At 46.1% G+C, this 70,180-nt stretch overlaps 6 protein-coding genes across 9 annotated transcripts; 5 read left to right on the top strand and 1 right to left on the bottom strand.

Moving 5' to 3' along the window:
• Window positions 1–31,298: 31,298 nt before the first annotated feature.
• Window positions 31,299–35,644, top strand: LOC125550391 (Protein kinase superfamily protein). Of its 4 annotated transcripts, none has more exons than XM_048713381.2 (12): window positions 31,299–31,827; window positions 32,649–32,740; window positions 32,825–32,991; window positions 33,103–33,293; window positions 33,379–33,444; window positions 33,633–33,705; window positions 33,793–33,949; window positions 34,046–34,337; window positions 34,507–34,621; window positions 34,723–34,886; window positions 35,040–35,114; window positions 35,200–35,644. In XM_048713381.2, the coding sequence occupies exons 1-12, from the start codon at window positions 31,522–31,524 to the stop codon at window positions 35,386–35,388; spliced, it is 1,887 nt and encodes a 628-aa protein (XP_048569338.2). In that variant the 5' UTR covers window positions 31,299–31,521; the 3' UTR covers window positions 35,389–35,644. The 4 variants fall into 4 exon arrangements, with proteins under 4 accessions (XP_048569338.2, XP_087373719.1, XP_048569337.2 ...); XM_087517593.1 differs by having other exon boundaries at window positions 33,100–33,293; window positions 34,795–34,886; XM_048713380.2 differs by having other exon boundaries at window positions 31,300–31,827; window positions 33,100–33,293.
• An 818-nt stretch (window positions 35,645–36,462) lies between these two features.
• Window positions 36,463–39,173, top strand: AHP2 (Tat-binding protein 1(Tbp-1)-interacting protein (TBPIP)). The gene is made up of 6 exons (XM_048713386.2): window positions 36,463–36,604; window positions 36,776–36,801; window positions 37,931–38,198; window positions 38,284–38,354; window positions 38,441–38,629; window positions 38,826–39,173. Exons 1-6 carry the CDS (start codon window positions 36,577–36,579, stop codon window positions 38,925–38,927), a joined length of 684 nt encoding a protein of 227 aa, XP_048569343.1. The 5' UTR covers window positions 36,463–36,576; the 3' UTR covers window positions 38,928–39,173.
• A 93-nt stretch (window positions 39,174–39,266) lies between these two features.
• On the bottom strand, window positions 39,267–40,567 carry LOC125550392 (vacuolar protein sorting-associated protein IST1). Its single transcript, XM_048713385.2, has one exon. It carries the CDS (start codon window positions 40,437–40,439, stop codon window positions 39,387–39,389), a length of 1,053 nt encoding a protein of 350 aa, XP_048569342.1. The 5' UTR covers window positions 40,440–40,567; the 3' UTR covers window positions 39,267–39,386.
• Window positions 40,568–47,813: 7,246 nt separating this feature from the next.
• Window positions 47,814–55,231, top strand: LOC147974576 (uncharacterized). Its single transcript, XM_087519510.1, has 2 exons — window positions 47,814–51,172; window positions 55,092–55,231. The coding sequence occupies exons 1-2, from the start codon at window positions 49,276–49,278 to the stop codon at window positions 55,229–55,231; spliced, it is 2,037 nt and encodes a 678-aa protein (XP_087375636.1). The 5' UTR covers window positions 47,814–49,275.
• Window positions 55,232–63,727: 8,496 nt separating this feature from the next.
• On the top strand, window positions 63,728–64,963 carry LOC125553444 (chemocyanin). Its single transcript, XM_048717225.2, has 2 exons — window positions 63,728–63,993; window positions 64,448–64,963. Exons 1-2 carry the CDS (start codon window positions 63,819–63,821, stop codon window positions 64,645–64,647), a joined length of 375 nt encoding a protein of 124 aa, XP_048573182.2. The 5' UTR covers window positions 63,728–63,818; the 3' UTR covers window positions 64,648–64,963.
• Window positions 64,964–67,357: 2,394 nt separating this feature from the next.
• On the top strand, window positions 67,358–68,309 carry LOC125553445 (basic blue protein). The gene is made up of 2 exons (XM_048717226.2): window positions 67,358–67,786; window positions 67,888–68,309. Exons 1-2 carry the CDS (start codon window positions 67,600–67,602, stop codon window positions 68,085–68,087), a joined length of 387 nt encoding a protein of 128 aa, XP_048573183.1. The 5' UTR covers window positions 67,358–67,599; the 3' UTR covers window positions 68,088–68,309.
• Window positions 68,310–70,180: the final 1,871 nt, after the last annotated feature.

Raw genomic sequence — 70,180 nt, 5'->3', positions numbered from 1 at the left:
AATTTACATTTTCTTCAGCACTAGTGGCTGGAATGCAGTCATCAACCCTGGTACTAGCATTTTCTTCAGCATCCTGAGTATCATCAGCGGTGCTAGCATTTTCTTCAGTAGGCTGAGCAGATGCTTCAGCCTGAGGATTTTCTTGTTGCGTTGGGGCTGCAACATTGGAAGTGAATTGTTCAGTTAATTTCACAAAACAGACCTTAGCTCCCAGCCAATCAGCGCGGTATGTGTCAAATTCGTCACTGAGTTTCTTGATCTCAGATTGAATAGTGACAAGTTCTTCAGTTGTCATAGAGACAACGTTTTTCTTCAGGAAGCGCTCCTTTTTGTACTGCACTTTCTTCAACTGCCTGGCCTTTTCAAATTTCCATTTTTCTTCTTGAATGAAGTGAGTCAACATATGACTTTGGCCAGGAGTCAGCTTGAAGTCAGGCATAGGAGTGTTGGGGTCCTTGTGCCAGAGATCAATGTAATCAAGGATCAATTTTGGATCCAAAAGCAGAGGCATACTTGTGCCTTTGGCTCTAGCGGCCCTGAGTTGCCTGTCCCTGATGATTTCAGCAAGTTCTTCATCATCAGCTTCGTCTTCATCAGACGGCACTTGAAAGGCAAACTGCTTCTTGTGAGGACTTGGTCGAGAGCCTCGTCCAACAGTTGTGTGCCTTTCTTAAGAACATGTAAATTGAGCACTAGACGGCACTTAAGGGGATCTTTTCTTTCTCAAGAACATGTAAGAGCATTGTGTGCCTTTTGTATTAAGAATGAGGGAAATGAGTACATGTAAATTTACAATAGTGTTGATCACAGACCAGTCCACAGGTGCATTGGTATTTTTACTCTTTCGCCATTTTCCACCTTAATCATGGATATATATCACTGGAGTAGGAAGCAACACCACTTTGTCAAAAATCCTAGCATTACGCTCTATCCAAATCGAGCGCACAACGAGGACACCGGAGAATTGATCTCACGCCGTCCACCAGTAGTAATGACCGTATTCACATTGTGCCACCAATTAGCGAGGGACACATCCCAAGAAGGCATCAACTGATGCAGCCGGTGGGGTAGCAGAACCTAGAACGATACTTATACCTCCCTAGTGAAGGGGCACTGCATGAACATGTGACAGTGAGTTTCCATCTCCTAGCAACAATGCATGCAATGTGTTATGGTGTTTGAGGGAGTCCTGGATTAGGGGGTGTCCGGATAGCCGGACTCCTGGACTATGAAGATACAAGATTGAAGACTTCGTCCCGTGTCCGGAAGGGACTTTCCTTGGCGTGGAAGGCAAGCTTGGCGATACGGATATGTAGATCTCCTACCATTGTAACCGACTCTGTGTAACCCTAGCCCTCTCCAGTGTCTATATAAACCGGAGGGTCTTAGTCCATAGGACGAACAACAATCATACCATAGGCTAGCTTCTAGGGTTTAGCCTCTCTGATCTCGTGGTAGATCTACTCTTGTACTACCCATATCATCAATATTAATCAGGTGGGACGTAGGGTTTTACCTCCATCAAGAGGGCCCGAACCTGGGTAAAACATTGTGTCCCCTGCCTCCTGTTACCATCCGCCTAGACGCACAGTTCGGGACCCCCTACCCGAGATCTGTTGATTTTGACACCGACATTGGTGCTTTCATTGAGAGTTCCTCTGTGTCGTCACTTTTGGGCCCGATGGCTTCTCCGATCATCAACAGCGATGCGATCCGGGGTGAGACTTTTCTCCCCGGACAGATCTTCGTATTCGACGGCTTTGCACTGCGGGCCAATTCGCTTGGCCATCTGGAGCAGGTCGAAAGCTATGCCCCTGGCCATCAGGTCAGATTTGGAAGTTTGAACTACACGGCCGACATCCGCGGAGACTTCATCTTTGACGGATTCGAGCCACAGCCGAGCGCGCCGCACTGTCACGATGGGCATGGTCTAGCTCTGCCGCCGAACAGTGCCCTGGAGGCCGCACCTGTGTCCGCTCCGACCCCTAGCTCGGAGCCGATCACACCAATCGAGGATGGGTGGTTAGACACCGCCTCGGGGGCTGCAATCTCTACAGCGATCGAGCCGAACACCAGCCCTATTCTCTGCGAAGCCCGTGACTCCAAGGAGCCGGACTCCTCTCCTGACTCCGAGCCCTCCGCGCCCCTACCGATCGAACCCGATTGGGCGCCGATCATGGATTTCACCGCCGCGGACATCTTTCAGCACTCGCCCTTCGGCGATATTCTGAATTCACTAAAGTCTCTCTCTTTATTAGGAGAGCCCTGGCCGGACTATGGTCAACAAGGTTGGGATGCGGATGATGAAGAAATTCAAAGCCCACCCACCACCCACTTCGTAGCCACTGTCAATGATTTAACCGACATGCTCGACTTCAACTCCGAAGACATCGACAGTATGGACGCCGATGCAGGAGACGATCAAGAACCAGCGCCTATAGGGCACTGGAAATCCACCTCGTCGTATGATATATACATGGTGGACACCCCAAAAGAAGGCAATGGCGATGGAACAGCGGAGGATGACCCCTCCAAGAAGTAGCCTAAGCGTCGGCGTCAGCGGCGCCGCTCTAAATCCCGCCAAAGCAAAAACGATGATTCCGGCACGAGAGATAATAACACCCCGGACAGTGCTGAAGACAACCACCTCCAGCAAGATTCAGCACAGGAGGATGGAGAAGCCAGCCCTCATGAGAGAGCGGCAGACAGAGAGGTCGAGAACGAAAATTATATGCCTCCCTCCGAAGACGAGGCAAGCCTCGACGACGACGAATTTGTCGTGCCGGAGGATCCCGTCGAACAAGAGCGTTTCAAACGCAGGCTTATGGCCACGGCGATCAGCCTCAAGAAAAAACAGCAACATCTTAGAGCTGATCAAGATTTGCTAGCCGACAGATGGACTGAAGTCCTTGCGGCCGAAGAGTATGAACTCGAACGCCCCTCCAAGAGCTACCCAAAGCGCATGTTGCTACCCCAATTAGAGGAGGAAGCACATAAACCTACATCACCAGCGCATGATGCGGCCGACCGGCCACCCCGTGGCCGCGACAGAGAGGCCTCTCGGCCCTCCACTCAAGCTGCACCCCGGCGCCGCTCAAAAAATACCAAGGCATGGGAAAATGCGCCAGACCTGCGAGATATATTGGAGGACAAGGCAAGGCAAACAAGATCGATTTACGGATCACGTGGGCGCCCCACGGCATGAGACGGTACTCGTCACGCCGGATACAGTATATCCGGCCGGGCCGAACACAGTAGACAAAGCTCATTTGAGCTGCGTCGTGATATAGCCCAATACAGAGGCGCCGCACACCCACTATGCTTCACAGATGAAGAGATGGATCATCAAATCCCTGAGGGTTTCAAACCCGTGAATATCGAATCATACGATGGCACAACAGATCCTGTGGTATGGATCGAGGACTATCTCCTTCATATCCACATGGCCCGCGGTGATGACCTGCACGCCATCAAATACCTCCCACTCAAGCTTAAAGGACCAACTCGACATTGGCTTAACAGCTTGCCAGCAGAATCAATTGGTTGTTGGGAGGACCTGGAAGCCGCATTCCTCGACAATTTCCAGGGCACTTATGTGCGACCACCAGACGCCGATGACCTAAGCCACATAATTCAGCAGCCAGAGGAATCGGCCAGACAATTCTGGACACGGTTCCTAACCAAGAAAAATCAAATCGTCGACTGTCCGGACGCAGAGGCCCTAGCAGCCTTCAAGCATAACATCCACGACGAGTGGCTTGCACGGCACCTAGGACAGGAAAAGCCGAAATCTATGGCAGCCCTCACGACACTTATGACCCGCTTCTGTGCGGGAGAAGACAGCTGGCTAGCTCGCAGCAATAACATGACCAAGAGCCTTGGTAATTCGGATACCAAGGACAGCAGTGGCAGGTCGCGTCGCAACAAGCAAAAGCGCCGCATTAACGGCGACAATGCTGAGGATACGGCAGTTAATGCCGGATCCAGAGGCTCTAAACCCGGTCAGCGGAAAAAGGCATTCAAAAGAAATACTCTGGGCCCGTCCAGTTTGGACCGAATACTCGACCGCTCATGCCAGATACATGGCACCCCCGAAAAACCAGCCAATCACACCAACAGGGATTGTTGGGTGTTCAAGCAGGCAGGCAAGTTAAATGCCGAAAGCAGAGACAAGGGGCTGCATAGCGATGACGAGGAGGAGCCCCGGCCGCCGAACAACAGCGGATAGAAAGGTTTCCCCCCACAAGTGCGGACGGTGAACATGATATACGCAACCCACGTCCCCAAGAGGGAGCAGAAGCGTGTGCTAAGGGACGTATACGCGATGGAGCCAGTCGCCCCAAAGTTCAACCCATGGTCTTCCTGCCCGATCACTTTTGATCGAAGGGACCACCCCACTAGCATCCGTCATGGTGGATTCGCCGCATTAGTTCTAGACCCAATTATTGACGGATTTCACCTCACTAGAGTCCTTATGGACGGCGGCAGCAGCCTGAACCTGCTTTACCAGGATACAGTGCGGAAAATGGGCATCGATCCCTCGAGGATTAAACCCACTAGAACGATCTTTAAAGGCGTCATACCAGGTGTAGAGGCCAACTGTATAGGCTCAGTTACACTTGAAGTGGTCTTCGGATCTCCGGATAATTTCCAAAGCGAGGAGTTAATCTTCGACATAGTCCCGTTCCGCAGTGGCTATCATGCACTGCTCGAGCGAACCGCATTTGCTAAGTTCAACGCGGTGCCGCACTACGCATACCTCAAGCTCAAGATGCCAGGCCCTCGAGGAGTCATCACGGTGAATGGAAACACCGAACGCTCTCTCCGAACGGAGGAGCATACGGCGGCTATCGCAGCGGAAGTACAAAGCAGCCTCTCAAGGCAATTCTCCAGTCCGGCCATTAAACGTCTGGACACCGTCAAGCGCGCCCGGAGTAACCTACAACAAGACCGCCTGTCACGTTCCGAGCAAACGTAGCAATGCGGCCCCAACCCCAGCCCTCGCGAACTTGCAAAACCAATGTTGCGCGTACATAACTACGCTCTGGAAATACCATGGGCACAGGGGGAGGGCCACCATCACAGCACGCCCGAAACGCGGCTTAAACCGCACTAGGGGCTGCCGATTTCTTAATTTTCTCTTATTTTCAGGAATCCATTCTTCGGAAGGCTTGTCCGGCAGTACAATTGCCACACAAACGATACAACCAGGGAAGCGGAAAGCTACACCGCACTATGGAACTCTAAGGTGGTCTCTATAACGAGCAGTATACCTGTTTTACATACCATTCCGCAGCTCACCCCTGGAAAGGACACGTTAAATAGTCCTATTTTTTGCTTATCGCACTATTTGTATCGTTCTGCTTTGATCGCAGCTTTTTTAAAATAAACAATGCATAGCTTCCGCCTATTATTGCATTACTCTTTTTTTTACGAATATATGTTCATTAATGACATGTTGCACCCGTACACTTTGGTACGGCCAATACGCTAGGGGTTTAAGTACCCCACAATACTGTTGGGGCGTAGTAATTTCAAAAAATTTCCTACGCATACGCAAGATCATGATGATGCATAGAAACGAGAGGGGGAGAGTGTGATCTACGTACCCTTGTAGATCGACAACGGAAGCGTTAACTTGGTTGATGTAGTCGTACGTCTTCACGACCCGACCGATCAAGCACCGAAACTACGGCACCTCCGAGTTCTAGCACACGTTCAGCTCGATGACGATCCCCGGAATCCGATCCAGCAAAGTGTCGGGGAAGAGTTCCATCAGCACGACGGCGTGGTGACGATCTTGATGTACTACTGTCGCAGGGCTTCGCCTAAGCACCGCTACAATATTATCGAGGACTATGGTGGAAGGGGGCACCTGCACACGGCTAAGAATATGATTACGTGGATCAACTTGTGTCTCTAGGGGGTGCCCCTGCCTCCGTATATAAAGGCTCAAGGGAGGGGGCCCGGCTGGCCAGGAGAGGCGCGCCAGGAGGAGTCCTACTCCCTCTGGGAGTAGGACTCCCCCCTTTCCTAGTTGGAATAGGATTCGCGGAGGGGGGAAAAGAGGAGAGAGAGGAGGAAGGGGGGCCGGCCCCCTCTCCTTGTCCAATTTGGACCAAGGGGGGGGAGGGGCACGCGGCCCATCTCTGGCCACCTCTCCTCTCTTCCACTAAGGCCCACTAAGGCCCATATACCTCCCGGGGGGTTCCGGTAACCTCCCGGTACTCCGGTAAAATCCCGATTTCACCCGGAACACTTCCGATATCCAAACATAGGCTTCCAATATATCAATCTTTATGTCTCGACCATTTCGAGACTCCTCGTCATGTCCGTGATCACATCCGGGACTCCGAACAACCTTCGGTACATCAAAATGCATAAACTCATAATATAACTGTCATCGTAACCTTAAGCGTGCGGACCCTACGGGTTCGAGAACAATGTAGACATGACCGAGACACGTCTCCGGTCAATAACCAATAGCGAAACCTGGATGCTCATATTGGCTCCTACATATTCTACGAAGAACTTTTATCGGTCAGACCGCATAACAACATACGTTGTTCCCTTTGTCATCGGTATGTTACTTGCTCGAGATTCGATCGTCGGTATCCTATACCTAGTTCAATCTCGTTACCGGCAAGTCTCTTTACTCGTTCTGTAATACATCATCCCGCAACTAACTCATTAGTTGCAATGCTTGCAAGGCTTATGTGATGTGCATTACCGAGAGGGCCCAGAGATACCTCTCCGACAATCGGAGTGACAAATCCTAATCTCGAAATACGCCAACCCAACATGCACCTTTGGAGACACCTGTAGAGCTCCTTTATAATCACCCAGTTACGTTGTGACGTTTGGTAGCACACAAAGTGTTCCTCTGGCAAACGGGAGTTGCATAATCTCATAGTCATAGGAACATGTATAAGTCATGAAGAAAGCAATAGCAACATACTAAACGATCGGGTGCTAAGCTAATGGAATGGGTCATGTCAATCAGATCATTCAACTAATGATGTGATCCCGTTAATCAAATAACAACTCTTTGTCCATGGTTAGGAAACATAACCATCTTTGATTAACGAGCTAGTCAAGTAGAGGCATACTAGTGACACTCTGTTTGTCTATGTATTCACACATGTATTATGTTTCCGGTTAATACAATTCTAGCATGAATAATAAACTTTTATCATGATATAAGGAAATAAATAATAACTTTATTATTGCCTCTAGGGCATATTTCCTTCAGTCTCCCACTTGCACTAGAGTCAATAATCTAGATTACACAGTAATGATTCTAACACCCATGGAGCCTTGGTGCTGATCTTGTTTTGCTCGTGGAAGAGGCTTAGTCAATGGGTCTGGAACATTCAGATCCGTATGTATCTTGCAAATCTCTATGTCTCCCACCTGGACTATATCCCGGATGGAATTGAAGCGTCTCTTGATGTGCTTGGTTCTCTTGTGAAATCTGGATTCCTTCGCCAAGGCAATTGCACCAGTATTGTCACAAAAGATTTTCATTGGACCCGATGCACTAGGTATGACACCTAGATCGGATATGAACTCCTTCATCCAGACTCCTTCATTTGCTGCTTCCGAAGCAGCAATGTATTCCGCTTCACACGTAGATCCCGCCACGACGCTTTGTTTAGAACTACACCAACTGACAGCTCCACCGTTTAATGTAAACACGTATCCGGTTTGCGATTTAGAATCGTCCGGATCAGTGTCAAAGCTTACATCAACGTAACCGTTTACGATGAGCTCTTTGTCACCTCCATATACGAGAAACATATCCTTAGTCCTTTTCAGGTACTTCAGGATGTTCTTGACCGCTGTCCAGTGATCCACTCCTGGATTACTTTGGTACCTCCCTGCTAGACTTATAGCAAGGCACACATCAGGTCTGGTACACAGCATTGCATACATGATAGAGCCTATGGCTGAAGCATAGGGAACATCTTTCATTTTCTCTCTATCTTCTGTAGTGGTCGGGCATTGAGTCTGACTCAACTTCACACCTTGTAACACAGGCAAGAACCCTTTCTTTGCTAGATCCATTTTGAACTTCTTCAAAATCCTGTCAAGGTATGTGCTTTGTGAAAGTCCAATTAAACATCTTGATCTATCTCTATAGATCTTTATGCCTAATATGTAAGCAGCTTCACCGAGGTCTTTCATTGAAAAACTCTTATTCAAGTATCCCTTTATGCTATCCAGAAATTCTATATCATTTCCGATCAGTAATATGTCGTCCACATATAATATCAGAAATGCTACAGAGCTCCCACTCACTTTCTTGTAAATACAGGCTTCTCCAAAAGTCTGTATAAAACCAAATGCTTTGATCACACTATCAAAGCATTTATTCCAACTCCGAGAGGCTTGCACCAGTCCATAAATGGATCGCTGGAGCTTGCACACTTTGTTAGCTCCCTTTGGATCGACAAAACCTTCCGGTTGCATCATATACAACTCTTCTTCCAGAAATCCATTTAGGAATGCAGTTTTGACATCCATCTGCCAAATTTCATAATCATAAAATGCGGAAATTGCTAACATGATTCGGACAGACTTAAGCATCGCTACGGGTGAGAAGGTCTCATCGTAGTCAACCCCTTGAACTTGCCGAAACCCTTTTGCGACAAGTCGAGCTTTGTAGACAGTAATATTACCGTCGGCATCAGTCTTCTTCTTGAAGATCCATTTATTCTCAATTGCTTGCCGATCATTGGGCAAGTCAACCAAAGTCCACACTTTGTTCTCATACATGGATCCCATCTCAGATTTCATGGCTTCAAGCCATTTTGCGGAATCTGGGCTCACCATCGCTTCTTCATAGTTCGTAGGTTCATCATGATCTAGTAGCATGACTTCCAGAACTGGATTACCGTACCACTCTGGCGCGGATCTCACTCTGGTTGATCTACGAGGTTCAGTAGTATCTTGTTCTGAAGTTTCATGATCATTATCATTGACTTCCTCACTAATTGGTGTAGGTGTCACAGAAACAGTTTTCTGTGATGCACTACTTTCCAATAAGGGAGCAGGTATAGTTACCTCGTCAAGTTCTACTTTCCTCCCACTCACTTCTTTTGAGAGAAACTCCTTCTCTAGAAAGTTTCCGAACTTAGCAACAAAAGTCTTGCCTTCGGATCTGTGATAGAGGGTGTATCCAATAGTCTCCTTTGGATATCCTATGAAGACACATTTCTCCGATTTGGGTTCGAGCTTATCAGGTTGAAGCTTTTTCACATAAGCATCGCAGCCCCAAACTTTCAGAAACGACAACTTTGGTTTCTTGCCAAACCATAGTTCATAAGGCGTCGTCTCAACGGATTTTGATGGTGCCCTATTTAACGTGAATGCGGCCGTCTCCAAAGCATAACCCCAAAACGATAGCGGTAAATCAGTAAGAGACATCATAGATCGCACCATATCTAGTAAAGTACGATTACGACGTTCGGACACACCATTACGCTGTGGTGTTCCGGGTGGCGTGAGTTGCGAAACTATTCCGCATTGTTTCAAATGTACACCAAACTCGTAACTCAAATATTCTCCTCCACGATCTGATCGTAGAAACTTTATTTTCTTGTTACGATGATTTTCAACTTCACTCTGAAATTCTTTGAACTTTTCAAACGTTTCAGACTTATGTTTCATTAAGTAGATATACCCATATCTGCTTAAGTCATCTATGAAGGTGAGAAAATAACGATATCCGCCATGAGCCTCAATATTCATCGGACCACATACATCTGTATGTATGATTTCCAACAAATCTGTTGCTCTCTCCATAGTACCGGAGAACGGCGTTTTAGTCATCTTGCCCATGAGGCACGGTTCGCAAGTACCAAGTGATTCGTAATCAAGTGGTTCCAAAAGTCCATCAGTATGGAGTTTCTTCATGCGCTTTACACCGATATGACCTAAACGGCAGTGCCACAAATAAGTTGCACTATCATTATCAACTCTGCATCTTTTGGCTTCAACATTATGAATATGTGTGTTACTACTATCGAGATTCAATAAGAATAGACCACTCTTCAAGGGTGCATGATCATAAAAGATATTATTCATATAAATAGAACAACCATTATTCTCTGATTTAAATGAATAACCGTCTCGCATCAAACAAGATCCAGATATAATGTTCATGCTTAACGCTGGCACCAAATAACAATTATTTAGGTCTAATATTAATCCCGAAGGTAGATGTAGAGGTAGCGTGCCCACCGCGATCACATCGACTTTGGAACCGTTTCCCACGCGCATCGTCACCTCGTCCTTAGCCAATCTTCGCTTAATTCGTAGTCCCTGTTTCGAGTTGCAAATATTAGCAACAGAACCAGTATCAAATACCCAGGTGCTACTGCGAGCATTAGTAAGGTACACAACAATAACATGTATATCACATATAACTTTGTTCACCTTGCCATCCTTCTTATCCGCCAAATACTTGGGGCAGTTCCGCTTCCAGTGACCAGTCGGCTTGCAGTAGAAGCACTCAGTTTCAGGCTTAGGTCCAGACTTGGGTTTCTTCTCTTGAGCAGCATCTTGCTTGCTGTTCTTCTTGAAGTTCCCCTTCTTCTTCCCTTTGCCCTTTTTCTTGAAACTAGTGGTCTTGTTGACCATCAACACTTGATGCTCCTTTTTGATTTCTACATCCGCAGCTTTCGGCACTGCGAAGAGCTCGGGAATAGTCTTATTCATCCCTTGCATATTATAGTTCATCACGAAGCTCTTGTAGCTTGGTGGCAGTGATTGGAGAATTCTGTCAATGACGCAATCATCTGGAAGATTAACTCCCATTTGAATCAAGTGATTATTATACCCAGACATTTTGAGTATATGCTCACTGACAGAACTGTTCTCCTCCATCTTGCAGCTATAGAACTTATTGGAGACTTCATATCTCTCAATCCGGGCATTTGCTTGAAATATTAACTTCAACTCCTGGAACATCTCATATGCTCCATGACATTCAAAACGTCGTTGAAGTCCCGGTTCTAAGCCGTAAAGCATGGCACACTGAACTATCGAGTAGTTATCAGCTTTGCTCTGCCAGACGTTCACAACATCTGGTGTTGCTCCAGCAATAGGCCTGGCACCCAACGGTGCTTCCAGGACGTAATTCTTCTGTGCAGCAATGAGGATAATCCTCAAGTTACGGACCCAGTCCGTGTAATTGCTACCATCATCTTTCAACTTTGCTTTCTCAAGGAACGCATTAAAATTCAACGGAACAACAGCACGGGCCATTTATCTACAATCATACATAAACAAGCAAGATACTATCAGGTACTAAGTTCATGATAAATTTAGGTTCAATTAATCATATTACTTAAAGAACTCCCACTTAGATAGACATCCCTCTAATCCCCTAAGTGATGACGTGATCCAAATCAACTAAACCATGTCCGATCATCACGTGAGATGGAGTAGTTTCATTGGTGAACATCACTATGTTGATCATATCTACTATATGATTCACGCTTGACCTTTCGGTCTCCGTGTTCCGAGGCCATATCTGTATATGCTTGGCTCGTCAAGTATAACCTGAGTATTCCGCGTGTGCAACTGTTTTGCACCCGTTGTATTTGAACGTAGAGCCTATCACACCCGATCATCACGTGGTGTCTCAGCACGAAGAACTTTCGCAACGGTGCATACTCAGGGAGAACACTTCTTTATAATTTAGTGAGAGATCATCTTATAATGCTACCGTCAATCAAAGCAAGATAAGATGCATAAAAGATAAACATCACATGCAATCAATATAAGTGATATGATATGGCCATCATCATCTTGTGCTTGTGATCTCCATCTCCGAAGCACCATCATGATCGCCATCGTCACCGACGCGACACCTTGATCTCCATCGTAGCATCATTGTCGTCTCGCCAATCTTATGGTTCCACGACTATCACTACCGCTTAGTGATAAAGTAAAGCATTACAGCGCGATTGCATTGCATACAATAAAGCGACAACCATATGGCTCCTGCCAGTTGCCGATAACTCAGTTACAAAACATGATCATCTCATACAATAAAATTTAGCATCATGTCTTGACCATATCACATCACAACATGCCCTGCAAAAACAAGTTAGATGTCCTCTACTTTGTTGTTGCATGTTTTACGTGGCTGCTACGGGCTTAAGCAAGAACTAATCTTACCTACGCATCAAAACCACAATGATAGTTTGTCAAGTTGGTGCTGTTTTAACCTTCGCAAGGACCGGGCGTAGCCACACTCGGTTCAACTAAAGTTGGAGAAACTGTCACCCGCAAGCCACCTATGTGCAAAGCACATCGGGAGAACCGGTCTTGCGTAAGCGTACGCGTAATGTCGGTCCGGGCCGCTTCGTCCAACAATACCACCGAACCAAAGTATGACATGCTGGTAAGCAGTATGACTTATATCGCCCACAACTCACTTGTGTTCTACTCGTGCATATAACATCAACATATAAAACCTAGGCTCGGATGCCACTGTTGGGGAACGTAGTAATTTCAAAAAAATCCTACGCACACGCAAGATCATGATGATGCATAGCAACGAGAGGGGGAGAGTGTGATCTACGTACCCTTGTAGATCGACAATGGAAGCGTTAACTTGGTTGATGTAGTCGTACGTCTTCACGGCCTGACCGATCAAGCACCGAAACTACGGCACCTCTGAGTTCTAGCACACGTTCAGCTCGATGACGATCCCCGGACTCCGATCCAGCAAAGTGTCGGGGAAGAGTTCCGTCAGCACGACGGCGTGGTGACGATCTTGATGTACTACTGTCGCAGGGCTTCGCCTAAGCACCGCTACAATATTATCGAGGACTATGGTGGAAGGGGGCACCTACACACGGCTAAGAATATGATCACGTGGATCAACTTGTGTCTCTAGGGGGTGCCCCTGCCTCCGTATATAAAGGCTCAAGGGAGGGGGGCCGGCCGGCCAGGAGAGGCGCGCCAGGAGGAGTCCTACTCCCTCTGGGAGTAGGACTCCCCCCCTTTCCTAGTTGGAATATGATTCGCGGAGGGGGGAAAAGAGGACAGAGAGGAGGAAGGGGGTGTCACGCCCTCGATGCGGCTATAGCTCCCACGTGTCGAGGCACGACTTAGAGACATAACCGCATTGGAAGCAATGTCGCAAGTTAGGCAATCATCACAACATCCCATGTAATATATAGAATAAAAGGGGAGATACATAGTTGGCTTACACTCGCCACGTCACATCAAAGTACATAAATAACATACATCATCCAAACACTCATGGCCCGACTACGGCGCCAAAATAGAAGAAAACCCAACATGCGACACGGTCCCGAATCAAACCCCAACTAGGCACCACTACTGATCATCCGGAAAAGACACGTAGTAACGCTGAGAATCCTCGTCGAACTCCCACTTGAGCTCGTAGGCGTCACCTGGAGCGGAATCACCTGGACCTGCATCTGGAGTTATAGTATCTGTGAGCCACAGGGACTCAGCAATCTCTCACCCTCGCGATCAAGACTATTTAAGCTTATAGGAAGGGGTAAGGCAATTATGTGTGGAGCTGCAGCAAGCGACTAGCATATATGGTGGCTAACTTATACGCAAAAGAGAGAGCGAGAAGAGGAGGCAAAGCGCGAGCGAGAGTCTAAGGGAACAACCTGCGCAAGCATAACTCCAACACCGTGTCCACTTCCCGGATCCCGCCGAGAAGGGGCCATCACGGTAAAGCACACGGTTGATTCATTTTAATTAAATTAATGTTCAAGTTATCTACAACCGGACATTAACAAATTCCCATCTGCCCATAACCGCGGGCACGGCTTTCGAAAGTTCAATCCCTGCAGGGGAGTCCCAACTTAGCCCATGACAAGCTCTCACGGTCAACGAAGGAATAGACCTCCACCCGAGACACACCGATCAGACTCGGTAACCCGGTACAACAAGACGATTCGACAGGTTAAAACAAGACCAGCAACACCGCCCGAATGTGCTGACAAATCCTGATAGGAGCTGCACATATCTCGTTCTCAGGGCACACTCAGATGAGCAAGACGTCGGGTAAGCCAGCCCAGAGTTGCCCCTGGTAGCCTCGGACATCGCTCAGTGGGACCAACACTCAGAGGAGCACTGGCCCGGGGGGGGGGGGCGGGTTAAAATAAGATGACCCTTGAGTCTGCAGAACCCAAGGGAAAGAAAAGGGGCTAGGTGGCAAATGGTAAAACCAATGTTGGGCATTGCTGGAAAAGCTTTAATCAAGGCGAACTATCAAGGGGTTCCCATTATAACCCAACCGCGTGAGGAACGCAAAATCCGGGAACATAACACCGATATGACGGAAACTAGGGCGGCAAGAGTGGAACAAAACACTAGGCGAGAGGCCGAGCCTTCCACCCTTTACCAAGTATATAGATGCATTAAGATAACATAGCAATATAACGATATCCCAACAAGTAAGTAAATGTTCCAACAAGGAACGGCTCCAATCTTCACCTGCAACTAACAACGCTATAAGAAGGGCTGAGCAAAGCGGTAACATAGCCAATCAACGGTTTGCTAGGACATGGTGGGTTAGAGGTTCAGCATGACAATTGGGAGGCTGACAAGCAAAAGGTAGGCATCGTAGCATTGGCATAGCAAGAGCGAGCAAACTAGCATAGCAAAGATAGTAGTGATTTCGAGGGTATGATCATCTTGCCTGCAAAGCTGTCGGAGTTGACTGGATCCTCAAAAGCAAACTCAACGGGCTCCTCGTTAGCGAACTCGTCTCCCGGCTCTACCCAAACAAGACAAACAAGCAACAAGGATACAATCAACCACGTGCAAGCTCAAACAATAAGATGCAATGATGGTATGCTATGCGGGATGCGATGCGGGATGCAAAATGCAAGATATGACAGGAAATGCATGAACCTGGCCTCAACTTGGAAAACCAAGTGTGCCACTGGAAAGAGGGGATGAAATCGCTTGAAAACTATATAAAGATCACCAGAATCGGAGTTACGGTTTGGAAATGGCAAGCGATTTAAGAATGACACCGGTCTGCGATTTACAGCAAGTAGGCATCTAAATGCAATGCAATGAACATGCTACAGCACTCAAACATGACAACAAAATACATGGCAGGGAAGCATTCAAGATGTTTAACAAAAGACTAGCATTGAGCCACGGCCAATTCATCCATTAAGAGGTTCAAACAAGCATGGCAAAAACGCAAATGCAAAACAGATTTCAGACTTAGTGAAATTAACACTTGTCTGAAATTTCAGATCATGAAGCCCTCTTCGGAGCAGCAAAACAACATGATACATGACCTGATTAAGATAAATAAGAACATGGCATGGAGCTACTCAACAAGCTTAACAAAAGACCCAAAGTGACCTGGGGCCAAAAGGGTTCACAAAATATACTAACAAGCACACGAACATAGCTAAAACACAATCAGTTTTCAGACTTAGTGAAAACTGAGACATGCTGAAATTTAACTCACGAAGGCATGTAAACGAGCTCGATGCGCTCACTACGGTGCAAGTCATGGCAAGGAAAGCATACATCCATTAAGAAGGCACAATATGCTAGCTATACATGGCAATAACAATGGTATAGCATGCACGGATCAACTACAATAACTCCGGCAAAATCGCAAACAAGTTGACGATCTGCCCAGATTCACAACGAAGCAAAAGTAGAGCTCGATTGACTCAAGCTAGGGTGCTCCATAATTGCAAGTAAAGGAATGGATGGATAGAGCATAACAATATTAACAAAACTCCTTTACTGATCATCCTCAAAAGAGGCATGGATCACTAGGAAACAGCAAGAACATATGGCATCAAGAACTAAATAATCCCAGACTTAGTGAAAACTACTAAGTCCCTGAAAACAGATTTACCGGGTGCCTCACTTTGCAAGCTTGCACAAGTCACCACACACATCCTAAAAATGCATGGGTTGCACCTCTGGAGAGATAACAAAATGCTTAACAAAACATATGAAGGACTCACAGGCATATCATGCACACAACAATCATGGCAAAAATGACAAAAGTCTAAGATGAACTAGCAGATCTGACAATTAACTCACGAAGCCTCCTTCTAACAGCATTTCGGGCATCAAGATGAACTCAAATGAAAATGATGCAATGGAATGAAATGATTTACTCGTCGAGACGAACATTTTGATATACTATATGTCCAAATCGGAGCTACGGATGCGGAGATATGGCCGGTCAAAGTATGCTCGAAAAATTAGGGTAAGAGGGGAAAAGTCAATCGAGGAGTAGATCTCAGATCTGGCACTGTTCATGGCACGACTCCCGAGGTCTCCGGCGATGGCTTGGTGGCCGGAGATGGAGGGGAGAGGCCGGGGCCGGTGAGGGGCGGCCGGATCCGGCCCGGATCCTGCTCCGGCCGGCGGAGGTGGTGGCCCGCGGCGGAGTGGCGAGCTCCGGGCGGTGGCGGTGGCTCGCGGCGAGCTTCGGGCGGCGGCGGTGGCGTCCGCCGGTGACGAGGAAGAAGGGCGGCGCGGCGTGGATCCGCGGTGGAGGACGGCGAGGCAGCGGCGGCGTCCGGTGGCGCGAGGCGGCGGAGGGAGTGGCCCGCGGGGCGGCGTCGGGGGCCGGATCTGGGCCTTCGGGCCCGACGGCGGTGGCGAGGTGGCGGCGCCACATGGCAGCGCCCGGTAGGCGGTGGCGGCGATGTCCGGCGCGGGGCGGACAATATCCGGCCTCGCGGGGACGAAATTAGGGTTTCGGGGGAAGGAAGAGATCCGAATTTGGAGGGGGGTGTATTTATAGGCATAAGTGGAGCTAGGAGAGTCCAAATGAGGTGCGGTTTTCGGCCACGCGATCGTGATCGAACGCTCTAGATGATGGAGCAGAGTTTGGTGGGTTTAGGGCCAAAATGGAGGGGTGTTGGGCTGCAACACACACGAGGCCTTTTCGGTCCCTCGGTTAACCGTTGGAGTATCAAACGAAGTCCAATTGATACGAAACTTGGCAGGCGGTCTACCGGTAGTAAACCAAGGCCGCATGACAAGTCTCGGTCCAATCCGGAAACGTTTAATCCCCACACACGAAAGAAAGCTAGAATTGACCACCGGAGGAGAAACGAAGCGCCGGAATGCAAAACAGACAACGGGGAAAATGCTCGAATGCATGAGATGAACACGTATGCGAATGCAATGCACATGATGATATGATATGAGATGCATGAAAACGAAAACAACACACGGAGACAAAGACCCGAACCCGAGAAATAAATATAACTTAACGCCGGAAACGGCAAGAGTTGGAGTACAAATTGGGAAAGTTATATCTGGGGCGTTACAGGGGGCCGGCCCCCTCTCCTTGTCCAATTCGGACCAAGGGGGGAGGGGCGTGCAGCCCATCTCTGGCCACCTCTCCTCTCTTCCACTAAGGCCCACTAAGGCCCATATACCTCCCGGGGGGTTCCGGTAACCTCGCGGTACTCCGGTAAAATCCCGATTTCACCCGAAACACTTCCGATATCCAAACATAGGCTTCCAATATATCAATCTTTATGTCTCGACCATTTCGAGACTCCTCGTCATGTCCGTGATCACATCCGGGACTCCAAACAACCTTCGGTACATCAAAATGCATAAACTCATAATATAACTGTCATCGTAACCTTAAGCGTGCGGACCCTACGGGTTCGAGAACAATGTAGACATGACCGAGACACGTCTCTGGTCAATAACCAATAGTGGAACCTGGATGCTCATATTGGCTCCTACATATTCTACGAAGATCTTTATCGGTCAGACCGCATAACAACATACGTTGTTCCCTTTGTCATCGGTACCTTACTTGCCCGAGATTCGATCGTTGGTATCCAATACCTAGTTCAATCTCGTTACCGGCAAGTCTCTTTACTCGTTCCGTAATACATCATCCCGCAACTAACATATTAGTTGCAATGCTTGCAAGGCTTATGTGATGTGCATTACCGAGAGGGCCCAGAGATACCTCTCCGACAATCGGAGTGACAAATCCTAATCTCGAAATACTCCAACCCAACATCTACCTTTGGAGACACCTGTAGAGCACCTTTATAATCACCCATTTACGTTGTGATGTTTGGTAGCACACAAAGTGTTCCTCCGGCAAACGGGAGTTGCATAATCTCATAGTTATAGGAACATGTATAAGTCATGAATAAAGCAATAGCAACATACTAAACGATCGGGTGCTAAGCTAATGGAATGGGTCATGTCAATCAGATCATTCAACTAATGATGTGATCCCGTTAATCAAATAACAACTCTTTGTCCATGGTTAGGAAACATAACCATCTTTGATTAACGAGCTAGTCAAGTAGAGGCATACTAGTGACACTCTGTTTGTCTATGTATTCACACATGTATTATGTTTCCGGTTAATACAATTCTAGCATGAATAATACACTTTTATCATGATATAAGGAAATAAATAATAACTTTATTATTGCCTCTAGGGCATATTTCCTTCAAATACGGTGTTTGAAATCCGAACACTTTCACAAGTGCGGCACCCCGAACTTATAGCATTATATGCATCGGCTCCGAATCATGTCTTGGGTCAATAGTTGGGTTTGCCCGGCTCCTATGTTTTGGTACCTTATGTTCCGTTATATCAGCTAAGGTAGCACTAGGAGAACTACTGCGATTGTGCCCCAGATGAGCTAGGCTAAGCACCTCAGTAGAGAAAGCTAAAACTGACCGTCATGATGAGGCGAGAGCTGGTCGCTGTTCGAGAGGTTTTCGAGTCCCTAAAGACTTATGCCGCTTAGAGCGAGGAGTCGGCTTTGTCCGACCTAGGCGTGGATAGCGCCCCAAACTCGGTCTTCCGAACACTAGGGGCTTCGCCGAAATTTAAAATTATAGAATTCTATGGCTAAGTGAGAGTGTTCAAGCATTATAGTCCGATTGCCTTGTTCGTTGTGTTGACCGCCTCCCTCGAAGGACCCAAGAATGGGAAAAAGAGCACTCATGTTTATCCCGAACACCCCAGCACTCGTGGCATGGGGCAGAAGCCGACGACTCGCCATCTCTCAAATTTGATAAACGGCCGCACAGAAGATAATATTTTAAATTCAAAAGCGTTGCTTAGCGCATATGAACAAGTTTTCAGCGTACATGATCACAAATGCGAGTTTACTAAAAAATTACATCTTTGGAGCATTCATCCGCTATAAGGCGGGCACCCTTCAGGACGCCCTCATAATACGCTTCCGGGACGCGATGCTCCTTGCCCGGCGGCGGCCCGTCCTTCACCAGCTTCTCCGCATCCATCTTGCCCCAGTGCACTTTAGCACGGGCAAGCGCCCTACGGGCACCTTCGATGCAGACAGAGTGCTTGATTACTTCAAGCCGTGGACAGGCATCCACCAGCCGCCTCACCAGCCCGAAGTAGCTCCCAGGCAGAGCCTCCCCAGGCCAAAGCCGAACTATGAATCCCTTTATGGCCTATTCGGCCACCTTGTGGAGCTCGACCATTTGCTTCAGCTGGTCGCTCAAAGGCACCAGGTGTCTGGCCTCAGCATACTGAGACCAGAACACCTTCTCCGTCGAGCTCCCCTCCTCAGCTCGGTAGTAGGCGGCGGCATCAGACGCACTGCGGGGCAAATCTGTGAATGCTCCTGGAGAGCTCCGGACTCGGGTAAGTAACAAGTAATTCACTTTCACGTGCTTGCTTTGCATAATGAATGCCTTACCCGCCGCTATCTTCTTCATCGCTACAATTTCTCGGAGGGCTTTCTGGGCTTCGGCCTTGGCAGACTTCGCGCTTTTGAGGTCTGCCGCAAGCTCGGACGCTTGCGTCTTTGAGTCAAGCTCCAAACTCTCGTGTTTTTTCACGAGAGCCTGGAGCTCTTTCTGCACCTCCTCCACCCGCGCCTCCTGCTTCCCTCTCTCTGTGCGCTCCGCAGCCGCTCTGTTTTCGGCCTCGGACAGCGCTTGATTAAGGGTTGCCACCTCAGTCGTGGCCCCTATAATAGCACATTGATCCTGTCATTTTTTGCAACCACATCTTCTCTATATACTTGCGCAAGGTATTACTTACCTTCCTTCTCCTCGAGTTGCCTCTTGGCATGGCCGAGCTTGTTCTCGGACCGCGTGAGGTTTTGCTTCAGCGTATCCACCTCCGCAGTCAGTGCGACGGAGGCCAGCAGCGAAGCCTGCATACGCATATTGACGTGATTATGTTAGACTCCTGTGAATGTTATTAGATCCTCTATTCGGCTTTTCTTTCCGAACGCCGAATAGAGCATCGGGGGCTACTGTCTATGCGGTAATATTTTACATATTCTTTACTTACCTCAAAGCCTGTTAGAAGGCTGGCACAGGATTCAGTCAGTCCGCTCTTGGCGGACTGAACCTTCTGGATCACCACACTCATAATAGTGCGGTGCTCCTCGTCGATGGAGGCGCCGTTAAGCACCTCCAGCAAATTGTCCGGTGCCTCCGGTTGGACGGAGGTCACCGGCTCGGTAGGCTTGCTCCTCTTGGAAGGAGGCTGCCTACCGGAGTCCGGAACCGTTGAAGGTTCAGGCGCGGTGTCCGGCTCAAGACCGGACTTGGAGCCCTTGGGGGTTCTATCCCCTTTACGCCTGGAGTCCGGGAGGTTGCCTTGCGGCGCCTCCAGGACCACCTCCTCCTGGCTTGGAACCTGTTGGGACGCCACCTCGGCGCCGTCTGTAGGGTGGGGGGAGGAAGCCGTCGGAAGCGAATTCACATTCGACGAATCCAGGGAGCCGCTTGATGACTCGTCGAGCCCGGCCTTGGGCGGACTGCACAGTCATATTCGGCGTAAGGAGGAGCTGTACAAGAAAGGAACACTATGAATTGCTCTGGTGTCCGAATACTTACGATCTCGCCAGGGGCTTGGCCATGTGCGGCCACTCCTCTTCGCCGTCGTCGGCGTTGGTGGAGTAGTCCGGAGGAAGGGTCTTCCCCTTCTTGGACCCTTTGGCCTCTCCAGTTGGGGCGGCCTTCCTTTTCTTCCCTTCCCCTGCTGGAGGGGGAGAGGTCTCTTCTTCCTCCTCCTCGTCTTCACGGGAGGAGTGCGCCTTGGAATCGTCGGATGATGAATCCAACACCTCCTGGTGCCGGGCGCTCTTTCGAGTCCCCGTGGCCTTCTTGGCCTTCTTCTCCGGCACCACATAGGGTGCCGGAACCAGCAGCTTCGCCAAGCGAGCGTCCGCTGGGCCTTCGGGCAAAGGAGCCGGACAGTTGATCTGTCCGGACGTCTCCGGCCAATCCTGTCAAAGGTAAGGGAGCTTAGATCTCGCATGGAGTCAAACTATGAAAAACTAATACCCTGTAAAAGGTAAAAACAGCTTACCGCACTAGCGTGACGCTGCGTGCTAAATCCGCGATCCTCGGTAGCGGATGCGGGGGCCTCGGTGCCCTTGAAAAGCACCTTCCAGGCATCTTCGTACGTCGTGTCGAAGAGCCTGCTCAGAGTTCGGTGCTGCGCCGGGTCGAACTCCCACAGGTTGAAAGCCCGTTGTTGACACGGAGGATCCGGCGGATGAGCATAACCTGGACTACGTTGACAAGTTTGAGCTTCTTGTCCACCAGGGTTTGGACGCATGTTTGGAGTCCGGTCAGTTCTCCTTCTTTACCCCATGACAGGCTCGTCTCTTTCCAGGAGGTGAGCCGCGTGGGGGGTCCGGATCAGAACTCGGGGGCTGCGACCCATTCAGGGTCGCGTGGCTCGGTGATGTAAAACCACCCCGATTGCCACCCCTTTAGGGACTCCACGAAGGAGCCCTCGAGCCATAGGACGTTGGGCATCTTGCCCACCATGGCGCCTCCGCACTCCGCCTGGGTGCCGCGCACCACCTTCGGCTTGACATTGAAAGTCTTGAGCCATAGGCCGAAATGGGGGCGGATGCAGAAGAAAGCCTCGCACACAACGATAAACGCCGAGATATTGAGGACAAAGTTCGGGGCCAGATCGTGGAAATCCAGGGCATAGTAGAACATGAGCCCCGGACAAATGGGTGGAGAGGGAAGCCCAGTCCGTGGAGGAAATGGGGGAGGAACACCACCCTCTCATGGGGCCTAGGGGTGGGGATGAGCTGCCCCTCTTCGAGAAGCCGGTGCGCAATGTCGTTAGACAAGTATCCGACCTTCCTTGGTTTTTTTATGTGTCCCTCCGTGACGGAGGAGACTATCCACTTGCCTCCCGCTCCAGACATGACTGGAGAAGGTTGAGGTGGGGTGTGCGGACTTGGACGCTGGAGCTCGAGTGCGCGGAAATGGATAGGCAAAGGAGGAAGAAGGCGTGGATGAAAAGGTGGATCCTTATCCCCTTATATGGGTGGACGCGACTATGCACCCCCACCAGCCTGGTAAAACTCGCTTATCTCTCAAGCGCCGTAATCAATGGCGCGATTGGGTTACCCACACCCGTATTGATGAGAATCCCGGAATAAGGGGACACGATCTCTGCTTTGACAAGACGTGCCAAGGAAACCGCCTCGCTAAACGCACTGAGGTGGGACAGTAAAACGATTCGAATAAAGACTTGGCCGTGGTGTGATGTCACGCTACGGAATACGTCAGCAGATTAGATTTGTGTAAATATTATTCTCTCTATGGCAATATGTGGAAACTTATTTTGCAGAGTCGAACACTACCTTTGTGTTCAAAATCTTCTATGAAGTACTTGGACGAGGAACCCGCCTTGCAATGCCGAAGACAATCTGCGCGCCGGACTCGTCGTCATTGAAGCCTAGTTCAGGGGCTACTGAGGGAGTCCTGGATTAGGGGGTGTCCGAATAGCCGGACTATACCTTTGGCCGGACTCCTGGACTATGAAGATACAAGATTGAAGACTTCGTCCCGTGTCCGGAAGGGACTTTCCTTGGCGTGGAAGGCAAGCTTGGTGATACGGATATGTAGATCTCCTACCATTGTAACTGACTCTGTGTAACCCTAGCCCTCTCCGGTGTCTATATAAACCGGAGGGTCTTAGTCCGTAGGACGAACAACAATCATACCATAGGCTAGCTTCTAGGGTTTAGCCTCTCTGATCTCGTGGTAGATCTACTCTTGTACTACCCATATCATCAATATTAATCAAGCAGGACGTAGGGTTTTACCTCCATCAAGAGGGCCCGAACCTGGGTAAAACATTGTGTCCCCTGCCTCCTGTTACCATTCGCCTAGACGCACAGTTCGGGACCCCCTACCCGAGATCCTCCGGTTTTGACACCGATAGTGTTTGACAAGGCGGGTTAGACAACTCCAAAATAAACTCGACCGGCTTCGTTCCCTGTCCATTGGTCATGGTCCATCGGAGGAGGAACAAAGCACAGTTATAAAGTTAAGGGAGGCACTGCATCTAGAAGAGGTGTGGTACCGCCAGCGGTCACGTGTACCTTGGCTACGGGAGGGAGATCGCAACACAAGTTATTTTCAGGCCCAAGCTAGTCAGCGCAAGAGGATGAACAAAATTCAAGGACTCAGACGATCTGATGGATTGTTTGTGTGGATGAGAACGAGGATAAGGAAGAAGTACAACAGTTCTACCAGAACTTGTACCAGTCCGAAGGTTTTCATTATCCAAGCGAGTTACTAGCTCATGTTCCCACCAAAATCTCAGATGCTATGAACATGGAGCTCACTAAACCCTACACTGCAGAAGAGGTCAAAACTGCGCTATTCCAGATGGCTCCTTCAAAAGCTCCTGGTGTAGATGGGTTCACGGCGGGGTTTTATCAGCGACATTGGGATCTTCTCGGTGGAGAAGTTACTAATGCAGTTCTGGAATTTCTAAATGGCGGGGAGTTAGCTTCTGGCCTGAATGACACCTCCATTACTATAATCCCAAAGGTAAAACATCCTCGGTCCATTTCTCAGTATCGTCCAATTGCATTATGTCCTGTCTTGTATAAGATTGCGAGCAAAGCAATTACAAACCGTCTACGGTGCATAATGGATGAGGTTATCAGTGAGGAACAAAGCGCTTTTGTACCGGGGTGTCTTATTACTGATAATGTGCTTGTGGCATACGAGAGTGTGCACACAATGCAGAGGAGGAAAAAGGGAATAATTATTATTGTGCGGTCAAGTTAGATATGATGAAAGCTTATGACCGTGTCGAGTGGCACTACCTCGAGGCAATTCTGTCCAAGCTGGGTTTTAGCATTGTCTTTGTCAGGCTGATCATGAAATGTGTATCTTCAGTTCGCTTTTTGGTTCGAGTTAATGGTGAGCTCCTGCCTTTCTTTACCCCTTCAAGAGGGCTTCGCTAGGGTGACCTTGCGTCGCCATATCTATTTCTTATATGTGCGAAAGGCTTTTCCTCCTTATTGAAATTCTACAATGGAGGTATTATTGACAGAGGTCTGAGAGTAAGCTATAGATCACCGTGGATCTCTCATCTGCTCTTTGCAGACGACAGTCTCATTTTTATTGATGCAATAGATCAGAGTGCCCTCAGACTTAATGAGATCTTGAGAATCTATGGTGATGCCTCTGGACAGCGAGTAAATCGGGATAGAAGTTCTATCTTCTTCAGTACAAATATTTCTGACCAAGTGAAGCAAGGTATGAAAACATCGTTGAATATCCAAGTGGAAGCGTTCAATGAGAAATATCTAGGGTTACCAACGGCTGTGGGTCGCATCACAAGTGGTACTTTCGATCATATCAGTGAAAGATCTCGTGGCCATATGCAAGGGTGGTCGGAAAAGTTGCTTGCATGCGCTAGGCGTGAAACTCTTATTAAGTCAACAGCTCAAGCTATTCCAACCTACTCGATGAGTACTTCTTGTTCACAAAAAAGGTAAACAAGAGTCTGACCTCCCCTATGGCGAAATATTTTTGGAGCAGCTCTCTTGATAAGAAATTGATGCATTGGTTGTCATGGGAGGAGATGACTAAACCAAAGTGCATGGGCGGAATGGGTTTTAGAGACCTGCATTTGTTCAATCTTGCAATGCTAGGCAAACATGGGTGGCGGTTCATGACTAATCCCAACTCCTTGTGTGCAAGGGTTTTGAAAGGGCGATACTTCCCGGATGCAGATTTCATGCAAGCGTCGGTTCCAAGATCAGCATCGGCTACTTGGAAGGCCATCATTGCAGGACGAAAGGCTCTAAGTGTGGGGCTGATCGCACGGGTGGGAGATGGAACCACTATTTATGTGTGGCACCAAAAATGGATACAAGGCACTATCTCCATGATCCCGATCTTGAGAACATCTAATACAAACATCGAGAGAGTTTCCGAGCTCATCAATTCAGAGAATTGGTCCTGGAGACAAGACGTTGTTAGGGCAACCTTCATTGCCCCCGATGCGGATGTCATTCCTAATATCCCTATCCAGCGGGGGGTGGTGAGGACTCCTTTGCTTGGGCTTTCGAAAAAGCTGGTAACTACACTGTCAAGACGGCGTACCGAGCTCCCATGACTCAAAACGAGCGCTTGGCTCGAGAGGAAGGGACGGCTACCCGGACCACAGGGAACGATCAACAGTTGTGGAAGGCTTTATGGAAGCTCAATGTTATACCCAAAATGCGGGTCTTTTGGTGGAGAGTTCTCCATGGCATTCTCCCAGATGAAAGTACTCTCAAATATCATCATATTGCAATCATAGATCGATGCAAAGTATGCATGGCTATGAGTGAGGATTTGCATCATGCACTGATACACTGCGCGCATGCTCGATGCTTTTGGGAAGGAGCGCATGCGTGGTTCGGTCTCCGGCTACCGCGACTCCACCCAGATTCATGGGCGCATGATATCATATGTGACGCGAGGTTTTCTGATGATGACCGTGCAAAAATTACAACAATTATGTGGTCAATCTGACACTCCCGAAACCGCATCAAGCATGGGGAAGAAGGGCGTGGTCCGACAGCCACTATCCGATCTACTAAGGAGGCTATTGCACTCCTGAACCTTCCGCGCGAGGTAGCTGAGACCCTGCCAGGATTTGGATGGCGGCCACCTGAGGGAGAAGTGGTTAAAATCACCACAGATGGTGCGCTTAACTTTGAAGACGGTCGAGGTGGAGCAGGAGGGGTTGCTCGCTAGGTCAGGGCTCTACTAGGCTCCTGGTGCAAGCCTTACACGGGGATCTCGAATCCTCGTCATCGAAGCTTTTTCACTGCGATATGGAGTTCTGCTTGCTGCCTTAAGGGGACTCTCGCATGTGATCATGGAAGTGGATTGCATGGAGCTGGTGATGCTCTGGAAAACCCGCCACAATTCTCGTTCAGTTGTGGCCCCTATCTTGCTAGAAATAGGAGAGCTTAGCAATAGTTTTACTTTATTTAATGTTCAACATGTAAACCGGTTGGCAAATCTTCCTACGCATCTCTGTGCTAAACATGCATGCACACTGAATGTAACAGATTGCTGGCTAGAGGACACTCCTAGCTTCCTTGTGACCACTCTATTGGCTGATTGTTCGGGGAATGCTTTTCTCTGAATAAAGCTCTCTGAATTTGCCCACAAAAAGGGAGGGCTTCCTCCACGACACGTTGGCGTCCCGCTAGCCAGACAAAAGGAAGAAGTGAGGGGGCCATTTGAGCAAGATTGACACCATCTATCCGCCAGTCAGTCAAGAAAAAGTGACCTAGCTAGAGCCATCTCCCAAGGTACACTTCAAGGATGATGAGAACACTCCACCGCCTCCGGAGAATCATTGGAAGCCTGGACCAAGGCTTGTCATCGGCGATTCTGTCCATCCATTGCCAATGCATCCGTAGGGTCTGGCACATGAAACTTATACTACAGTCGAATGATTGTGCTCAATTGTGTAGTGAGTGTCCTAGTCATATTGAAATTTACTAATCCTTCCGTTCTTGCTAAACAGATTTATCCCAGTGCCTTCCATTCTCAAAGCGCCGCTAACTCATCACGCGCGATGACTGTAGTAACTACACACCCCATAACCGTTGTCAAGAACTGTATCAGCTTTTTTTTTTGTTTCTTTCAGAAGAGTATGGACTTCTCAAGAGGGTGAAACTGAGCTCGGGAAGGAAGGTGATGTGCATGTGTGTATATATAAACAAAGACTATGTACTAACAAGAAGATGTCAAGGTAGATGGTAGTGTAGTGTTTGGTAGATGGAGTGGGATGAATATGCATTGGTAACGATTGACGGGGGGCACAGAGTTAGGGGCCACCAATTAAGCAGGCAGTGAACAAAAAATGTGCTTCTTCATTTTTGTTCTTTCCGGAAACCGCTTCAAAGCTAATGTTCATGATTCAAAAGGAAAAATGTCGTCGAGGCATTTGTAGCTCCACTCACACGATGCAATTCCACATGTGTATATGTAAATGTATTGCTTTATATTTTCGTTGAGCAAAGAAAGGTTGTAATTATATGGTGATATCCGAAAACATATATTGTGGATGGCCTAAAGCACTCGTGGTATGGCTATGAACGTGATTCTTCGAAGCCAAAGTAGAGTGTGGTTCGGAATCGGGGTTGAACTCTGAATGCTGCCTGATCTAGTCTGTTCCGAACCTCCTCATATACAAATGCGACCCCAACCTTTTTTATTTGCGTGATTTGGTTGGCTAAGTTTAACCTAAGAGGAAAATTAGTCATCGTGCTCATGCTCGTGGTGATAATATATCTACAAAGCATAAAATATTGATTGTTACTAGTGGATCGTTGTAATTGGCTAGCTGGCACATGACTTGCAAACTTACTACACTCGAAGGATTGTGCTCAATTGTGTGGTAAGTGTCCTAGTCATGTTCAAATTGACTGGACCTTCCTTTCCTGCTAAATAGATGTATCCCAGTGCCTTCCATTCTCAAAGCTCCGTTGACTCATAACATGTGATGACTTTAGCAAGTACTCATATCACATCATCCGCAAAAAAGAAGTACTCATATCCCATAACCGTGGCTGAGAACTATATCGGTTTTTGTGTTTCTTTCCAAAGAGTATGAACTTCTCAAGAGGGTGAAAGTGAGCTGAGGAATGAAGGTGATGCACACGTGTGTGTGTGTGTATAGACGATAACTATGTATTGACAAGAAGATGTCACAGTAGATGGCAGTGTAGTACTTTGGTGGATGAAGTGACATGAATATGCATTGGTGATGAGGGACACGAAGATAGGGACCATAGCAGGCAGTGAACGGAAAATGCGCTTCTTCGTCTATGTTCTCTCTGGAAACCACTTTAAGGCTAACTTTTTATTCAAAAGCAAAAATTTCTTGGAGGCAGTTCTAGCTCCACGCACCCGATGCAATGCCACGCGTGTATACCTAAATGTACTACTTTCTACTTTCATTGAGAAAAGAAAGGTTGTAATTATATGGTGAGATCCGAAAACATATCTTGTGGATGGCCTAAAACACTCGTGGTATGGCTATGAACGTGAGTCCCCGAACCCAAAGTAGAGTGCGGTTCAGAATCGGGGTTGAACTCTGAACGTTGTCGTCCTTCATGTTTGAACGCCTGTTCAGAATCGCCTTCGTAGTCCCCCCCCCCCCCCTCGACGCCCCAACCAACCTAAAAGCACCCACGATCACCGGCGTGCACCATTCCTGAGTCTGTTCGAGCTTCGTCCGACGGCATCACATCCTATAGCCGCCCCTCCCGTCCACCCCACCAAACCCTATCCCCAGCAGTCGCCATGCATGGGTAGCGGAGAGGGCCTTGTCTCGCCGCGCTCAGCCTCCAGGCGCCACTGCCGGCCACCCGGTGATGACGCAGACGAGGCCTCCTCCCTGAAGCGCCATAAGTGTAGCCATCATCGTCATCACCACCGCCACAACCACGGTCAAAGCCACGGGGATAGGGGAGATCAGCAGGCGGGCTCACGACCGTGGATGTCGGCGACGAAACCGAGGGAGGGCGAGGTAGAGAAGGGTGAAATACTAGCCGTCGCCGCCTCAACGGGACCGGATGCCGACTTCGGCAAGGCGGGGTCGGTGTTCGGCGGTCTGGCACCTGCTCTGGTCTGCTTCGAACCCCCTTCCTTTGCGTCTCCATTCGTTATAGGTTATTTTCATTACCATTTTCCACTGATCCATGATAAATTGTTGATTTATTGTGTGAATTTTGTTGGAGCTGGTGCGATGTTTTTTTCTTTTTTGTATGTTGTTGGCACACACAACATTATTTGGTACGATGGCAGAGGATTTACAAATTAACAAATAAAATCTGGTTTTAGTAACTTCTATAGGAAGGCGCGTTGTTAGCCAATAAGTGAAACTGAGTATTACATGGCGATTCCATTAATTTATTCAAAGTTCCAGTAGTGCTTATTTGGTTACTTGGAAGCACATATATTATACACCGACACAAAAAGCAGCAGCTATTGTTTAGTTTCCTCTGAGATAATAAATCAAGGACAGCTTACTCTGATCTACGCATTGTGCTGCACAATAAAAAAGGAATATTGATGTACTACACTGCAGTAGAGCAAAGTTTATTTTTGAATATTGTAGTTCGACATTTTTTTTGACGGTATTATGCTCACAATCCTCGTGGGCAATGTCCCTTTAAAGATGCCTTTTCGTCCCTTATTTTTGTCTTTAAGTATAGACCATAAATATTAGTTGCTCTTAAATTATCACCCTTCACCAAATTTCTCAACTACACTGTGACACATACATGTGAGATTTTTTTTGTTGAAACTTTTGAAGCTTCAAAGCTAAAAATCAGATAAATGAAGTACATTTGACATGGTGTAAAAAATTAAAATATTCCTTTGAGTTTCTTGCAAGAAGTACATAAAGGTATTGTTCATGTGTTCATGAGTAATTTTCTATTGCATTTATGGGTTTGACTAGGTTTGTTTATTCACCACACATGTGTGACGCTCGACACCACAAATTTTTAATGAAAAATCCGAAAGTATAGAACTCACCTCTTCTTGCTTGTGAGAATTCACACCTACCTTACCTAACCACACTACAGCATTTCATACATAGTTGGGAGCCCATGTTATTTATTTATACGCCACTCCTTCCAATCCTCATTGCCTTGATTCCACAAATCTATGTTTTTTGCATGGCAATAACTCGTGTAATGAATACATGAATAATGAACTCTACAAAGTAATATCAAGAAGTTTAGGATAGGAGAAAACTCCTTTTTAATGATAAATTCTTGTCTAGCAGTATAGTAGTCAAATGTTCAGTGGGAGGAGGAGGAGTAGGAAAATAGAAGTTTAATAAAGTACAAGTTTCATCAACGAGAGATATCACGAGGGATGACTCAGCATGAAGATGCGCTAGTTTAGGGGATTGTCGTGGATGGAACGTAATGCACATAACACTACAGTTACCCTCTATACATCATGACAACTTGCAACTTTGTAAGCATGAGGTTTCATAGTGTTTCATATATTAAACATAAATTTCATTATTGCATATGTTAAGTTGATAATTTTTTTGACATCGATGTATACTCAACAAGAGACAAATGTAACTGAAATAAACCCGGAACACTATATACAAATGAACACCCCCGGCCTTTACTCTATGATTTTGTCGCTTAACTGCAACCTAAGAGGAAATTGATCAGCGCGCTCATGCTCATGATGATCCTATATTTACATAACACGGGATGATTGAGTGTCAGTGGTGGATCAAAGTAAAATGGCTAGCTGGCACATGAAATGCAAACTTGCTGCACTCGAAAGAGGAGTGCACTCAATTGTATGTCACAGTCATGTTCAAACTTACTTCGACTTCATCCATCGCTCAATAGATTTATCCCGGTGCCTTCTATTCTCAAAGCTTTGTTAACCATCACATGCGATGACTTTACGAAGCATAAGTCTCTTCTCATATCCCATAACCGTTGTTGAGACCTATATCAAAATTCTCGTTTCTTCCGAAGAGTATGAACTTCTCAAGAGGGTGAAAGTAAGATGAGGAAGGAAGGTGATGCATATATGTGTTTATATAGACGCTAACTGCAACAAGAAGATGTCATGGTAGATAATATTGTAGTACTTGGGTTGATGAGGTGACATGAATACGCATTGGTGACGAGGGCCACACAGACAGGGACCATAAATCAAGCAGGCAGAACGAGAAATGCGCTCTTCATTCATGTTCTCCCAGAAAATAAGTTTTTCATGATTCGAAAGCAAAATGATGGTGAGGCGTTTGCAGCTCCACTCAGACGATGTAATTCCACATGTGTATACTAAATGTACCGCTTTCTACTTTCATTGATTGAGCAAAAAAGGGTTATAATTATATGATATGGCAAACATAACCTGTGGATGGCCTAAAGCACTTATGGTATGGCTATGAACGTGCATCCCCGAAGTCAAAGTAGAGCGTGCCTCGGAATCGGGGTTGAACTCTGAAGGGCATCGTCTCCGCTCACGCTGCCGCCCTGATGCTCGAACGTTCGTTCAGAATCGCCTTCGTGGTTCCCCCTCGGCGACCTCGCCCCAACCGACCCAGAACACCCGCCGTCACCGGCGCGCACCGTTCCCGAGTCCGATCGAGCTTCGTTCCAAGGCCACCAAACCCTAACCCCAGCCCGCTCCCGCGGTCGCAAACTCGCAATGGGCATCGAAGACGGGCCGATCTCGCCGCGCTCCACCTCCAGGCGCCACCGCCGGCCGCCCGGCGACGACGCCTCCTCCCCGAAGCGCCAGAAGCGCAGCCATCATCGTCACCGCCACCGCCACGGCCACGGGGACAGGGGAGACCAGGAGTCGGGCTCGCGGCCGCGGGTGTCGGGGGCGAGGCCGGGGGAGCGCGAGGTAGAGAATGGTGAGATAGTAGACGACGCCACCGCCGCCTCCAGGGGACCAGATGCCGACTTGGGCAAGGCGGGGTCGGTGTTCGGCCGTCTGGCACCTGCTCCGGTCTGTTCCGAACCCCCGCCCTTTGCGTTCCCGTTCGGTATAGGTTATTTCCGTTACCCTTTTCCATTGATCCATAATTAGTTGCTGATTTATCGTTTGAATTTTGCTGGAGCTAGTTGGCAGAGGATTTGCAGATCAACAGAATAAAATCTGGTTTTAACTTGAGAAGTCAAGCCTCTTAGTTTTGTTAGCTGTTAAGTGAAACTAAGTATTACATGGCAATCCATTAATAATTTATCAAAAGTTCTAGTGTTTACTTGGTTATTCAGAAGCACGTTTATTAACCACTGGCACAAAAAGCAGCAGCTATTGTTTAGCTCCCTCTGAGATAATATCAAGGACAGCTTACTCTGTTCTATGCTTTGCTGCACACAACAAAAGGAATTAAAGAGTTTCGTATCTCTGCCTTGAAGTAATTTTGTTCAAACAATCAAACACCCTGGGAAAAGCTAAAACAAGTATTTTAATTTATTTATTTGTAATAATCAAAAACAAACATAAGCTTTTAAATATTATTCTTATAGGTTTCTGATGAAGGAACTATTCTTTGTTACCTATTTATTATATATTCTAATAACTGACAAGATTATTTGCATACTCTTGAGATGTAAGCTGTTTAACCATTACATAGATTTCACTTGATAAGTAGTGCAATAAAGTGGGTCAAGCTTACTCACATAGAGCTGCAGGCTTTCCCACATAGTCTAGTGTTTCATGTTTTTCTGGTCATGTTTTTATTTTACAAAAAGGCTTTTAGTCATGCTTGCTTTTCTACTTTTTGGTGAATTCCTGAACTCACTTTGAAACTGATTTAACTGTAGGGATGTGATGACAAATTTGATGCAAACGAGAAGTGTAGAGAGGCCAACCACAAAAGAAAGAGATCTAAGGAAATCAAGGAAGAATCTTGCAAGTAAGGTTTCTCATATATGGTTAACTCATTCTCATGTTATATGTTCTAATTTATCTTTTAATTAATGTTGTGTGATGGTGTCAGGGAGGAAGATCAAGGTGACTTCGAAAACTTTGCAAAGCAAGAAGAAGATGATCTTAAAAAAACTAAGGAGGAAGCAAGAAAGAGGATGGATGCTATTCTGGAGAAGCACCGGCAACTCCAGTTTCAGAAGGAACACCAGGGACCTGTGCCTTGCCATGATAGTACAGGTAACCTGTTTTTATTAAAAACTGAACCATATTCTGTGTGACATATTCTTTTGTTATGTAAAAGTTAAGTTTAAACATATTTTAGTAACTGAGCTTCGTCATTGGCAGAAGTAACATCACTGGATAGAGATGCTGCTACCACTGAAGTAAAAGATGCCAATTCAGTCACTGTAATTGTTGATGAAAAATCCTACACTATGGGGAAGACTCCTCCTATCCAGCCTAACATTTCAATCAACTCGGGGATATCTGGTGATCAAAGGACGGCATGTGTTTCAGGAGTTCAAGAGGGCATTCCCATGGTAATAAATCCTTTTGATGCAGTTGATTGTTCACTTACCATTTTCTCAGCTAGGGTTCTCACTTGACATCTTTGAAATTTTACAGGGTGAAAGATCTTCAGATATACTTTGCGATGATATTTTTGGAGTATCTCCTAGAGTTCAGAAATCGGTATGTTTTCTATTATTCTTCAACTGAACTATTATTTCTACTGAAATTTCTTACTTCAATGTTTTGCTATGTTCTTTTTGCTCAGAACAATCTTGGTAATCCACTGGCAGTTTTATCTTTTACTCTTGGTAGGAAGCTCTCGGCAGTATATTATTTTCTGCACACCTATTGATTGTTGTGTTGTGTAGGATAATCTAGAAGGTATGCATGTGAGAAAAAATTCGCTTCGTGACAACTGGGATGATGAGCATGGATATTACAGTAAGCTCTATCAATCTTTCCTTTCCATTTCATTGTCTACTTTTCAGTTACTCCTTTATAATTCAAGCTTTTTTGCATTTTATACAGAGTACCACTTAGGGGAAGTGCTAGATGGCCATTACAGAATTACAGCAGGCTCTGGGAAGGGAGTTTTCTCAACAGTTGTCCAGGCAAAGGATCTAAAAGCTGGGGAAAATGATCCTGAAGAAGTAGCTATCAAAATTATCTGCAATGAAAAAGAAAGATAAGCTGAGTTCATTACAACTTCTTCCCTTTTGAGGTCATATATGCAATAGGGAAAATAACATTTGACCCTGTAAGTTGCATTTTGATTGTACAGGTACAAATCTGGTAAGAGGGAGGTTTCTGTATTGGAAAAGTTGTCAAGTGCAGATTGTGAAGACAAACGACACTGTGTCCGGTTTATTTCTAGTTTCATGTATCGGGATCATCTCTGTTTAGTTCTTGAATCCCTTCATATGAATCTTCGTGAGGTTATAAAGAAATTTGGTCGTGATATAGGGCTGAAGCTTACTGCTGTAAGGACGTACTCAAAACAGCTTTTCATCGCGCTGAAGCACCTAAAGGATTGCAGTATCCTCCATTGTGATATTAAACCAGATAATATACTGGTATGTCCACTTTCCAAGTATCTTAATTATCTTCGGTAGAGCTTGTAGTTGCAGAACTTTTTTTAAGCTTTAAGAAAAACCTAAAAAATGACTTACAGACCAAATGGTTACCCCTTGTGTTAATTGTATGCTGGAATGTACAAGTTTCTCTAACTGCATCATTTTGTAGGTAAATGGGTCTAAAAACTTGTTGAAACTGTGTGATTTTGGTAGTGCTTTGCCTGCCGGAATAAATGATATCACACCAATTCTTGTGAGCCGCTTCTACCGAGCACCTGAGATAAGTAAGTTGTTTACTTGACGTGTACAATCATTTCATTAGATTTTCTTTAAGTTTATTTTTTTTACCTGCATGCTAACATAGTAATTTGTTATCCTCCTGCAGTTCTTGGATTGCCGTACGATCATTCATTGGATATGTGGTCAGTTGGCTGTTGCCTATATGAACTTTACACAGGAAAAATCTTATTTCCTGGGGGGACGAACAATGGCATGCTTTGGCTTCACATGCAATTGAAGGGTCCATTCCCTAAGAAGATGCTTCGAAAGGTGAGATATGATGATGATATATTAGTTCATACGATGTACTTATCTCTTCTGTGTATTCTAGTGAACAAAACAAAAATCTATTGTAGTTTTTGTGTTCGTGTTCGTATTACCTAGTCTTCCCTCTAACAGAATTGAATGTTCCGAATTAAACAGGGAGCCTTTACAACTCAACACTTCGACCAGGACCTTAATTTCCATGCCACTGATGAGAATCTGATGAAGAAGAAGGTATGCTGATTATTCCTTGATGAACTGATGATATACTGTGCTCTAGTGTTTTCTGAAAATTGAATCGACGTCTTTTTTCTGGCAGGCGGTGAATAAATTGTGCATGAACGTTAAACCAAGTGGTGTTGGTCCCAAAATATCAAGCTTACCAGGCGAGGATCAGAAAATGCTGTCCAGGTTTAAAGATCTCCTGGAAAAAATGTTTGTGCTAGATCCACAGAAGAGGCTCACTGTGTCACAAGCGCTTAGCCATCCATTTATCACTGGCAAGTGAAATAAAGACAAGCATACTTCTCACTTGTAACATATTGAGATTAGCTTCATTTTTCTGAACTAAATTACATGCCTAACCGACGTGCGGCTATGCCATTTCGTTGTTGAGGTTTTAGCTTTGAGATGTTTGATACCAGAACGAAGCATGGGAGAGATGGCTATATTGTCTTGAGCCACTTCTGTAATGGCAGGTGTATTTGGTAACTGTTATTATTATACTATATATTAGCCTCAAAGATGCAGGGTTTCTTGTGTTTCACACTGTTTGATAGTATAAGTGAAACAAAAACACGCAAAGTAATCTGTCGTATGAACAGATACATCTTGTTTGTCATCCATATTCAGTTACTTATGCGGAAGTTTCTTGAAATTGCACTTAATGTGAATGTGTTCGTTTTGTGATTAAGCCCTACTTGTGTGCGTCAAATGCTTGATACTCCCTTTGTTCCTAAATATAAGCATTTTTTAGAGATTTTAATATGAACTACACATACGGAGCAAAATGAGTGAATCTACACTCTGAAATAAGTTTATATACATCCGTATGTAGTTCAATATTGTTGAATCTCTAAAAGGTCTTATATAAAATCAGTGAATCTACGCTCTAAAATAAGTCTATATACTCACTCCGTTCGAAAAAACTTGTCTTAAGCTTGTCCCTTAAATGGATGTATTTGGCACTAACTTGGTGCTAGATATATTCATTTAAGGGACAGACTTTTTCGGACGGAGGGAGTACGTCGTAGTTTGTATTGTAATCTCTAAAAGGGCTTATAATTCAGAAACGGAGGGAGTATATCTTTTTTTTCCAAACATAGCATATCAACATCGTATTGCGTCTGGTCGAGGCAACGGGCCTTTCCCAGTCTCGTGGTGTTGAGCCTTCCTAGAATTCCGCTATCTGTGGGCTTTTATGGCGCCAGCAAAGGGGACACGGCCCACGCCCGTGCCGCGCACCGCGCACGCCGGGGGTTTTGGCGGGAAACCCACACGTCACTAAGCGCTGCGGGCCCGCGGTGTCAGTGACCCACATCACAGTGGAGGCCAGACCCTTCTCCCCCCTTCCCGTCTTCTCCCCCCGTTTTCCCCACCTCCTTTTCCCCTTCGTCTCGCTCAAACCGCGAACAGCATCGACTCGGCGGCGGCGGGCGGCGGCGAAGCAGGCGGAGGAAGCGCCGGAGAGCACGCAATGCCGCCTAAATCGGACAGCGTCGAAGGTAACGCCCCTAGTCTCTCCAGCCCCCACATCCAGCCCCGCCCCCAAGCTCCCGATTTGACCTCCCCCCGCTCGATTCCGCCCCCAATTCCACCAGTCGTTTGCTCAGTCTTGTGTGTGGGCGTATCCGACCGTCCTGTTCCTGACCTTCTTGTCTCGGTTTCCTGTGCAGGAATCGTCCTCAACTTCGTCAACGAGGTAACGACCCCCCTCCGTCAAAACCCTCGAACCCAGATTGCCTGCCTCCGCTTAGGGGGTCAACCTTGCGCTTGCCGCCGCGCTTGCAGGGCAAGCGTTGGTGTTTTGTCCCGTGTCGGAATGTTTGTGAACTTTAGCAGGGATGCGTCGTTCTGTAGTCTGTACCAAACGATGCTAGGTAGGTTCTACCTCAGTACCTGTTAAACATCTTCAATGTTAGGAGCGTGTATTGGCTTACCCTCCTTTTGGCGGGACAAGCGGCATATGAAGGCGATGATTAGTCGTGGGGAGGTTCGTCGTGACAGCATGCTGTTTGTTTTTTTATGCTGGCTGTCATCTGTAGTTGCTTTGTGAGAGGCGACTTGAACAATTCTGAGCTATGTTAAAAAAAAAACATGGTTGTCAGTCCAGATAATCGGTCTATGCGCATTCCATTGCTTTGTTTATCATACTGTTGACAGAACTCCAAATGACTGAAGCTGTGTCATTCTTCAGTTCACGCCTGTCTTTGGAATTTTGGTGGTGGTTCCTAAGATTGAATAGTTGTCTCAACTCAAGAAAGTGTTTCTTTTCAGCGTGTCTTGCATTCTGGTCTGCGGATGTTTCAATGTAGTCAACATAATTCATTAACTTCTGTCTTGAACTGTCTCCCATCTGCTTAACTATACTCTCCATAGAAGTATCCGTCTGTGATTTTGTATGACAAGTATCCTCTAAGGCTGATTGTGACTGGAAGTCGAGTGCTTACAAATGGATACACTAGTATTTCCAGATAAATTTTGCACTCTTCAGTTCAGGCTGTTTTCATATAAGCAGTATAGGTTATTTTATTTTGGTATCTTAAAGGTGTTGCAATTATATGCACCTGAAGCATTACTGTATTACCGCATGAGTTATCATTATCATCGTTAGTTTCACGCCGATGTTTCCTTTCAGACACTGTTCTTACATCAGTTTGGTTAGAACCAATCATCATGCAAAGTTAGAACATTATTTGTAAAAGAAGTTGTATACTGTGCGTGAACTTTATGCAAAATATCAAGAGATGATTTAAGATTATTCCGTCTTCGCTCCAGTCTTTACCATACTAGGCAATAATGATGAGTGGACTATTGCTATGATTATGCAGCAAAATAGGCCATTGAATTCTCAGAATGTGGCTGATGCACTACAGAAGTTTAGTCTTAAGAAGACTGCAGTGCAAAAAGGACTGGATGCATTGGCTGACAGTGGTCAAATATCCTTCAAGGAGTATGGCAAGCAGAAAATCTACCTTGCTCGGCAAGACCAGTTCGACATTCCAAATGGGGAGGAACTTGAGGAGATGAAGAAAGCAAATAGCAAACTACAGGAAGAACTCGCAGAACAAAAGAAAATTACTAGTGGGGTCGAATCTGGTAAGCTCTGTTTGGTGCCATGGTTTTTGTGCTCTTTCTCAATGCAGTAAGCAACTATTTGTGCTAAGTACAAATCCTATCGCAGAGATAAAGGGTCTACAGTCAAACTTGACACTGGAAGAGATTAGGTCAAAGGAGGCCAGATTACAAAGTGAGGTATGTGTGCATGTTAATATGCTTCTTAGTGCACATGAGTGTGTTTGTTCAACCAAGTTTTAGCGGCAGAGCTCATGTTTATGCAGGTCCAGGAAATGGAAGAAAAATTAAAGAAATTGCAGAGTGGTGTGATCTTGGTGAAACCTGAAGACAAGAAGATAATTGAAGAGACCTTCTCTGAGAAAGCTAACCAGTGGAGAAAGCGAAAGAGGATGTTCAAGGAGCTATGGGATAACATCACTGAGAATAGCCCCAAAGACCAGAAGGAATTTAAGGTTCTTGTTTCCCCTTCTTGTTTTACCTTTGACACTTGATTAACGGATATATGCTTTTTTCTATTTGGGCACTTGAATGTCAGGCTGTAACTGGTAGTTGTTTAGTTCATTTGTTCTCACCGCCTCTTGTGAGTTAACTTTCTATTGCTGTCACCCTGCTAGCCATCGTATTGCTGAATAATATTTGTGTGTGCAGGAAGAACTTGGTCTTGAGTATGATGAAGATGTCGACGTGAACTTCCAACCGTACAGTGAAATGCTGGCGAGTCTCAACAAAAGGAGAAAAGTTTCTCGCTGAGGATGTAGAGGGGCATGGGAGTATCTCAGATCAGATGTATGTTATCAGCCAAACAGCTCCATGATTTTGCTAGTTTCTTAGTCAGGGTATTGTAGTTTGTCCAAACAGATGGTCTGCTCCGAGAACTCTAGCTGGTAGCGTCAGTAGTAGTTTATCTGAGGTTTGCAACATGTTTTGAACCAGTCGTGTAAGATAACTTTTTCACCATCTTAAATTATATCGAGGAGCCTATAACTGACAACATCAGCTCATGGTTTTTGCTCTCTGTTCTTCGGTGAAAAATCGGAATCATATTAATATTTACTCTCTCAATTCTCTATTTACATCGCATACACAAAATTTAATAATGAATGATCTGCAATATATAGCTGCAAAAGTTCAACTGCTATCAATCAATACAACTAAATCAAGAAACCATCTCTGCTATAGGCATATGACTGCAGCTAATCTGCTACTCTGCTAGAGTCTTCTGTTCGTCCTGACTGAAGCCGGCCTGCTCCTGGGCGTATCCTGCTCTTCTCCGCGTTTCTTCTCTGGGAGATCCTCTGCGTCTGAGCTGTAGTTCCGAACATGTCCAATCCTCTTGATGGCCTTGCCGTCGGCCAGATCGTCGCCGCCGTGGAGCGTCTCATCGTCGGCATGCGCCCTTCCTGGGTTCCTCCTGTGCCTGTCGTCGGTGCTGCCAGAGCCTGCTCGCGAGAGCTCTATGGCAGCCTTGGCTGCGGCGGCCGCCGTGGCCGCCGATTCAAACGCGGCCTGCGCCGCCTCTTCCACGTCTTTGAATGTCAGCTTCGAGGCGGCCTTGTCTCCCTCCGGCTGGTCGGCCCGCGGCGTCGCGTGCCGCCGCTCGTCGTCGTCGTCGTCGTGCCCCTTCTTCCTGTGGCCATGGCCATGGCCATGGTGGGAGCGGCCGGCCGGATCCTCGTATGAGTCGGCGGCGTGGCTGTGAAGGCGCACGGGGATGTCCTTGTCGGCGCCGATCTCGAGGAGCACCATCTGGCGGCTCTCGAGGCTGGGCAGGGCCGTGGAGAGCCGCTGCACGAGCTTGGCGTTGACGCCGCAGCCGGCGCGGAGCTCGGCGGCGCCGGACGCGAAGCCCCGGCCGAACCTGGCGGCGAGGAGGGCGCGGGCCTCCTGCAGCTCGGGCAGGTCCCCGCAGCGCGCGGCCGCGTAGCAGAGCCCCGCCGCGGCCTCCCGCAGCTCGTCGGGGCAGCCCCGGTGCGCGTCGTCGAGCAGCGCGGAGCGGTCGGCGAGGAGCGCGCAGTAGGCGTCGAGCAGGAGGAGGGCGTCGAGCGTGTCCCGCTCCCGGATGACCTGCTCGGCGCGGAGCAGGGCGCGGTCCGGGTGGCCCTGCCGCAGCAGCTGCTCCACGTCCCCCCGCGCCTGCGCGCACCGCACCTCCCGGTGCGCGCGCACCACGGCGATCCGCTTCGTGGCGAGGTGCAGGAGGGACTTGAGGCGCGCCGTCTGCTTGGTGGTTCGCCCTAGCAGCACGTCCAGCGTCCTCCCCATCGCCGGCCGAGTCGAGTCGGTCGGCGAGCGAAGCTCCGGTGGCCTGAGTGCTGACGGTTTGGAGGATGGCCGGAGCGGGGGGTGCGTGGTGATGAGGCGGTTTTGCGTCGGTGTTTTATACCCCCGTGCGGCGCGGGGTGGCGGGGAGGTGTGAGTTGGAAGGAGGAAATGTAATTAATTACTGGAGTGGGACGCGGGAAGGATCCGAGCGAAGGGGAGGGGCTGATCGGCGGTTTGCTTGTGGAGATGGAGATGGTTTGCTTTGTGGCCAAGGCGTTGTCGAGGGCGGCGAGGCCGACGTGCATTCAAACGCCCTCCTTTCCCGGTCGACTGAGTCGACGCGTGTGCCCACGAGCGAGCTGAGACCGTTTCCGCTCGTTCGGCCGGGCCGCACTGGGCCAGAAAAACGTTTCGCCTAGATAGATTGGGACCGACGCCGACGGGACCCCCGGTTGCTACGGCGAAGGCGTGTGTTTTTCCTCCCGGGCATGCATCTTTGTCTTGTGTTCATGGCTTTACATCCATGGCCGTTTCCGCGGCTAACAACAACCAAAATGTCGTGCCATATATTTCAGGAAAGAAAAGTAGTTGCAAATCGTATTCTCATTTGAAACGTTCATAGCTTTAGTATTGTTATTACTAGTAGGGTTCAAAGTCTGGCAAAAGCTTTCCTACAAAAGAAAAAAAAACTTTCGCAAAAGCTAGCGAGAACTACACCTAGTCTGGCTCATAGCTTTAGTATTGTTATTACTAGTAGGATTGACATTACAATTTACATGGTGAGCGTGGTGTGACAACTCCCTCAGGCCTCAGATGCCATTGCATTCTAGTGATAACTAGCACTCCTTTTCATGCATATATATCGCTTTCACGGTTGAAAAAATGAACCAACGGTAGTTAACACCTGGACATCGACTGATTGATCCGTACTACTACGAAGCTTCGGTGCACGAAGAAAACGGCCAAGTACGCGTGTGGAACACTTTTCTCTTCTTGAACTTGTGACTTGTGAGACACTTTTCTCGGCAACGCACGAGTCATGCATCTGGGCGGGCGTGCCCCCCGTCGGCTGTGGATTATTCTGTTGCTCGCACAACAGCACAAGTGCACGCGGTCGTCCGGCGTTGGAATCTCCAAATCAGCACTCCACCGGGTGCGTGTGCTCGTGCTTCACGTACAAGTGGCAGCTAGCTAGCCGGCAGGTAGGACTACTCCGGTGCGCCTGATGGCTGTTGCTGGCAACAAGAGAGGTGTTATACCATTTGGAGCGTTGATCCGGTCCAGACCCAAGTAGCCGAAAACCTTCGGTCACAAGTCAAACTTCTCGAACGGAAACGGTCACAAGTCTTGACAAGTCTTTCTCAGGTTTGCCTAAATTTACGCCATCTAGATAAGTTACTTAGTAACACAAGCAATTACGCATACAAAAGTGTCTTCATCAAGAAAAGAAAAAATAGGCATGTAATGTTCAGTCATTGGTGCGTTTTTTCGGTTGGTCCCTTTGTGGGTTGACTGAAGCTTGTACCCTGAACTTTGTATGTTGATCTTTCTATTATGATCACATGCAGTTTTCCTGCATGGTCCGAAAATTTACTAGTGCGTTCAAAGAAAAGCTTAGGCGTACAGCAGTGTTCTGAACGTGAGTTCCACTTGATTCGAGGAAAAGAAAGACTGTGTATCCCACTTACCGTTTATCAGTCAGCCACAGCCCACAGGCGATCAACCATGCAACTGATCAGTCTGTCCCGGCACAGCACCGATGCTGCGCTACTGGCTCGCTTGTTGTCTTACTTTCTTAATGGAAACGAGTAGTATTAGAATCAAGAAAGTTCACCAGCTAGCTGTTCAAACCTTGAAATATGGAAGTCAGAGGTGCAGCATTGCCATCTTTGGAGACTTGATTTGTTTTTGCTGCTAATCGTCCTTCTTATTTTTGGTGACTTGCATTAACAAGTGCGCTTGCAGTTAGTGGTCGCAGTACGTAAGTATAGATGAATAAATAAATGGATAAATAGGCATGCGGATTAGACAGCTAAAGATTTAGGGCAGGGCAAATATCGACCGAAGGATTGGTCACAAAAAAACTAGAAAAGGCACAATTATTAGACTCAAAGTAAACAAGTAGGACGGGTTTTCTTTAGTCAAGTACACTCTTTCATAAATTGTGGGCAGAAAATATCTTGGACCAAGTCTTTCCTGTACACAACTTATCTTTTCCAATAGATTATACAATACTAATAACTAATTCTCAAACACAACAAAGTTATGTACTTAGGCCCTTTTAACCGCTTCACGGCGTGAAGGTCTAAGAATGTCGCATAGGCAAAAGTTTAATTTGGTAAAGCAATTAAGGAGGCGAGATAGCTCCCCATAAAAAAAAGGAGAGATGGCACTTCGATGACCTCAGGCCTCTTCCAATGCATAGGTGCTTAGATGAAGTGCTAAATGCATTAAAAATCTTAGCAACTAGTCTCCCCAATGCATAGGTGCTTAGCTTTTGTAGCTAAGCTTTTCTCATGAAATTGTTTAATAATTAAACTCCTTTATGTATTGGTTGGTAGTCATTTTATATAGGTTCGCGTGCTTAGTACCATTTCTTCCTGGGTCACTATAATGCTATCTATCCTCTTTAATTGCTTTGCCACGTCACTTTCTTGTCTATGTGGCATCCTTAGCACTTGTACACCTTGGACCATTGGGGACAGAATCGATGTCAAGCGCACAGATCTATGCAAAATGTCTACCAACCAATCCATGAATGAGTTTAGTTGCTAAACAATTAATGAAGGGAGCTTAGCTATAACAACAAGGACATATGTATTGGAGAGACGATATTTGTTTAGAACAAGGAGATATTAGTTGCTAAGCCTTCTAATACACTTAGCCCCTCACCTAAGCACCAGTGCATTGAAAAAGGCCTTACCAAATACTCTCTTCATCCAAATATATAGGGCGTAATACAGTTTTTGAGATTACATTTGACCACGGCTTGTAGTCCACTTCTTTTCTCTTTCGTCTCCTTTCTCCGCCAACAAGGCACAAATCTGATGTGGCATCTCTTATATAAAACAAGGAACATGAAAACAAAAACAAAAGCCAGGTAAAAACAACTGAAATGAAAAGGAAAAGAAAGGAATTGAAGGTTCCATCAGCTTCAGACGACCGTCGTGTGTGCACCTGAAACATCGCTTACCCGTCACTCGCTAGCCGCTGAACAGACGAAGAAATGAAAAAAATAATAAGGTGTAGGATAACAGGGAATTCAGTTTCATTTTTTTTGGAAGCACGACTTAGCAGATCAGCAGCAGAAGCCGAAGAGTATGTTGGACAGAAAGATGATGTTACGCACGAATGCACGCAAAATGTCCGCGATCATGTCCGCGCGCGCCTGATGGCAGGCTGTCCCCTCATCGTCCCCATGCTAGCGGCATGTGTCCGCCAGGTATTTGAAGAGTATCCACATAAGAAGTAGGACTGCCAAGATACCGCCAAGAATGATGTCAATGATCTTCCAGACGTGATACGTGGAGAAGAAGCCTAAAGATCGGCGTACTTGTATCGGTCGAAGGCGGCAGATGTGAGGAGTGGCGAGGACGGGAAACAAATTATGTGGGGCGTATTCTAAAGGAAGTAGGGGGCTTATGCCCTCCCCCCCCCCCCCCCCCCTCCTATGGAAATCAAAGTAGTCCATACACACTAAAATGCACTCCGATGTTTTTACGTGATCTTAGACACAATGAACAAATAAAATGGATCATGCACGCGCATCCCGCACGCGGTTGGATCACCACTTCTAGTATATATAAAGATAGAGATGAGGTTGGTTTGGACTTAGGAGTTAGACTGAGGGGGGCATGGTCCACGGCTAGAGGAAATGTGGTGCCACGGATCGATGAGGTGGCGCAAGGCTTGACCAAAGGGAAGTCCATGCCGCAGATCGATGAGGTGGCGCAAGGCTTGACCAAAGGGAAGTCCGTGCCGCGGATCAGTGAGGTGGCGCAAGTCTCAGACTGCATGATGATGATAACAAGCTATTTCCAGGAAAGAGACCTTGTTTTTTAAAAGACTTGGAAAGAATATTACAATGGTCTGTCTATTTTTTTGGCAAACTAACTTTGATCAGGTCGGACTATTCCGGTGCACCTGATGGGTGTTGCTGATAATAAGAGTGTTGTACTATTCGGAGTGTTGATCCGGTCCAGACCCAAGCGGCCGAAAACCACCGGTCACAAGTCAAACTTCTCGAACGTGAAACGGTCACGGGTAACTCACAAGTCTTTCTCAGGTTTGCCTGAATTTACGCCATCTAGATAAGCTACTTAGTAACACAAGCAATTACGCATACAAAAGTGTTTTCATCAAGGAAAGAAAAAATAGGCATGTAATCATTGGTACATTTTTTCGGTTGGTCCCTTGTGGGTTGACTGAAACTTGTACCCTCAACTTTGTGTGTTGATCTTCATGGTCCGAAAAGTTACTATAGTGTGTTCAAAGAAAAGCTTAGGCGTACAGTAGTGTTCCCAATGTGAGGTCCACTTGATTCGAGAGAAAAAAATTGTGTATTCCACTTGCCGTTTATCAGCCAGCTACAGGTGATCACGCATGCAACTTCTCAGTCTGTCTCCGCGCAGCACCGTGCTGCGCTACTGGCTCGCTTGTTGTCTTATAGTACTTTCTTAATGGGAAACCACTAGTGTTAGAATTAAGGAAGTTCATCAGCTAGCTGTTCAAACCTTTGACATATGGAAGTCAGAGGTGCAGCATTGCTATCTTTGGAGACTTGATTTTTTTTTTTTTGCTGCTAATTGATCCTTCTTATTTTTGGTGACTTGCATGAACAAGTGCGCTTGCAGTTAGTGGCCGCAGTACGTAAGTATAGATGAATAAATGGATGGATAAATAGGCATGTGGATTAGGGACAGCAAAAGATTTAGCGTAGGGCTAATATCGGTCGAAGAATTGGTCGCATGAGAAGAGCATAAACAAACCGCAAAGAACTAGAAAAGGCGCAATTATTAGACTCAAAATAAGCAAGTAGGACGGCTTTTCTTTAGTCAAGTACACTCTTTCATAAATTGTGGGCAGAAATATCTTGGACCAAGCCTTTCCTGTACACAACTTGTCTTTTCCAATAGATTATACAATACTAATAACTAATTCTCAAACACAACAAAGTTATGTACTTATGCCCTTTTCAACGCTCAACTATGTGTAGGTGCTAAGAATGTCACATAGGCAAAAAAAACTGATTTGATAAAGCAATTAATGAGGAGAGATAGCTCCCTGCAAAAAAATGGAGAGATAGCACTTCAATGACCTCAGAATCGATGTCAAGCGCACAGACCTATGCAAAATGTCTACCAATCAATCCATCAATGGGTTTGGTTACTGAACAATTAATGAAGGGAGCTTAGGCTGGTCGTAATGGCAAGTATCATATACTAGTATCATGTATATGATACTAGTGTATGATACTACATCCGTAGTGCATAGTATCATATGTTAGTATCATATGTTAGTATCATAGATGACTTCATTTATTAGCATGCATGACACATAGTAGCACAAAATTTAATATGATACGGTATCATGATATGATACTCAACCCTCTCTTTCTTCATTTAATTCTATGCCACCTCATCAAATTTGCCTAGTTAGCATGCATGATACTACCTATGATACTCCCAGCAGCCTTAGCTATAACACCAAGCACATATGCATTGGAGAGACGTTGTTTTTTTAGAACAAGGAGACATTAGTTGTTAAGCCTTTTAATTCACTTAGCCCCTCACCTAAGCACCGGTGCATTAAAAAAAAGGCCTTACTAGATACTCCCTCCATCCAAATATATAGGGCGTAATACAGTTTTCAAGATCACATTTGACCACGACTTGTAGTCCACTATTCTTCTCTTTCCTCTCCCTTATCCGTCAACAAGGCACAAATCTGATATGGCATCTCTTATAGAAAACAAGGAACAGGAAAAAAAAACCCGGGTAAAAACAACTTAAATGAAAAGGAAGAGAAAGGAATTGAAGCTTCCATAAGCTTCTAAAAACCGGGCTTGGAAGCTTCCGTAATGTGGAGGAGCTTCCGACGCGTACGATACACTGGATGGGCCGGTCTGGTAACAAATCGATCGAGGGAGGTGTGTGCCACGTACGAATTACAATGTATTTAAGCGCCAAATAGGATTTACATGGCATGACGGGCGATGCCGAAAAGGCGAGGTGCATTAAATGAGCCGGACAAGTGAGCAACACGCAGATGCGGAGGAGGAGCTCAAGGATCTGCAACCCCCAGAATCTACACGTCCATTATTGTCTCGGGATGGATGTAGTTAATGCAGATTAATTTTGCTTTGTGCCAATACAAACTATATACTCGCTTGTACCGAGAGCAAGAACAACTTTTTAATTTGTGAACATGTTTTTTTGTGAACATTTTTAGAAAACAATTTTCAAATTCACGGACATATTTCAAATTCTTGGCAATTTTCTAAATTTGTGAATACTTTTCAAATTTCTGATGGGCTGGCCCAGGAGTGTGGCTCTTTTTTACACCTTTTTTTCTTTGTCTAAAAAAACCCTATTTTTTCTTAGGCAGTTTTTACCTAGTTCTTTTTTATACCAGGTCCGTTTCAACTAAATGTTCACGGGTTCAAAAAAAGTGCATGGATTTTCAAAAATGAAGAAATTCATAAATTATAGATAATTAAAAAACCGGATAAAAAATATTGTGAATTAATAACATGTTTATAATTAAAAAACATGAATTCAAAGATTGTTCATGAAATTGAAATGTCCGGGAATTCAAAAACAATGTTCATTAATTAAAAAATTGTGCATGAATTTGAAAAAATGCTCAAGGATTCAAATAATATTCGTGAATTCAAAAAAAGTTTTGGTTTTCAAATAATATTCGTGAAAACGGTGTAGCACGCGTGTGGAACACTTTTCTTTTCTTGAACTTGTGAGACACTTCTCATGGCAACGCACGAGTCATGCATCTAAAGCCTCGCTCGCACAACATCACAAGTGCACGCGGTCGTCCGGCGCTGGAATCACCAAATCAGCACTCGACCAGGTGCGTGCATGCGCTCGCGCTTTACCTAAGGTCTCAAGTCACAAGTCAAACTTCTCGAACGGAAAAGGTCTCTCCACTCAGAAAAAAAAAAGAAAAAGGTCACAACTCACAAGCCCTGACAAGTATTTCTCAGGTTTGCCTAAATTTACACCATTTAGATAAGCTACTAGTAAGTAGTAACACAAGCAGTTAGGCATATAGACGTGTGTTCAAGAAAAGAGAAAAAAAATAGGCATGTAGTAATGTTCAGTACTTGTGCGTTTTTTGGTTGGTCCCTTCCTTCTGGATTGTTTGGCACTTGTGCCCTGAGCTTTGTATGTCGCTCTTAGGTGTAGTTTTCATGCATGGTTTGAATCAAAGAAAAACTTAGGCGTACAGACAGTGTCACCGAACGTGAATTCCACTTGATTCGAAGAAGAAGAAGAAAAACGTGTATTCCACTTGCCATTTATCAGTCAGCTACAGGCCAACCATGCAACTGATCAGTCTGTCGCTGCACAACACAATACCGTCCGTGCTGCGTTACTGGCTCGGTTATTGTCTTACTTTCTTAATGGAAACTAGTAGTATTAGAATCAAGAAAGTTCACCAGCTAGCTGTTCAAACCTTTGACATATGGAAGTCAGAGGTGCAGCATTGCCATCTTTGGAGACTTTATTTGTTTTTGCTGCTAATTGATCTTTCTTATTCTTGATGACTTGCATGAACAAGTGCGCTTGCAGATGGTGGTCACAGTACGGAAGTATAGATGAATAAAGAAACGGATAAATAGGCATGTGGATTATGGACGAAGTCGCCGATCTGCCTGAAGCGGAGGGGGCGGCGGTCCAGGCGGCAAATATGGTCCTTTCCCAAGCAGATCAAGATGAAGAGGGCGGTCCTTGGACCTCCGTGTCTCGCCGGAAGAAATCAAAAGAAGAGCTAGTGCAGGAATTTTGGAACGACGTCGGTTTTCCGACGCCGGCGTCGCGAGTATGGGAACGTCGGGGTTCCGCGTCCCCGGAGACATCAGCCGGCCAGGAGTGCCTAGGTTCGTCTCAGGAGCCGTTCGCTCGGCCAGATGGAGCGCCGAAATCGCCAAATCCGTCGCCGGCGACACCAAGGCAGCGCCGAGGGGTATGCATCAAGCCTTGGAAAGGGCCACTCCCCCGTCCGCGGATCACGCCGCCGGTGGCGCTGGCCGCATTCATGCCGGATGCGCTGGCTGATCCGTCATCTTCGGCGGAGCAAAGTCAAGGGACCGTAACGCTCGCGGCAACGCATGCATGCAACGATCATGCATCCGGTCAAACAACGCTTTGTCCCATGGGCCTTTTGCATGCTGAAGGGCCCAGCAAGGGCCAGGCTGCTCGTTTGGGACGTACTATCAGAAGGGCCGGCGTATTTCTTCGCCAAACGCATCTACGCCCTAATACTGCCTCCGTCTGCGCGTACTCGCGGACTGCGCCGCCGACATCGTATGCTGCTGCCCTGCGCCGGCCATCGCCGCAGCTCATGGCTGGCCGGAACGGCAACGCGCCTAAGGGGCCTCCTCTGGCTGGAGTTGTGACGCCGAACCCCGGGGCTCCCGCTGGCTTTGGTGCGGCTGCCGGACCCTTCCGTTTTGGTGCTTCATCATCGTCTGCCCATCCTTCCGGCCAGCGGGCTGCTCCGACAGCGCAGGCACCGGTTGTTTTCGGGGCCGGCAACACGACTGCGCCGGACACTACTGCTCGCCGCAACAAGACCAAGCGCAAGGGGGGGCGCCGTGATGCCGCTGCTGCCGGTGCCGTCCCCCCTGGCTGCGAGACCTCCGCCGATATTCCCGCCGCCTACTACGATGCCCGCCCCCACCAAGCAAGTTCCTGAGGCTCGAGACACTGCTCCGGTGGTTGTGCCCTCCGCTGAAGCCACTGGACGTGGGCCGAAAGGAAAACGAACTGGTCTTTGGTGTTTCAAATGTCGTTCAGATGATCATCTTTCCAAGAAATGCACGGCGATTCATTTCTGTCACATTTGCGACAATTACAAGCACCCTTTGCATCGGTGCCATATGCTTAAGCAACCGAGGCCTACCGCGTCGCTCGGTGGATGTGGTTTAGTTAACGCTATGTTCCTGCAGTTACCGGACATGCTATTCAAGGAGCACCTTGCACCTCCAACCCTGCCGACTGCTTTGGTTACGATCTCCGGTGGGTCTTTGACCGCTGCTATGGTGGAGGTAGAGGTCGCCAAGATCGCATCGGTTCAGACATCTTGGAAGTGGGAAGCCGTACCCCATGGAGACAATGCTTTCTTAGTTTGTTTCCCGTCCGTGGAGGTTTTGAAGCGCGTGTCAGCTTTTGAGTATAATGTCAAATCACAAGATGTGAAGATTGCTTTTAGTGAATGGAAAGTTGAAGAGGTTTCATCGATTCTCCCTTTGCAACATGTTTGGGTACATGTCACAGGTGTCCCACCACCTCTCCGCCATTTTCTTGGTTTGTGGGCGGTAGGATTAGTGATTGGCGCGACGCAAGACGTTGACTTGGTTTGCTTGCGCCATCATGGTATTGTGCGCATCCAGGTGGCGGTCCACTCTTTGGATATTTTCACCAAAAAAGATGGTTCTGATGAAGCCTCGGTCTCCTCGGATGTCTATATAAAGCTTAATGGGTATGCATTTCGGTTTGTACTGGAGGAGGAAGATTTCGTCCCCGACGTTGATTTTATTCAACGGATTTGGGAAAACCATGATGATGGACATGACGACGGCGCTAACCGAGATGAGGATATGCCTGATAGGGATGCTAACAAGAGGTCAAAAAGCGTCCAAGCTGTTGATCAAAATTCGGTGTCGGGGTCTCAAGTAAGTGCTGCGGTCCCCATGCAGTCTACGCAACGAATAGTGCATACTGATACTCTTGAGTCATTTGTTGTGAGTCTGCCAAAGGATATGGGTACACACATGCACGTACCGGTGGTGCAGGAGTCCATGGATACATGCACACCAATGCAAGACGAGTTGGAGAAGGGCATGTCCACAAGGTGCACCACTATGCATGCAACGGATGCTGCAAACGACTCGGCTACCCACTTGAAGACAACAGCAGTTGTGCACGGGCCACCCGCGCAGCCAACCGCGGCGATTTCTTTATGTTTTGCTGGGAACGCTGCCCCGGCTTCGGCGCTGCTCCAGTCGGCCATGCATCTGGCCGCGACACCAGCCGCACACAGTACTGTGCATCGTGCTACCTCGGCTTCGACACCGCTGCAGCCGGCCTTGACTCCAGTCGCGCATGCGACACTTCCTGCTTCGGTTGGCGTGCGGGAATCCCGGACGTTGCCAGCGATGGAGTCTCCAGTTCGTGCTGCCGTTGTCGTGGTGCCACTTGGCCCAGCGACGAATCGTGCTAGAGGATCTTCTTCGGCATCTGATGCGGGCGTTCTGATGGGACCTGCGACGCGTCCCTCTTCACCAACTCTTGGGACGGCACCTGCTTTGCAGAGGACTACATCAACTACTCCGCCGAAGACTTTGACGGGGACTACGTCCGGAGGGTTGGCTACACCCCTGCGACGTAGTAACCGTCACTCCCTCAATGTTGATGGTTCTTCCTCGACTGATGAGCACTCTCTTGCGAAGGCAATGCGCCTCCAGACTTCGAGGAATTTGGACCCCATGACAGGTACCTCGTCCGCTCAGTCATTTCTCTCTTTGTCCGACAACCATATTTCTACTAGTTTAAATAAAGTCGGTGTATCTATGGAAAATAATGACAATGAAATTAATTTGTCGATACGGGTGCTTAAACATATGGAGATCGACCACTTAAAGGTTTCTCCGAAATGTAAAACCACCATACCTGACCCCGAAACCGAGGAGGAGGATGAAGCGGATGCCAAATATGATGGTCCGCTTATATCCCACTTGGTTGGTGAGGTTACCGAGGTTGGATTGGATGATGCAAGACCTGGGTCCATGTTTTGTGACTTCACGGCGTCTTCATGGAAATCTAAATCGCACTCCTCCAAAAAGAAACAAAAACCGCCCAAGAAGGAGAAGAGTTCAACACAAACCCGAGTTTCCACATGAGAGGGATGTTTTGGAATAGCAGAGGTCTTTCAGACTTGGCTAAACATAAACACGTCAGTGATTGTGTCCGGGAACACGGTTTGGATTTTGTGGCAATTTCTGAGGCTGCCAAGTGTAACTTTCGCCCGCATGTCCTCGATCACCTATCAGGTGGTTTTGACTACGCATGACATAGTCTACCAGCTCGTGGAAGATCTGGAGGAATCCTTCTTGGGAAAATGACAACAACCATGGACTTGTTGGCTTTTTCGATCAGTGAATTTCATATAAAATTTCACCTGCGGAATAGAGCTGACAATTTTACATGGACTCTTGTCGCTGTCTATGGGGCTGCCCAAGATGAGCATAAATCTGCTTTCCTTCAGGAATTGGTTAACCTGGCTGAGAATAACCCGTACCCAATGCTTATTGGAGGGGACTTTAACATTCTGAGATACCAGGAAGAGAAAAATAATGACCGCTTCGACACTCATTGGCCTTTCCTATTCAATGCTGTGATAGATAGTTTGGGTCTTCGGGAGGCCAGTATGTCGGGTCGTCAGTTCACTTGGGCAAACAACCAATCTGTGTCGACATACGAGAAGCTCGATAGGGTACTAATGGATACCGAATGGGAACTAAAATTTCCTCTGGTAACCGTGCGAGCCCTAGAGCGTATCGAGGCCTTATCGGATCATGCACCCATCATTCTGGATTCTAACTCTACGAAACCAGCCACCCGACGCCCTTTCAATTTTGAATTGGGATGGCTGCATAGGGACGGATTCGTAGACATGATCAAGAATGTTTGGGAGAGGCCTGCTGTTGGTCGTACACCTATTCAGCGATGGATCTTTAAAATAAGAGCCATGAGGCGACACCTCTCTGGATGGGCAAAACACACCAGCGGGATTTATAAAAAGGAAAAACAAAGGCTTTGTACCATCATTGATGACCTCGGCAAGATTGCAGAGACGCGCACATTATCTCAGCAAGAGATTGAATTGAAAAATTAATCTAATGAGATGGTCGCCCGTCTACTGCGAGAAGAGGAGATCAAATACTACCAGAGATCCAAAGCTGACTTCATTTTAATGGGTGATAGTAATACAAGATGCTTCCAATTGGTCGCCAATGGGCGACATAGGAAGAAATGTATTTACAGTCTCCAACAAGATGAAGGGAGGATCGAAGGTCAGGAGGAGCTCAAAAAGTATATCACCAAATACTACAAATCTCTTTTCGGAGCGCCGACTGAAGGAAATTTCACCCTTGATGAGACCCGAACAGATGATATTCCACATGTCACGGCAGAAGAAAACGATATCCTAACGGCACCATTCTCAGAAGAGGAGGTGCGAGCTGCGGTGTTCCAGATGGAACATAACAAAGCTCCAGGCCTTGATAGTTTCCCCGCAGAATTCTATCAGAATTTCTGGGATATCATCAAGTCTGACCTTTTAGAGTTGTTCAATTGTTTTCATGCCGACCGACTTGACTTATTCAGACTTAATTTTGGCGAGATTGTCTTGTTGTCGAAGATTAAGGAGGCCGAACGGATTCAACAGTTCAGACCCATATGCCTCCTTAATGTCAGCTTCAAGATTTTCACCAAAGTGGCGACGAATAGATTAAGCTCGGTAGCTGACCATGTTGTCCGGCCATCTCAAACAGCTTTCATGCAAGGAATGAACATACTCGATGGTGTAGTAATCCTGCATGAGACCGTCCATGAGATGCACCGGAAAAACATGAGTGGAGTAGTATTCAAAATAGACTTCGAAAAAGCCTATGACAAGGTCAAATGGTCTTTGCTCCAACAGGCCCTAAGGATGAAAGGCTTCTCCGATAAATGGTGCAAGTGGATCCAAAATTTTGTAACTGGCGGTAGTGTGGCCATCAAAGTCAATGATGATGTCGGCCATTACTTTCAGACAAAAAAAGGACTACGACAGGGTGATGCCATATCCCCAATGTTATTTAACATTGTGGCTGACATGTTGGCTATTCTGATCGAGCGCGCCAAGCAGGACGGACAGATTACAGGAGTAGTGCCACATCTAGTGGATGGTGGTCTCTCTATTCTGCAATATGCCGATGACACAATTTTCTTTATGGAACATGACCTAGACAAGGCTAGAAACCTGAAACTTTTGCTATCAGCGTTTGAGCAAATGTCGGGTCTTAAGATTAACTTCCATAAAAGTGAATTGTTCTGCTTTGAAGAAGCCGTTGATGCAGCGGCCGATTATGCTGACCTTTTTGGTTGTGCACATGGATAATTCCCAATTAAATATTTGAGAATACCAATTCATTATCGGCATCTCACCATTGCGGAGTGGAAGTATATAGAGGAGCGACTAGAGAAACCCTTGAGCAGCTGGAAAGGCAAGTTGCTCTCGGTTGGAGGACGATTGGTTTTAATAAATTCTGTCCTCACAAATATGGTCCTCTATATGCTTTCGTTCTTCCAGCTCCCAAAGGAGGTCTTGCAAAGATTGGATTATTTTAGGTCCAAGTTCTTTTGGCAAGGAGATGGTGAAAAGAAAAAAATATAGACTGGCCAAATGGAGTGTGGTTTGTAGGCCAAAAGACCAGGGCGGCCTCGGTATTCATGACCTGTAGGTCAAGAATGAGGCCCTACTTAGTAAATGGTTGTTCAAACTTCTTACTGAGGATGGTGTTTGGCAAACCATGCTGCGCAATAAGTATATAGGCCAAAAGGCAGTGTCTCAGGTATATTGGAAACCTAGAGACTCACATTTTGGGCCGGCCTAATGGCGGCAAAGAAACATCTATTTCGCTTTGGGTCTTTCGCGATAAAGGACGGGTCAGAGATTCGTTTTTGGGAAGACATATGGCTAGGCAATGCTAGCCCTCGAGAACAATACCCAGCCTTATACAACATTGCACGCGATAAGAATAATACTATTGCGCAAGTGCTCAGCTCATCCCCGCCAAATATTTCGTTCAGGCGGGATTTGATTGGCACCCGACTTATGTCATGGAATAATCTATTGTCCCGTCTGGATTCGATTATCCTCAGACAAGGTCGTGATGTGTTTTGCTGGAAACTTACTATATTGGGGTCTTTCACAGTAGACTCTATGTATCGTGCACTCACACATTCTGAGGTACCGGTGAGTAATAACAAAAAAAATTGGAAAGGAAGGTACCACTTAAAGTCAAAATATTTATGTGGTATCTTCGTAGGGGAGTTGTGCTAACAAAAGACAACCTCGCACGACGCAACTGGTCGGGAAGTAAGAAGTCTTGTTTTTGTACTCATAACAAGACAATTAAACACCTCTTTTTTCACTGTAAGTTTGCGCGTACTACGTGGCCAGCCATCCAAATAGCGTCAAATTTGTATCCGCCCACAAGTGTTGCCAATATTTTTGGTCATTGGCTGGACGGTATTTCAAATGCATACAAAACGCTAATAAGGGTGGGAGCGTATGCCTTACTATGATCGCTTTTGGCTATGTACAAATGATGTTGTTTTTAATGACAAAATTGTTTCTCCTTTGCAGGTTATTTTCCGTTGTACGCACTCGCTGCGTACGTGGTGTACGCTACAACGAGCGGAGTACCAACCGCTATTCAAGGCGGTGTGTATGCTGTTGGAGCAGGTGGCTACGGAGGTTTTTACCCAACATGGATGGCAGCATAATTTCCGGCTCGGTCCACCATCTCTTTCGACATAGGCATAGTGTCGGTCTATAGACTCTACTGTTGCTGAATTGTCGGTCTTTTATCTTTCTGTTAATTAGACTACTGGTGTTTGGCTGTGTGCATCCTAGTTATGCAGAGGCCGGGTAATACTCTTAATGCTTTGTATCACTTTAATGCTACATTTTGAGATAATAAAAGCGCCTTTATCGAAAAAGCGCAGGGCTAATATCGATCGAAGAATTGGTCACGAGAGCAGAGTATAAACAAACCGTGAAAAAAAAGATACGGCACAATTATTAGACTCAAAGTAAACATGTAGGACGGGTTTTCTAGTCAAGTACATTTCATAAACTGTGGGCAGAAAATATCATGAACCAAGTCTTTTTCGTACACAACTTGTCTTCTCCAAGAGATTATAATGACCTAATTCAAAAATCAGTTTATGAGCTCGTGCTCAGATGCTCCCTATATCACAGCCGCTCATACACATTGGGATTCGAGGCTTCACATGTACTTATTATAAGTCCTATCCACACCGTATGGTTGGGAAATAAAGAATACAATGCAGTCATTATGAAAAATGTTATTAATGTCTTTGAAAAATGCTTGACATTATTCAAAAATGCACGTCATGAATTAGACAAAATATTCAGTGTCTGTTTTTAAAGGTGTCCATGTATATTGTAGAAACATTTAACATCATTTACAAAAATTTCAACACTACTAAGAAAATCATCGTGTATTAAAACAAAGATTTCTGACTGCTGCAGAATATTCCAATATAATTCTAAATGTACACATATTAGTGATTTTAAAAAACTATTCCATAGTCATAAAATAGTTAATTGTGTGTTTAAAAGTATATCAATCGTTATTACATTTGCAATAATTATTTTAAAACACCATAATACCAATTTATAAATACACTCTATATATTTGTTAAATGTGTGACCAATATTTTTACATACATAACATCATTTTGTAAATACCCCATGAACTTTTTGAATATATATCTTATCAAAATTTAAAGATTTTGAATTGTTTTGAAATATGCGGAGAATATTTATAACAACCTTGACAGTTATTTTTGTATGTGATAAACATCATCCAAATGCATGTTGAAAATTTTCGGATAAACACAATGATTGTTTTTAAATATACAATGGACCATACACTATGGACATTTTTTAAAGTCTCGATGGATAAAATAGTTAAAACTAAAAAAATGTAAAAATTAATAAGGAAAGATAATAAAAATTAGTAGAAATTATTAAATAAACAAAGGAGAAAGTAAAATAAAAAGGAGACAAGCTCTCGAAGAAAAACCTGCTTGTTTACGGAAAACAGATTGGCTAGTAGGCCCTCGGCCCGGTAAGACCTGTGTCTGAGGCCCACGGCCTACTTATGGCAGCTTCACTTCAGGAGGACGGCTCTAGGCAGAAGCAACGGCAGATCCTATTTGACGCCCGCAGGCGTCAAGAGGACGAGACTTCGCTGAAGCAAGTCCCCACTTGGGCCGGCCCACCTACGGATTTGGTTCGCTGCTGTTTCCTTGTTTCTTGGGGTTTTTTTTTTCTATGGGTTTTTTGCTTCCAGTTTTTCACTGTTTTTGGCCGGTTTTCAGTTGTTTTTCTCGATTTTTTCTTTTCTTTTTTATTTCTGTTTTTTTCTTCCCTTTTGTATTTCATTCACATTTTTTTGTTTTATTTTCTCCGATTTTTCGTATGGTTTTTTCTTCTCCCCTTTTTTGTTTATTTTTTCTTTTCCTTCTTTTGTTCCGTATTATACGAAAAGTTCATTGTATATTAAAACAATGTTCATCGTATATTTAAGAAAATGTTCACCATATATTAAAACATGTTCAGGGTATCTTAAAAAAAATGTTCATTACGTATTTCAAAATTGTTCAACGTACATCATTAAAATGTTCAATGTGTAATTAAAATTGTTCAGCAAATATAAAAAAAAGTTCAATGTGTATTTATAAATTGTTCAGCGTATATTACAAAATTGTTCAGAGCTTAGAAAGTTGTTCATGTTATTCAATTTTTGTTCATTTCTTACAAATTTGTTCCCTTTTAAAGGTTTTCTTTGAATTTGAAAATTTGTTCACATTTTCAAATAGTATTCGCATTTTTTGAAGAAACTTCGTTCACAGTTTTCCCTTGAATGTTAATTTGTTTTTTTTTTTTGAAAAAAGACGGATCTGCTACTGTACCTAGTACTTAAAAGTTTAGCGCTGCTTTTTATCATGCTACCATACCAGTCCGAGTGGTTACCACTCTCCGCTACAAGAGGTCTGGAGTTCGACTTCTCACGGCACGTTTTGTTTTTCGTGAATTCTAGGTTCGACGCTGCCAACGTGCCGGCCCGTTTGCGTGAGCTTCAGCGAAGGCTCTACTGTTGGACGCACGCGGGCGTTCAATAGGAAGCAACACCCTCACCCGCGCGCGAGCTCGACCTCACGCTAATTTATATTTTCTTATTTTCTTTAATTATTAAAATGAATAGATTTATAAATTGTAATTTTATTACAATTTTTTTAATCATCTAGATGCTAAATGTTAAACATATATAAGAAAATGTTTCTTATGCATACGAAAAATATGCAATCTGTCTAAAAAAGTAGACATCAAAATATATATCTGAAAAAAATGTTAATTATGTATTTGTAAAATTTTAAACATGTATAACACAAAACAAATCTTGAATATACAGAAAATATGAAATCTGTTTGAAAAAGTGAACATAAAAAATATAACTTAAAAAATGTTAAACATGTATTTGAATGCTCGACCTCACGCTAATTGATATTTTATTATTTTCTTTAATTATTAAAATGAATAGATTTATAAATTGTAATTTTATTACAATTTTTTTAGTCATTTAGATGCTAAATGTTAAACATATATAAGAAAATGTTTCTTATGCATACGAAAAATATGCAATCTGTCTATAAAAGTAGACATCAAAATATATATCTGAAAAAATGTTAATTATGTATTTGGAAAATTTTAAACATGTATAACATAAAACAAATCTTGAATATACAGAAAATGTGAAATCTGTTTGAAAAAGTGAACATAAAAAATATAACTTAAAAAATGTTAAACATGTATTTGAATTTTTTAAATAAGTATAAAAAATATTCCCACTGTATACGAAAAATGTAAAATATGTACAAAAAAATATCTCAGAATATGTTTTTGAAAAGTGTTAACCATGAATTTAAAAAAAATTATAAACCTATATAGAAAATGTTCGTACTGCATACGAAAATGAGTAACATACATTAAAAGTTATAAATAAAACATATATTTACAAAATGTTAAATATGTGTATATAAATGTTTCTGATGTATACAAAAAATGTACATTGTGTATGAACAAATTTCTATTGGCATAAACAATGCTCACCGTGTATTTTTAAAAATGTTGAGCATGTATTAAAAAAGGTGTACAAAACATGTATTTAATATGAAAAAAGTACTTCAAGTATTGTTTAAAAATTAGCTTGTATGAACAAAATATTTGAAGTGCAAGCTTAAAATGTACATTGTGTAATGAAAGAAGTAGACATGTGTGTAAAAAATAGTAACCAATGAAAAGCGACAAAGAAGCAATGAGAAACAAAGAAAAGCAATGAAAATTGGAAAAGAAACAATAAAATTAGAAAAGGAAACCAATCAAAAAGATTAGAAACAAGAGCAATATAAAGAAAAACAAAGAAAACCAACAAATTAAATAAAAAACGAAAGATAAAAAAAAGTAGGAAAAAAACAGTGAAAACCGAGAAAGAAACAAAGGACCAAAGAAAGAATAGAGAAAATCCCGATGAAAACCGAGAATACCGGTGAAATCGGCAAAGAAAACAGAAAAAACCAAAGAAAACCAAAAGAAGATAGCAAAAAGAAGCAGAACAAAACTGACCAAACAATGAACAACACACGATCGATCGAGATAATACGAGCAAACGAACAAAAAAATAGTACCCAAGTGGGACGGCCAGAAACAATAGGGAAAGAAAACCTTCTGGCGATATGAGAGCTATACCGATATAGCCCTCACGCGCTACATCGCCCTCGCAATATGTGATATTTAGCTTTTGCCGGCACACCAAGCTTGTATGCATGGTTTTCCAATTTTATTTTGGTCAGGGTACACCCCCAAAATATTTAATGGATCGCGATAATTGTGGCCTCACTATTTTTTTCCTTCCATTTAGCCCTGCCACATGGGCAAGTCACCCATGTAATCATAAGTTACATCTTTTGCAATAATTTATCTATGTAAGCATGCCAACAAAATTTTTGTGCGGTCACGGGTCATATACGTGTTGGACGCTTGGAGCAAATCCATATAGTTTGTGCATATTTTTGTTAAAGAAATGGTATTCCGTTAACTTCAACCCCAACAAAAATCTCCTTTTGTATATCATTTATCACATGATTCATATATTTTGATTAAAAGGTATAACGAGAATACTATTACATTTGCTTTTGCATTAGTTTTAGTTATTACTGTACCACCTTATTTATGCATGGCATCATCTAGTTATAAAATATCCACTCAAGTAAAAATGGAAATCTTTGTGTACTTACAGAAGTTGTTCATCTATTCTTTTTAAAGATTGATCATGTATTATTCTTGAATTGAAAATTTGTAAGTATTTTTTAAAAGGCTGGCTCAACTAGAATTTTTTGTATGTATTTTATAAAAATGTTTGTGCAATTTTTAAAAGTGCTCATGTATTTTATATAAAAACAATCATATAATTTAAAAAGTTTTCATACATTTTACGAAATGCTCATTTAATTTTGTATGTGTTAAGACTTAAGACATTAAAAATCTTGGGTGGATAGCGGCGTAGTCCAAGGCGGGCAGGCGGGTTGGTGGGGTCTGCGGACGTTTGAGGATGCCCAGGCAGCATCGGCGGTAGATGATGAGGGTCCGGATGAAGAAATGGGGAAGCAGGGGAGAGTGGGAGAAAAGGGGCCAAAGGTTTTTTTTTGGATGGGCCACGGGTGTCGGAGTCCTACGTGGATGGTATCCGGACTCTACAAAGCCCACGAGTCTGCCTCCACTTTGCTGAAAAACAGAGGTCGGGACCGGTCCGCGAACGGATGGGACACTGCATTGGATGGCGAAACATGTTCGGACAATTATGTTCGGATGGATGCGGGTGGTTTTTGGGTCAACGTTCATGCCCTTAGTTTTGTCGTGTCTCAACCGAACAAGTGACGTTTGCTAGCGCTCGAGTTTCCTCACGTGATCAAAAAATTTAACAAATACAGACGCAGACACTCATACATACGCGCATACACTTACCCCGTGAATGCACGCACGCATATCCTATCCATATGAATAGACTGATCTGCCACATCGTCTTGAGATTGAGAAAGTCAGCATGGACGTCACATTTTCTCCCACTGAACGCACATCGCCGGAATGCTTAAAATAGATTTACAAAATACGAGCATCATCAGTATCTTAAGGTGATGTTTGGTTCTCTAGTCCTATGACTTTTTCTAGTCCCAACTAAAAAGTTCCTCCCTGTTTTTTCCAGAGACGAAAAAGTCCCTAGTCCTTTTCTAGAGGTTATTAAATGACCATGCTGCCCCTAGTATATAGAAAAATAACAATCAAACAACAGCATGGGATGACGGGCCAATGGGTGCATAGAGGGACATTGTTGAAAAAGTCTAAAAGTCCCAAAAAGACTCCTTGAGAGTCTTCTTCATTTAGTCCCAAATGCCTACTTAGTCTCTAAAAAGTCCCTCACGTTTATAAAAAAGTCTCTAAGAAGAATTTTTTCTAATCACAACACAAAAAAGTTCTTGAAAACAAACACAAAAAAGTCCCTAGAAACAAAAAAAGTCCCAAATGCCTAGTTCAGAATTTTTACCCGGTGGGTTGGAACATCACTCTTCTTCTAGTGATCCAATCAGAGGTTTTGACGCGTGATCTGATTCATGACGCACGGCCCTACTCCGCAACAACTCCACGCGATCGTGCTAGGAGGAGTAGCCAACACAAGTTTTCAATCGCTATGCGTCGCGCGCCACGGCAAGCGAACTGGCGAAGCATCACGCGCACGTACGGTGAGCGGGGCGGTCGCAAGCACGCTCCGTGCACCCCCCTCTTCCCCGGTGACGCACACCGTCACATCACACACGGTCACACCGAACCCTCTCCACTACCGATGGCTCGCTCGCCTGCGCGGTGGCATGATTGCGTCGCGTCCTCTTCCCCATGTTCCATGGACAAAAGCCGACGACCCGCGCGGGCACGGCCATCCGGCTCGACTTGACATGCCCCCCTACCTCCACCACCCTCCCGGCTGACCTGCGTAGTGCGCGGTCGAGATCGGCTGATCGACGTGTACTATAGGGATGGCGTGCGTCAGTGCGTGGGTTGTGGTTGGTTGTTCGCGGATGTTGAACGAGGCGGAACTACGTGGAGCGCTGGCTCGCTAGTGCCCGGCACTTCAGGCCCGGGCGCCAGGGAGCTGGAAGCGTCTCACTGATTCTTCAGGTGTGTGTTCGGTGGTAGTTTGAGGTCCCTACGTGGCATCGAACATAGCGCATTCTTTTGGCAGAGGCCACTGATCCTTTTGGAGTGGCTTATCTTTGTGAATGATGTGTGAGATGGGCTCGAGGCATTGCACGTCAATCTTGTCTGCAATATGCAAAAAGTTGCGCATCTTTCTGTAAGAAAAGCAGCCACAGGCAACAGTCGGGCATCCTAATCAAGTTCTGAAACACTTGTTCGTACACCAGTGTCAAAAAATATCTTATACTATGAAACGACGAAGTATTAAACATACCACAAACGGATGCCAAAAAAACAAAGTACAAAAGAAAGACACCCACAACCAAATCATTACAAGAGAGATGAATAAAACACCATAACTAAGTCGACTTCTTCCACACAGCAACGGCCTCTGGGAAGGGATACACGACCTTTGCGCCATCGTGATCGTCATGACATATGCACACAAGTTTGAATTCAACCTGTGCAGTGTGGACCTGAACGGTGTAAAACACAGACGCAATCGTCTTGTCGTCTCCATTGTTTTGTCAGACATCAGGTCGGCGCCGTCGACTCCGGGCCCCATTGCTCTTACTACCTTGCCCGAGTGCGCTTTTACGACATTTCTGAACATGGCTCGGTTCTTACGCGTAGCTGCCTCAGACAGAACCCCAAAATTCAGACATGATCACATGACTTGCTTTCTGATCTCTTTTTTCTCTCTCTCGTTTTCCGGAGCCAAACATTCAACCATAGATACGCCGCTGGCGTACGTTATGGGAGTGCGCCCAAACCGCTTGCCTCCATTGTGTTTTGAAAATTGACGATACTCCTAGCTACTGGAGAGACCTCGGGGACACGTACGGGTTGACCCAGGCCGAGCTTGCATGCGCGATGTCTGCGGCGCCTTCTCATTCCAATGACCACGAAAACGGAAGTGCTGGGAGTACTTGCACGAAAAATACTGTTGCCAGCGTGAAGAACAAAATTAGGTTTGTGGAAGGAGGAGTATGTTGAAAGCAAGTCGCAGTAGTTGGCGAACGTGATGACAGATGCGGAGCTTTTAGTTCCGCATTGAGCTCCTGCTGTGTTTCTGGCGCACCAGTACGTAGTACTACTTCACATGCCTAGCTCTAGCTGCATGCGTGCTGCGGTGCAAGAAAAACATTCACTTATTCAACTGTGCATGCCATAGCTCTAGCTTAAACGCAACTGCATGCAGGGGTGTTTGTCTCAGGGACTTTTTTGTGTTGGGATTAAAAAAAGTATCTAGCAAATCAAACAGGATGTGATTTTTTGCTAAAAATCCTTAGAAGCATCTCCTTAAAAGTCTTTTTCAAAAAATCTTAAGAACTAGAAAAAGTTCTAGGACTAGAGAACCAAACACCACCTAAATGTGTTGTGTACGCTCAACCCTGAAATTAAGGATGACCGGCCTCCCCTTCCGGTTCAACTCACCGAATCCACTTGAATCCACTTGACCTAACTCGAAGGTCGAAGCATGCACGCATGATCGAATTGGAAACGTACCGGACGGCCTCCGACGGACAGCGAAACAGCTCGGCGTCCTCTAGCTTAGCTAGCTAGCTCCCCGTCGACCGGGTCTCCGTCCTCCTCTCCTCTCCCATCGACAGCGTTCAGCAGCAGCGTTCACTCACCGCTTTTCACGCTCGCTTGACTAACTTCACAATCCATTGCCCCTGCCAGTGAACTATAGTAAGGTATGGCCACCTGCATGTTGGGGTGGTTGGCCGGTTTCAACCGAAGTAAATTCCTCTACGACCACCAACTTTCCCAGCAAGAAGCTATGCCCGGTGTGGGCTCTGGTGCTCTACCCTTGGACTCACACCGGCACTGCACCACGATGGCTCGACGTTCACACGCGCCGCGCCGGTATGGCAACCCGTCTTTGCCATGCGCTGGCACGGCGGCCGCGGACACGGCCGGCTATAAAAGGAGGCCCCGAGCACCACCACACACCCAAGCCTCCACTCCTCCTAGTCTTCACTTCCTCTGCTCCTGCACCTCCCTTCCCGAGCTGCTCAGTAGCTAGCCATGGCTCGGGGAAGCGGCGGTGCGATCGCCGTGCTCGCGCTGGTCCTCCTCTGCGTGCTCCTCCACGGCGACTTCGCCGAGTCCAAGGTCTACACCGTCGGCGACCGCACCGGCTGGGCCCTCAGCTCCGGCGGCTGGCCCAGGGGCAAGCGCTTCCGCGCCGGCGACGTGCTGCGTGAGTGCTCGCCCTCCCTCCCATGCGTGCCACCTTAATTACACTTTCTTCCAGCCTCCGAGTTTTTGCTTCGCTCTCGTCTCGTACTACGCTACGAGCTCGATCACGGCAAGCATAGCTAGGGTCCCGTTGCCCTCAGTAGAGCAGACGTACGTAACATGTCTGTGGCAAGAGTACGTCGTGCACTGTGGGTCGTGTTCGTGCATGCTTGCTGGGTCGCTGTCGCTGCCAAGAGACGCATGCGCGCCTCAGTGCTCCACTGCGGTGAAAAAGAGTGACTTTTCACTGCGACGAGCCGGGAAACGCGGACGCCACACCAGTTTTGCGCACCGAAGGATTAATTGCTGCCGCAGTCCTGCTGCTGTGCATTTTTGTGCTAACTTTAAAAAAAATGTGCTAACTTATTATTGGCTCGTTTTACTCACTGTGGCATGGCGTTTGTACGTGGGTGCAGTGTTCAAGTACGGGCGTGGGGCGCACAACGTGGTGGCGGTGAACGCGGCCGGGTACAAGTCGTGCAGCGCGGCGAGGGGCGGCCGGACGTACAACTCCGGCAGCGACCGCGTCACGCTCGCCCGCGGCACCAACTACTTCATCTGCAGCGTCCCCGGCCACTGCCAGGCCGGCATGAAGATGGCCGTCACCGCCGCATGATCCATCCATGATCCGTCCATCGTCCGGCCGGCCGGTGCTTATTAGTTAACTTTAGTTTACTTTCCTTCTTCGAGTGACTGAAGCTACGAGCTGCATGATGAGTACGTGTTCAATAAAATGCCCGCGTCCCGACTCTCGAGTTCGTGGGTGTCGGGCCGCCGTCTGGCCGATTGGCACTGGCTAGAGAGAAATTGATATAGTAGTGTGTTGTGTGTGCACGTGAGCAAAGGGATAAAAGCGATATGACTCTGTTGTTCCGCTTGTGTGTGCTTTCCATGGTTGTATATGTATCAGAATTTTGAGTTGCTGTGTGATACTCCTTCAGTTTCTTTTTGCTCTATGTATAACTTTTGTTTAAACTCAAATTCGTGAGGTTTGATCAAGTTTATATTAAAAAATATAAATATCTATCTAAAATACTAAAGATATACAATATGAAAGTTAAATCTATGATACATCTAATGACATTGATTTGGTAGTGTGAATGTTGACAACTTTTCTTATAAATTTGGTCAAACTTTACTAAGTTTAACTTAAGACAAATCTTATATCATACTATCTGGAGTAAAAACAGGAACCCTGATATCTAGCGATCCGCTGAGAGGGAGAGAGACCGATCAAACGCTTTAGTTCGTCACAAGGACCCTAATATCTCGTGCAGACACATATATGTGCTTCTCAAAAAAGAAAAAAAAAGTAAAAAAATAAAACTTGCTTCCGCCTATGGGTTTTTTCGTGAAAAATAGTTTGTCGAAATCTAATGACATGCGATCTAGTTTCGAAGATCTCAACGTGAGAAATCCAACACGTGAAAAAAGTATCAAATATAAATGTGACATTTGCAAGGGTACCTTTTAAAAGTAATTTCACTCCCTCTCCCTCTCTCTGTTTTCTTAGAAACACCCGTAACTTTATTCATACTCATAACAATTGCAGGTACACTGATTTGGACCTATCATCCAAAAAAAATACAAAGTAACTCCTATGACTAAGAATTATAATGAAATCTCTTGAAAACACATTGTTCACGACATCAATCTCTGCTCAAAGAAATACTCCAAAGATTTCGGTAAGAGGCTGCAATTGGACTGGAGCAATGATGTTGTCACTCCTTCATCCACAGGAACATTACCACTAATGGTTTTTGAAAGCGCCTTGAGTCGCTCACCAAAAAAGATGGGAAGCCTTGATCGATGTACGTACTTGGCCAGGGATGATCCCCTATAAGTGCAGACCGTTGAATCACTATATCTTCACATGGTGTCGATTAAGGTTTTCACCTCCACAAAGAATCAGACCAACAACATAAACTCATCAGATCTGAATAATCACATCTGTGAGGACAACAAACTCTCTAATCTCATGGCACCGCCAAAAGAACAAGAGGAAATTTATTCTCACAAAACTATAATGATCACTAGACGATGTCAAAGGACATGGAGGTCTTGAAGATCCCAGGTCCCCCCACCTCTCAGCGCCAAGATGGCGGCCAGAGGCGAGGGGACCTAAATTTCTCAAACGACGGTGGCAGCACGAGAAACCCTAACAATGAGAGCTCAAACTACTATACAAGTGTACAACGCTAATCTCTCTCTATCTGGTAGGAGAGAGCCCAACGCCTTCTCTCTCTAAAAACAGAAGGAGAGCCCAACACATAGCACTAAGGTGTTCTCTACTCGGGGCAAACAATGGGAACCCCTATATGTCGCTCGTTGCATCCAGCAGTAGCGGGGTGCATAGGGTGATCCAACCGGGCCGACCTACTAGCGGCTACCGTAGCGTGGTGTCGTAGCATAGTTGCATGTGGTTGAATTACATGAACATTTTTTTTAAAAACACATATAAATTTTTTTTGAAGTGTTTCTGAGAGCACAAACAATATTTGATTTTTTTCTAAAAAAATCAATTTCTGAATATGTTTGAACATTTTCTTAAAAACATGGGAATAAATAATAAAAAAGAAGATTTTTGAAAAAATGAGCATTTAAAAAAAATTAAAAACTTAAACGATTAAGAACATTTTTTGAAATTCGATACATATTTTAAAAGCTTGATTTTGTAGAAAAACGTGAACACTCTTTAAAATTGACGAATATCTTTTGAAACTTTTGAAAAAGTTGAAGATTTTTAAGTTTTCGATTTTCTAAAATAAAATTCTGAACATATTTTAAAAAATGAATATTTTTAAAATTCTAAGTGACATTTGATGATTTTAATTTTTGTTAGTTTTTTTGAATTTATGATAAAATGAAAACAAAACAAAAGAAAAACGAAAAACCAGTAAATGAAACCAACCAACAAAACAGGTTCAGAAACCTTATAGAAGGCTCCCCAAAACGGAAGAAAACCATACAGAAAGCACTACAGTAAAGCTGGCTAATGGGCGGCCCAGTTCGTCGCTAGCTCGGTCGTCTAGCGTTTGGTCGGCTCCTTGAATATGGAATTCGGCAAACAACAAGGCTTCACACAACAGATGCTGCCAAAAAAAAGGTGATATTTTGCATTTTTGCTTGTTCCCTCTCTCCCCGAACGAAAAGTGAGCGGCAATAGAAAACAACCAAGCAGGTCGGTGAAGAAGTGCTGTTCAAGGGCAAGGAAAACGTATCCCGTCGCCGATGCCATGAATGTTTACACTTGTCCGTGCATGTAGCTGACCGGTCCTGGTGCGATCACGGGCTCGCGTCCTATGCCGCATTGAAGCCATACACTGCGCGGCCTCCTGCGACGCCACGCTACGAGCATTGATTGTACTGCGCTCCCGCGCCCCGAGGCGGCCTGCCCTGCCACCGGCCAGCTGCGCCACGCTCCCCTCCCCTTCACCTTCAGCTCGCTGCCGCTGGCTCTACTTCACAGCATCGCCGCCTTCATTTGTGAGCGCCCTGCTTCGCTTCCATTGCATCACCAGTCACCACTCCCTGGGAGGTGAAAGCGCTCCGGCTGGTGGCTAGCGAGATGGCCGGGGGAAGAGGCGGTGCAAGGCGGGGCGCCGTCGTCGTCGCCGCCGCGGCGCTCGCTGTCGCGTGCTGCTGCATGGGCGTCGCCAGCGCGGCCACCTACTACGTCGGGGACGTCGGCGGCTGGTCCCTCAGCAGCGGGAGCTGGCCCAACGGCAAGCAGTTCCGCGCCGGCGACGTCCTCGGTAAGTGAAACCTAGCGGACACATCCTGCATTCAGATGAGGTATGGTTGCTGCACTGAAGGTTTCTGACGGTTCTCTTCTTTTCCGGGCGCGGTCGCGCAGTGTTCAGGTACAACCCGCTGATGCACAACGTGGTGGCGGTGGGCGAGGACGGGTACAACGGGTGCACCACGCCGCCGGGGTCGAGGACCTACGAGTCCGGCAACGACGCCGTCACGCTCGCCAGGGGCGCCAACCGCTTCATGTGCACCCGCTTCTACCACTGCAACTTCGGGATGAAGATGGTCGTCAACGCCGCCTGACCGGCTGCACCGCCATGTTTATCAAGTTCAAGAAAAGTTAGGCTCTCCTCTGTTGCATTTGGTCGCCATGAGGGTTGGTTTGTTTGCAGTTCTAGCTAGCTGTGGGTGATAATGGGACTTTGTGTGAGTGTTTGACGACTATCTTCGTGTGCTGTGTTGACTCTGACGGATTGTGTTCGTTCTTATTATTTGTGATGAATGGGAAGTTCAAGTTCATGTCTCTGCCTACGACGACGACAATTTTTTCCTCCCTTTTATGCATTTTCAGTGACTCGTTTAGTCGTCGTGTTCATCAGAAAGCACGCACTGGTTGGTGATCCACCGCTAGACCTGAAAATGTGATGCACACTCTGGCCGGCTGGTTGCAGTTCTACACTGCTGGATGATTTTGCTGATGTAAACGGCTGAACCGGCAATGAGAAAGACCAAATTAAAAGTCAGTTCTAACTCCACTACCTGCTGCACATCTGAAGAACAAGGATATCAGACAGTATGACTAAACAGCGGATGCAGAGTAGTCTTCCATTTCTATGATTTATTACGAACAGCTCGGTCGATCGTTCACTCACTTTCCAGTTTTCCACGCCCTGAACTACCTGCCAGCGATTTCCTTTTCTGCATGTCAAATTTAATCATACGTTTAATAGTGGTAAAAGTATACAATTACAACCAAAAAACACCGCATGTTCAATAAATATTTACATCCAATCGATCTCAAAAAATGTCACTTCGGATGTTCATGCCAAAGATCTTTTTCAGCTCTCGGTCCGGCTCTCCATGGCAAAGACCTCATTCTTGGTTCATCCGACATCCTCCGTATGCACGAAGTGCTTCAGTATGCTCAAAGCAGGCTTGGACAATCTTTGCGCATTGGGATCCAAAGGATCCAAGTCCGATGTCATCACGAAAATTTTTGAGTCCTCCGAAACGGCCTTTATATCATCGCCTCATTGTCCCGCTTCGATGAGGCATTGCGGCAAACGATGACCGGGCACCGATGCTGGCGGCTACGAAGACACACAAACGGTCCATGGTCGGCATCCGCGACCAGACAAGCCCCGACGACTGCAATGCCGTGAAGATATAGTCGATGTTGAGGTCGACGGTGAACGAGATTCGATAGCCGAAGGTGAAGGAGGGTGCGCACTACTGCGGTGATTGCTGCTGACCGAGGTGTGCTGGGAGGCGTTGTGGTAGGGTGGCTTTAGTTGGGGCGACCACACTGTCTATTGTCCGGATGCCACCAGGGTGGTGGTGCGCTTTGCTGGACGAGGTTCGCGCGGGGGGGGGGGGGGGGGGGGTTGCATTCTGCGGACACAGCCTTGCGGGCGACCACCATGCTCGAGTCCTCTGACTCCGGCGGGACGACGATCGTTTTCGTCGTGACAGTGGAACCGACTGGAACGATGGGAAGGGGGCGATCGGGGTGAAGGTAGTGGGAAAGGGCATGCTTTGGCGTGGAAACAATGGCCTTGCGGGCGACCACCATGCTCGAGTCCTTTGACTCCGGCGGGACGACGATCGTTTTCGTCGCGACAGTGGAACCGACTGGAACGATGGGAAGGGGGCGATCGGGGTGAAGGTAGTGGGAAATGGCATGCTTTGGCGTGGAAACAATGGCCTTGCGGGCGACCACCATGCTCGAGTCCTCTGACTCCGGCGGGACGACGATCGTTTTCGTCGCGACAGTGGAACCGACTAGAACGATGGGAAAGGGGCGATCGGGGTGAAGGTAGTGGGAAAGGGCATGCTTTGGCGTGGAAACAATGGCCTTGCGGGCGACCATCATGCTCGAGTCCTCTGACTCCGGCGGGACGACGACCGTTTTCGTCGTGACAGTGGAACCGACTGGAACGATGGGAAGGGGGCGATCGGGGTGAAGGTAGTGGGAAAGGGCATGCTTTGGCGTGGAAACAATGGCCTTGCGGGCGACCATCATGCTCGAGTCCTCTGACTCCGGCGGGACGACGATCGTTTTCGTCGTGACAGTGGAACCGACTGGAACGATGGGAAGGGGGCGATCGGGGTGAAGGTAGTGGGAAAGGGCATGCTTTGGCGTGGAAACAATGGCCTTGCGGGCGACCATCATGCTC

Source organism: Triticum urartu, chromosome 4A (genome assembly GCF_056163025.1).
Source record: "Triticum urartu cultivar PI428250 chromosome 4A, HENAU_Tu73, whole genome shotgun sequence".
Taxonomy (NCBI): Eukaryota; Viridiplantae; Streptophyta; class Magnoliopsida; order Poales; family Poaceae; genus Triticum; species Triticum urartu.
The sequence above is the reverse complement of the archived record's forward strand: the minus strand, read 5'-3'. Positions and strand labels throughout refer to the sequence as shown.

What these genes read in the sequence shown, in the direction of transcription:
- LOC125550391 (XM_048713380.2), top strand. Translation starts at nt 31,522, where the DNA reads ATGGGCATCGAAGACGGGCCGATCTCGCCGCGCTCCACCTCCAGGCGC. An exon ending in TTCAAGAGGGCATTCCCATG is followed by an intron (nt 33,294 to 33,378) that starts GTAATAAATCCT and finishes GAAATTTTACAG; the next exon opens with GGTGAAAGATCTTCAGATAT. An exon ending in TTAAACCAGATAATATACTG is followed by an intron (nt 34,338 to 34,506) that starts GTATGTCCACTT and finishes ATCATTTTGTAG; the next exon opens with GTAAATGGGTCTAAAAACTT.
- AHP2 (XM_048713386.2), top strand. Translation starts at nt 36,577, where the DNA reads ATGCCGCCTAAATCGGACAGCGTCGAAG. An exon ending in TAAATCGGACAGCGTCGAAG is followed by an intron (nt 36,605 to 36,775) that starts GTAACGCCCCTA and finishes TTTCCTGTGCAG; the next exon opens with GAATCGTCCTCAACTTCGTC. An exon ending in AGGCCAGATTACAAAGTGAG is followed by an intron (nt 38,355 to 38,440) that starts GTATGTGTGCAT and finishes ATGTTTATGCAG; the next exon opens with GTCCAGGAAATGGAAGAAAA.
- LOC125553444 (XM_048717225.2), top strand. Translation starts at nt 63,819, where the DNA reads ATGGCTCGGGGAAGCGGCGGTGCGATCGCCGTGCTCGCGCTGGTCCTC. An exon ending in CCGCGCCGGCGACGTGCTGC is followed by an intron (nt 63,994 to 64,447) that starts GTGAGTGCTCGC and finishes ACGTGGGTGCAG; the next exon opens with TGTTCAAGTACGGGCGTGGG.
- LOC147974576 (XM_087519510.1), top strand. Translation starts at nt 49,276, where the DNA reads ATGCCGCTGCTGCCGGTGCCGTCCCCCCTGGCTGCGAGACCTCCGCCG. An exon ending in GAATTTGGACCCCATGACAG is followed by an intron (nt 51,173 to 55,091) that starts GTACCTCGTCCG and finishes TCTCCTTTGCAG; the next exon opens with GTTATTTTCCGTTGTACGCA.
- LOC125550392 (XM_048713385.2), bottom strand. Translation starts at nt 40,439, where the DNA reads ATGGGGAGGACGCTGGACGTGCTGCTAGGGCGAACCACCAAGCAGACG.
- LOC125553445 (XM_048717226.2), top strand. Translation starts at nt 67,600, where the DNA reads ATGGCCGGGGGAAGAGGCGGTGCAAGGCGGGGCGCCGTCGTCGTCGCC. An exon ending in CCGCGCCGGCGACGTCCTCG is followed by an intron (nt 67,787 to 67,887) that starts GTAAGTGAAACC and finishes GCGGTCGCGCAG; the next exon opens with TGTTCAGGTACAACCCGCTG.